At 51.7% G+C, this 67109-nt stretch overlaps 9 protein-coding genes and 1 pseudogene across 9 annotated transcripts in view; 5 read left to right on the top strand and 5 right to left on the bottom strand.

Annotated features, from left to right (window-relative positions):
* LOC100899299 (regulator of gene activity) overlaps positions 1–453 on the top strand; it is a 4502-nt gene extending 4049 nt beyond the window's left edge. The window contains exon 6 of the mRNA XM_029112899.1: positions 1–453. This exon is cut by the window's left edge and continues 693 nt beyond it. Coding sequence (XP_028968732.1) covers positions 1–42 — 42 coding nt within the window. The 3' untranslated portion in view covers positions 43–453.
* A 3313-nt stretch (positions 454–3766) lies between these two features.
* On the top strand, positions 3767–5995 carry LOC100907052 (uncharacterized). The gene is made up of 7 exons (XM_003748553.1): positions 3767–3895; positions 4045–4252; positions 4373–4494; positions 4635–4822; positions 4957–5268; positions 5454–5741; positions 5846–5995. The coding sequence occupies exons 2-7, from the start codon at positions 4047–4049 to the stop codon at positions 5993–5995; spliced, it is 1266 nt and encodes a 421-aa protein (XP_003748601.1). The 5' UTR covers positions 3767–3895; positions 4045–4046.
* A 2037-nt stretch (positions 5996–8032) lies between these two features.
* On the top strand, positions 8033–9862 carry Naam (Nicotinamide amidase). Its single transcript, XM_018641460.1, has 5 exons — positions 8033–8325; positions 8435–9063; positions 9219–9387; positions 9478–9578; positions 9686–9862. The coding sequence occupies exons 2-5, from the start codon at positions 8463–8465 to the stop codon at positions 9829–9831; spliced, it is 1017 nt and encodes a 338-aa protein (XP_018496976.1). The 5' UTR covers positions 8033–8325; positions 8435–8462; the 3' UTR covers positions 9832–9862.
* Positions 9863–10520: 658 nt separating this feature from the next.
* On the bottom strand, positions 10521–20188 carry LOC100906762 (homeobox protein Nkx-2.2a-like). The gene is made up of 5 exons (XM_029112912.1): positions 19708–20188; positions 12808–12886; positions 12540–12681; positions 12170–12342; positions 10521–10764 (listed from the first exon to the last, which is right to left on the bottom strand). Exons 1-5 carry the CDS (start codon positions 20186–20188, stop codon positions 10521–10523), a joined length of 1119 nt encoding a protein of 372 aa, XP_028968745.1.
* Positions 20189–31029: 10841 nt separating this feature from the next.
* LOC100906614 (uncharacterized) lies at positions 31030–33576 on the top strand (annotated as a pseudogene).
* Positions 33577–45690: 12114 nt separating this feature from the next.
* On the top strand, positions 45691–47267 carry TTLL1B (Tubulin tyrosine ligase-like 1B). The gene is made up of 4 exons (XM_003748549.1): positions 45691–46211; positions 46359–46513; positions 46635–46816; positions 46947–47267. The coding sequence occupies exons 1-4, from the start codon at positions 45691–45693 to the stop codon at positions 47265–47267; spliced, it is 1179 nt and encodes a 392-aa protein (XP_003748597.1).
* Positions 47268–47749: 482 nt separating this feature from the next.
* Positions 47750–52087, bottom strand: LOC100906325 (exostosin-3). The gene is made up of 12 exons (XM_029112910.1): positions 51761–52087; positions 51309–51462; positions 51000–51165; positions 50551–50896; positions 50228–50485; positions 49867–50034; positions 49476–49774; positions 49158–49372; positions 48810–49041; positions 48484–48683; positions 48176–48377; positions 47750–48055 (listed from the first exon to the last, which is right to left on the bottom strand). Exons 1-12 carry the CDS (start codon positions 51939–51941, stop codon positions 47846–47848), a joined length of 2631 nt encoding a protein of 876 aa, XP_028968743.1. The 5' UTR covers positions 51942–52087; the 3' UTR covers positions 47750–47845.
* Positions 52088–53149: 1062 nt separating this feature from the next.
* On the bottom strand, positions 53150–56971 carry LOC100906181 (exostosin-like 3). Its single transcript, XM_003748547.2, has 12 exons — positions 56791–56971; positions 56535–56688; positions 56242–56410; positions 55799–56137; positions 55485–55701; positions 55215–55382; positions 54834–55132; positions 54475–54689; positions 54155–54386; positions 53834–54033; positions 53487–53688; positions 53150–53359 (listed from the first exon to the last, which is right to left on the bottom strand). The coding sequence occupies exons 1-12, from the start codon at positions 56969–56971 to the stop codon at positions 53150–53152; spliced, it is 2586 nt and encodes an 861-aa protein (XP_003748595.2).
* Positions 56972–60302: 3331 nt separating this feature from the next.
* LOC100906034 (protein Mo25) lies at positions 60303–62213 on the bottom strand. The gene is made up of 7 exons (XM_029112909.1): positions 62112–62213; positions 61860–61895; positions 61673–61759; positions 61290–61565; positions 61058–61210; positions 60726–60935; positions 60303–60536 (listed from the first exon to the last, which is right to left on the bottom strand). Exons 1-7 carry the CDS (start codon positions 62211–62213, stop codon positions 60303–60305), a joined length of 1098 nt encoding a protein of 365 aa, XP_028968742.1.
* Positions 62214–62983: 770 nt separating this feature from the next.
* On the bottom strand, positions 62984–66906 carry LOC100905888 (patched domain-containing protein 3). The gene is made up of 12 exons (XM_029112908.1): positions 66825–66906; positions 66554–66737; positions 66308–66406; positions 66022–66202; positions 65808–65932; positions 65572–65731; positions 65251–65425; positions 64704–65087; positions 64361–64605; positions 64043–64251; positions 63862–63927; positions 62984–63748 (listed from the first exon to the last, which is right to left on the bottom strand). The coding sequence occupies exons 1-12, from the start codon at positions 66904–66906 to the stop codon at positions 63130–63132; spliced, it is 2529 nt and encodes an 842-aa protein (XP_028968741.1). The 3' UTR covers positions 62984–63129.
* Positions 66907–67109: the final 203 nt, after the last annotated feature.

Genomic DNA, 67109 nt, shown 5'->3' with positions numbered 1-67109 from the left:
GAAGAGCGACCTCCGCAGCTTGGCTTTCCGACTGGCTTGTGATCATTCATCAACTTTTCGTCGTCGTCGTCGCCGTCGTCGTCGTCGATAATAGGGGAGGCAGATGGATGGTTGATAGATGGTGGATGGATGTATGATAGAAGGTCGCTCGCTCGTTCGTTTGCTCGGTCTCCCACTCGCTCGATCACCCTTTTCCGTTCTCCGGCGCACGATCCGCTCTGCTTCGCGAGTCGGAGAGGTGAAATAATTGAAAGAAAACGCAAATACTCGGACAGGGGAACGGATGAAAAGCAGATCGCTCCACATGTAAACCTTCAAGTCGACCTGAACGCATCCGCTCCTTCGTCTGAGCTCCTACACCGTGGTGGTCGTCTCGTAGCTTCCACATCTCGTTCGAAGGAAACCCGACGCAGCCACTTCCTTAGTCATCGCATTGGAGGTTGGCAACGGAGGGAATTTTTGGACGGATATCTCGAATGAGTCGTGGGTAGAGGATTCAGGATAAGCTTCGCTGGATCTCGGTCACCGATTTGTGAACATCAACGACAACATCAGCGATTACGTCATTATCGACAACAACAACAACTTCTACTACTGCGAGTAATAATACCACGGAACAAAACCCTTGTGAATACCTACCGCATCTGCGATGGCATCTCTGGTCGTAATTGAAGCGAGTCAAGAAGCAGCAGAAAGCTATTTAGACGGAAGTCGCTGACGAAAAAAATGTTATTATATACAATTATAATTGTGTTTATGTAATCACCCTAATTAATTCTTGCTCTTCAACTGCGGGAGGACGGAAGTGAGTGTGTGCAGCGGCGGCGGCGGCAGCAGCAGCGCTAGTAGCAGCGGATTCCATCGAGCTCTTCTCCAGCCATCTGTTTGTATCCTATCAGACTTTGCTGCTGATGATGAGCTAATGCGACAGGAGAGAGAGAGAATTGTTTGCCCTCTGACAATCCCGATACGAATAGACCACGACTCTTTAAGTACGTATACTACAGAACTCTGTCATAAAATCTTTCACCGCGAAAATCATTGTCCACTCCCAAGGCATCCATCCATGCATGCATGTATGCATGCACACACGCTCGAGCGATCGATGAATGATTTCTTTCTCACGTGCCTGCCGTCCTGACGTACGCTCGCACGGGCGACGCTCCATTGGCCGTCGCATCATTCCACCCTATTTCTTGTACGCTTTCACAAAACCATCTGTTACTTTAGTCCGTCCGTCGTCGGCCGATGCCGCCGCTTTCCTCTCCCCGATCCCGCATGTTCCCAACCCGGAAACGGTTCGACGAATGCACAGACCATTTTTTTTTCTCGACGAACCAGCACTCGGCCGAGATCGGGTACGATGCCGACGACCATCGGCCATAGACGATGGCTCGCTGCAAACACTCATTTTGTTGTTCTCAGGAGTTTTTTTCTCTTCCAAGTCGTCGATTTCCTCGTCATTTCAATAGCTGCTTTCCGTTTTTTTCTTTCCGGCGAGCATGCCTAGACTGGAAGGTTTCCACAGACTCAGTCTGACGGGGTGACTGATCCTCTGGACGCGCGGTCGATATCACCTCCAAAAATAATGTGTTGTTACTTGACGGCGCTTGTGTGTATAAGTGTCTTTGATGGAGAGAAGAAAATGAAGACGAACATTTTGGCACAACTTTGTATTATCTCTGTCTCTTCCTCGCAATGTGTAAAGTATTCGTGTTGAACATCGTAAATGACAGCAGATGCGGTACGCAGTAGCGCTATGTCGTCATCCGTCTAGCGCGATGTCAGCGGCGGCGTCCGAGAAAAGGATCGCAAGGGAGCAAGGAGCTCGACGTAACCGTCAGGCAACACCTCCACTGCCCTCATCCCCACCAGTATCTCAAAACTCAGCAGCGCAGGCTCCGAGTTCCTCACTCGCATCGTGAATCAAGCGTCATTCGCTGCGGAAGCGAGTGTTCTCCAACATTTCCTCGAGAAGCCATATTCTTGATCCTCAACGACCCGTTCTCTCTCCCTACTCGTGACTACGACAGCAACCCACAAGCGGACTTCGTGTCTGGATTTCGTCTGCAAATTATCAGAAGAGAGAAAAAAGCGAAATGGACGAACAATCGAACGAACGAATGAGAGGCAAACCAACAGAATTACACTACTGATGATGACGATGAAATTTCTAGATGGCTGGATGCAAGAGCCCTCTTATCCAAACAATTTTTTATCTGTTCAAATAAATCACGACGTCGTCGATGTAGTCGAAAAATCACTTCCACATCGAATTCATTTCTTTTCCCGTCGACAGTCGTTCGTTAGGTCTCGATCGACCCAGGGAGCTCTACGAGCTTCCTTCCTCCGATGCTGATGCGGAGTCAGCGTGTACTTGAACGCCACGCACTCGAACACAAACACGAACGTCCCTGCCTGTAATTTGTGCTCAGGGATGGTGCTTGGAAAGTCCACGCCCAAGCCGTGATTAACAAGTTTGACTGCTCCAATTGAACATCTTTAGACTAATCCACGTTTCGACGTGGAAGCGTCTCCGGTTTGGCTTAGGCAATCAGCCGGATATACTTCGTCCTTCATATGACGAAATCGGTCGAATTCGGGAGACGTCTGACGATGCCTATGCGACACGACCCTGGTTCTGGTTGGTTCCCAGGGGTAGCAAAAGGTCTCACCGGTCTGTGCCCTTTTTCCCCGAAAACGGGGTAAGCCGCGGAACGGAGTGACGGGAAGGCGGGATACCTGGGAAAAACAGCGACGGAAGAACCGGCGAGGCGACGGGAGAACGGGTATGAGGAAGATGCGGAGACGGGAATATGGGGAAACGGGATACCGAGGCACACGGCGATGTCAGGGAGAATAGCAGGAGGGAAGGCAGGGGATTATTGTTGACGAGGAAAGCAAACATGACGCAACACTAATTGACAGCGACGTCAAGCGCACTTATCACTAGCGCCTCCGAAATGAGCGCACCTAGAGCAAACGCATGCCTAGAGGAGCCGGGGGTCCCAAGTCGCTGCGGGGTGGCGACCGGGAACGCCAGAATGTCTTATGATCGCTTCCTCGACCATTTTCTCTTCCTTTTCCCCTGCTGCAACGAATGCGAATGAGGAGGAATCAAGGAATCCGACGCTCAGGAGAGCGCGTGGTGTATATTCATCCGGAGATGTGGAAGATCCTCCTCAGCCTGAGCTGAGCGAATCCTCACCCACTCCTCCACATCATGAACCAAGCGCCTCTCTCTGCAGCAGTGATGTTTTCCAACATTTCAACTCCATCAAGACGCGTTATTCTCGATCCTCAACGACCCGTTCCCTCTCTCCCCCCTCGCAACTATGTCAGCAATCCACAATCGCGTTTTGATTTCGTCTGCAATTGATCGGAGGAGGGGTTGAAAGCGAAATGGACAAATAGTCGAGAGAGCGAATTAGAACCAAACCAATAGAGTTATACTACTGATGATGATGGAAGTTCCGAGACGGCTGGATGCGAGAGCCCTCATATCCAAATAATATTTAATCTGTTCCGATCAATGACGACGTCGTCCATGTAGAGGGAAAATGAATCCCAGATCGAATTCCCCATGTACTCCGTCGGGAGTCGATCGGCCGAGGAAGCTCCAGCAGCTTCCGTCCTCCGGCGTGAAGTCGGGGCGGCTGGAGCGAGGTCGTGCTGCTTCTCTTCGTCGCGAAACCATTGGTTTTCGACTACGATTCGTGTCGCGACGGCGCGAGCGCGATAACGTGCACTTGAACACCAGGCGGTAAACACGCACATCCCCGTCTGTCATCTGTGATCTGGCATCGTGCTCAAAGAGTCCACGCCGCAGTTGAGGAGTTTCCCACTAACTCCTCCAATCGAACACTATCAGACTCATCCACGTTTTTAAGAAAAGGTTCGTCACTCGCCATCGGGCGATTCTTTTTCCGGAAATCATACAGCCGTTCGGTTTTGGCGAGTCCTCTCCCTAAGTGGCTCGGACAGTTGGATCGGTTCCAAGCCTTATTCTCCTGCGCCACAAAAGTCCTTATTGCGTTGCCGCAGATATGCCTGTTCAACCCCAGTTCTTGATCGGCCCATTGGGGCAACCAGCTCCACCGGACGGCAACCAAATCCCCGCTCAAGCTGATGGGAACGCACGATATGTGAGGGGCAGTCCTCCGGGAATTTTCTGGCCCGCATCCCCGATCCAATCGTCGACGGGACGAGCGGAGATCGTGCGACTGAGTTATTCGCAAAGTTCAATTAACAGGTATCTCCCGAACGAAATTAGACGGCGATAGGAAAATGATCCCTAAAATGGAACCACATATATCATATGATCGCTCCGTCGACCGAAATTATTATCTCCGTTGACCCCCTTCCCCGCTAGAGCGAATGCGAACAAGGCGGAATCCCCGAGTTTGGCGCTGAGGAAAGCGCCCGGTGAATATTCATTTGGAGATTTGGAAGATCCTTCTCAGCCCGAGCTCAACGATTTCGCTCATCTTCTGAGTGAGTCTTCTCTCAGTTCGTCGAATATCTAACATTCGAATAGTCCCGGAGAAGATGGACAAGGCCGGAGCTCCGTCACAGAGGATTCGTCAGGGTTTTCTTCCGTAGATTATGGCGAATTCGTTTTTTCTCTTACGCAGAACCGTCTGGTCCTGCAGCGAGCCTCAGCAGAAATCGACAAGACACGCCAGCGATGATGGAATATCCGCCGCTGAGTGCTGAAACCTCAATTGACTTCCACAGGCTTGAGAATGGCAATCATACGAGGGATGAGTTCCATGTGATCAAGGAGGACTTTCCCGCGCTCCCACGCATACCAGGAACACTTGTGAGTTCATCGAGCTTACCACCATGCAAGACAGTCGACGCATCGGAAACCTTGAGGAAGCTTGTCTGGATAATTATTCATTGTATTGAAAAGCGACATTCAGACAACTATCATTATTTGTCTTTGCTCGATAGCTGCCGGAGGAGGAGGAAGTACACAAGGAATGTCGACAACCTCCTACAAGCCAAGCGACCGCTGATCTGCGGCCGGTAGGCGCCCTGGCACCGGAGAACTACGACCTGAAGTCTTTCATCAAGCGGTGGTCGTCGAGCGAGTTTTGCGAAGCTTATCGAATGCTGAACTTCGACGACCTAGTTCACAGAGCTGCCAAGTTGCATCCTCTCGGCGAGTGCGCCACCGAAACGATAACGAGAGCCCTGCCGATCGAGAATCTGTTCGTCGGCGTTAACGTGTCGAACCAGTGTACGCTGCTGCGTGAGCCCGAAGTAAGTCTGGAACCGGAGCGTCGCGTATGTCGTTCTATGGTATGGATGAGGTGCGCATATTTCAATCCACTGTTCTCCCGGGGAATACGAGCCAGCCGAATATGATCCCGCCCCTATCCACGGATTCCGGTAATCGTTCAGAGAAACCTATGGGATCCGAAGCCTTTGGGACGTTTGTATTGCAGGATCTGAGAAACGAGGATGCGAATCATCGTTTCGTTCGTGGTCACAAAGTCGCTGTACTGGAGAGCGACAAGTACTATGCGATGTCAGATGCTTTGAAAGATAAACTGCGGAATCCACGACTCCAGATGCTGGACGAACTCACTTTATTCTTCCTATTTTATTTCTTTACCCGAGACACCCAGCAGCTGATAGCGGCCGACGCACTCTTCCAGAGGAACTGGAGATGGAACAAGAGAATTTCGCGCTGGTGCCGTTTCGAGAGATCGCAGCAGCAAGGCATGCTCCAAGTAAGAGTCGAGTGTTTTTTGATTAGAATATCGACGCGTGGAACCGGCCGAACGGGCTTGGAAATTCTCAATGATCGCCATCAGACTCGAGCTAATTCGAGTAGGTCGGAGTGTTCCAGGTATATGATCTACCCACAAACCGAATTCAGACGATCAGCTTCCCGTACTCCGCGCATGATTTCGAACTCTCACCACCTGTGATCCCTCCCCCTAATGTGAGGACACCCACCATAAACTACGAAGAAAAATTGTAAATAGCAACTTAGTTCTAGAATCAAGTAGGAATATTTACGCTCACGACCCTTACGCGAGTCAAAGAGGAATCTTCTGAGTCCTTGGTCTGTTAATAAAGAGTCACATAGTTTACTGACGAGCGAAGCCTCATGAGAAGGTAGAGGAAGTCGAGCACCGACCTCTTTTTCTGTCTTCTACTCAGACTAGAGAATAGACGGTCCGACTGCGGCCCGGAGGGAAATTGTTGCGGAGACCCCGCGAGGATACTCTTTCGAATATTCGCGTTTGGAAATGTCCGAGGGATTCCGAACAGAGTTCCGAAATTCGGGAGGAATGATTCGCTGACTCTCCCGGAGAAGCATCAGCCCAACGGAATATGTGGGTATGAAAAGACAGGAAACTATTAAGAGCCCACGCCACGCTGTCGAGGGAATGACAGACGTATCGGAAAGCGTCGCAGGCTTCGACTCGGTGTTCGAGCGGGAGCGCCAATTTTCCTGACGAACCGCGTCGGGGCGTAATTACCTGAGGGGGTGCCCTCCAGCCAGTCCGATCGTTGGCGCTCCAGTCAGCCCTATAACCCTAGCCCATTTGCGGAAGTAGATCATCTGTATCATCCTTATCAGGGCTCCCGGATCGCTCCCACCGGCATCAGCTTGCGAATATGTGTGCGACTGCGACCGTGTATTTTATCGTCGGCTACAATGAACAGACACCGTGACGACGATAGCAGCCTTTTGCCGCACACATCTCAGCCATCGCACATCAGCCGGAACATAGCGAATAAATGCATATACGAATTCGACGCTAATCTGCTGCCTTATGTCACCGGTTCGAGAGATAAACGCTCTCCCAATCAAGGCAATCCGCGGGCGGATATCTGTAAATGACAATCGGCTATAAATCTGAGAATCTCGATCGTGCGTCTACCGCCGGTTTTAGCGTCCCGCTTCCTAAAGTAAGCTGACGGCTGAATTTTTCATCCGACGGAAAAGCTGGATCGGCGGCATAGCGGGGTTCGAGACTGGGCGGTTCCTCTCGAACCGGAATCAAGCATCCGGATCGCACGGATTCCTGGAGAAATCGAGCCCGACTCTCGAAGTCGGGGCATGATGTGGTGTCTAGAGGCCTCTGTCGGTGTTTGGAGTTCCGTCGTTGACCTCGTAAAGTCGGTATTCGAGCCGACTCGGTGTCATCGACTTTCCCCCCTCATTTACATCGAGTCGGCCACGGAACGCCTGCGGCCAGATCATCGCAAAGGGTGCAAGACATTATAAAGATAAGCTGATGAATTCCCTTCCGGTGTAGGAATCGGCACGCACACTCGCTGCTTCGTTCAGTAGTGGGCTGGCACAGATCCCTTCCGTCTGAGTATAAAATGTTTATGAAGTTGACTCTTTCTTCCCCGTTCCATTTCTCAAATCTGCTCAAGAAGAGGATCGCGCCTTCTCCCTCCCGAGCGATAGATTAGGCGCTTGTCGCCTTCCTCTGTGTAACATCTTTTATCCCTCGCGATATGAGTCAAGCCTTAAATGGGATTTCGAATATCCGCCTGAGTCGAATCGACCGCTGACAGCTTAAAATTGTTTTCTTCATGACGCCTAACAATGTAATCGAGTCAATAATCGTAGGCCTGAGGAGGAAAGTCCTGCTTCCATGCGCCACCGACTCGACATCCAAAGAGTGAGCATGAGCTGCTCAGACACTGTATCGTGGACGCTGGCGACGCAACGCCGTCGAGTGTACGGAATTCGTTCCCTCTTCGGGGAGAAAAAATGCTCTTAGCATTCACCTTCGGATTTCCCCGCTTCCAGACTTACATCACCGATCGTCAGTCCATTCCCGGCACCGCTCACGCTTGGGTCCAGCGATGATGATGGTGTTGCTCCTGTTGGAGAAGTGGCGGGCTCGGTTTGAATTCGTCCTCCCTCTCCCGAACGAGTTCTCTGGCGCACACACGGTTCGGCGACCTTCGAACGGAGCATGATGCTGGACCTCATTCTTACCGCTTCGAAACACACCGGAGTTGTCAAGACACTCCGTTTCCGACAGTGAGTATTCCAGTAGAGGATTCCCGAGAGTGGCCTTCCGAATCCGTGCCGATGAGGGCATTCATTGTATGAATGTCCTTGGAGAACTAGCGGAAACCGGTCGAGTCCAGCAACACGTACTCGGGTGTACTAGGTTCAAGAACCTGTCAATTCATTCTCGTCGCTCTGAGTCAGATTATTATCATCCTACGTGGGCGGTCGTCATCATGACGCCCGTTTGACCGTGAGGGATCGAACTCGCTGTGACTGGGATTGCTATTACACGTCTCGGAAGCACTAGAGACGGATTCGTTTACCTGGTATTCATTGTCAACGACATTGTCATTACATTGAGTGTTTGGAATCCGCAGCAAGAGCGACGACAGATTGATCGGAACCCGTCAGCATCCGGACCGTTCTTCCTTGCAGGTGGCGGCGACGTGAGTGATTTCGGAAAATGGAAACCTTCGAGCGAACTTCGGAGGGGAACGACACCGTGAGCTTGCATCAACTTACGGAATTTCTGAGGAACACCTATCCGAGATGCGACGACGATGAGAAATTCGGAGCAAGAGCTCACCATATATTCAAGAAATATGGTGGCACGGACGCGCTATCGAGGGACGGATTCCTTTGTCTATGGAACACTTTGTTGGAGAAGTGCATCAAACCAAAGAGTGCTCTTGTGGTGGTCGACTACCAGAACGACTTCATTGACGGTTCCTTATCTCTGAAGAAATGTCCTCTCGGAGATGACCCGGAACTTCTACTGCCTCGGCTAAACGAATTCATTGTGAAATCTGATGAAGTTGTATACAGTTTGGACTGGCATCCCGAGGACCATATCTCATTCATCGAATGCCGGAATCGGCGGAAAACTCATGAGAGTAATCGTATAGATCCCGGAGCGGTGAAAGTTGCCGAGGAACTGTTCTTCGAGATCCAGGGTAGGCCATATATTCAGAAAATGTGGCCTCGGCATTGTGTCCAGCATTCAGAAGGCGCGCGACTGCACAAAGATCTCGTAGTCAAAGAGGGCGCAATATTCGTCTACAAAGGTACCTGCGTAACGGTTCATCCCAAGTTTCAAACCTCATCGGATCCAAAGCCAAATACAGATTCGAACCCAGACGCCCCATTGGAAAAAATCAGGATACGCCTCTGATCAGGATGAATGAATTTTATTGACTGTCCTCCTGATTCATCCCCGAAGGAACCGATCCAGAAGTGGATTCTTATTCAGCTTTCTGGGATAATCGCCGTTCGAGCAAGACGAACCTTAAAGAGTCGCTATTGGAGCGGGGTATCACCAACCTGATAGTTGTCGGACTCGCTTTTGACGCTTGTGTTCTCTTCACTGCGCTGGACGCCATACGGGAAGGGTGAGTCAGAAGTTCCTGGAAACTGAAACCTCGGTCGCCGAACAGAGGAGGGAAACCGAGAATAACTTTCCCCCGTCACAACTCGAACAGATTCACAACGTGCGTCGTACGAGAACTGACATCGGCAATCTCGGAAGCGACCATTGAAGAAGCAGTGCAGAAGTTGACCGATGCTCACTGTCCTCGAATCTGTGAGTAGCAGTCTGGCGCTCATCTGTCGTAGGCAGCGAACATGAGCTGAAGGGCTCATTGAGCATAATTAATTCCAGTAAACAGAAAACAACCATTTCGCTTGCAGCATTTGACGCGGCGTACCGGATGCTCTCAGGAGGTCCGCTGCCTTGGATATTCGTCTGGCAACAAGCGTGCCAAGTGAGCCTGGTCAGGGACACGTGTTGTCCCAGCAGCCCGGCATCGGACCGTGAAATAGACGAGTCGGATTGAGAAAATAAAATCCGTTATTTTTTAGAACACATTTGTAACATGTTTATTTGAATCCTCCAGCTTTTATCACACTAAGTCGCTACTATGTACATTCTGGCCTAAGTAAGCTACAGCTTGAAACTAAGCATGGATCTTCCCGTCGCTCCCAGCTCCGACACTCTGCTGCCAACGAGGATTGAGTTCGCGATGACACGAGTCGCAAATAATACAAATGTTATGATTTTTCGAGTCTACTCGAGTTCGCCTCGCTCATCCTACTCTACAGCCGTTCCTAAGAATATACAGCGTCGACGGTCTTGGAAACGCTACATGTGTTCTCGCGTGCCGTCGCAGCTACCGTTGCGGCAGTTGCAACGGTACCTTCGATTGATTGCCGTAGATTAGCCTGACGCTTAGGCTATTTTCACATCATCTACATGTACACGTATCCGGGATATGGGATCACCGTTCGGTGGATCGGGGGAGCTGCTCCTAGTGTATCCGTGCCTGAACCTAACGAAATCCTAACATTGCCGAAATAAGACGAAGCATTCGATTAGCGCGCTGATTGGGATAAGCACATCGCGTGGTCGCGTCTCCGGAACTTCGAATCGAACAGGAACTATGGAATCGTTGACGAATGGATAGACGTATCCACTCGCTTGGCATGACTAGAAATAATGTACTTCTGTACAGCGCCGAATAAGTTCTTACGACCACCAGCGAGCGTCTGGCGGTGGAAGTCCGGGATAGTGTGCCGCCGCGTTCAGATAGGCCGCCATGTCCACAGCACCTTCGGGACATCTCTGGCCGTCGCGGACGAGTACGGGCACGGCAACTCGTCGTGGAGATGGCAACGGATTACTGCTTTGGCTGGAGGAAGGCGAATTCAACATTGCTCCGACTTGCGGTTCACCGTAGCCTCCTTCTTGACGGGCGCGTCTCGTCTTGTACCTGGAAGCGGGAAGAAAAAAAAACGGTCAGAGCGTCTCCGCAGTCTCAATCGCCGAGCTCTGAATCGCTGGCATGGATTCATTTTGCTGTCGATTATTTCGATGTTCGGCAGCGTTCTGGGCCATTGAGCGTTCCTCCCCGTTTCCCGGTACCCTGTCCAATCTATACATCGTATGTTCATCCATCGCGCGGCAGAAACCACAAAGGACAAGCATCAAATGACGCACAGGATCTGTTATCTCGGCTTCGTGTGGCTCATTGTTTCCTGGAGTACACTCGAGTGCGCGTGTTCAGAGTTTAGCCACTGTTATTCGAATCTGGGAGACCCTATCAAACCGCTGCACGTGCCCACTGCCAGCAAGTTGCATTCGCGCGAGTCACAGGAGAGTGTTGTAAAGAAGTTTTTACATCGATATTCCCGCTTTCTCTCTCCTCCTGTCTTTCTCGGCTGTCTTCTTCTCGTGTCTGACAGCATTTGATGGATATTTACGAGATAAGTAAAAGCTAACAGAGACGGGTTAATACAACTTAGCGGAATAAAGACCGGCAGCAGCGGCGGCGGCAGGAGGAAGAAAAGGGACCCAGGCTCCAATAAAGAGGACAACCGGATCTGGTTTTATAGGACGACAAGCGGTCGTCTTCGAGTTGACACCAGCCCTTTCATGTTTGGGCGCTTCTTAGACCCGCTCATCGGGCAAGCGTCTTCCTTTCGAGAGAGCGTCATGTCACGGCCGATAAGTTCCCTCCCAAATCGGAGCTCTTTCGCCCGCAGGAGTCGAGTTCGGGAAGCGGCTGGACCCCATACGGACGGGATTGCGGGAACTCGCGGTCTGGCGACGACGTCGGCACGCCTAGCTACGTCAAGAAGAAGGAGGTTGCATACGCAGGAGTTCTGCGTGAACAACTCGGAAGCGACCAGATGTGCGTAGAACGTGCTCGTCGCGAATCACAGTGGTCATCATCCCAGATCCCCACTCGTTTCCTCTCGCGAGACGTCCGCCCGAATCGTGTGCAAGCCGGAACACCGGCGAGCGAGCGAACTGGCCTATCAGAGAGCTGAGTTTCATAAATTTGAACTTTCCTCTCGTGAGCACGAAAGCCATGGAACAATGATATCGGATCCGGGGAAGATCCGACGAGATCAGATTGCCATCATCATTTCCTGGAGGGTCATTAGCGTGTTCCGGTGGAGCCATCCAGGTACACGCCGAGAGGGATGGAAGAAGGAAGCCTCATCAAGGATACGACGTGTCTACCCCGGTCCCAGTGCTCCTTTCACTCACATCACTCCTTCCCCGTGCTCGAGCCGGAGCCCTCTCGCGAGTTTCTTTGAGCCTCCGTCTCACTCGGTCAGACTCGGCTTCGAAATAAGATACGGACAAAGTCAGCCGTATTCAGTTCTCACCTGTGATTCTGGAACCAGATTTTCACTTGAGTCGGTGTCAGCCTAATCATCGACGCTAGATGTTCTCTTTCAGGCGCAGAGAGGTAGCGCTGTTGTTTGAAACGTCGCTCTAGCTCGTAGGTCTGTGCTTTCGAAAACAGCACTCGACGTTTGCGCTTCTTCTGCACGCCTCCCTATAATGAGGGAAAAAGAAGCATCTTCATTGGGAGAAATTCGTCACTTGCAGATGATGACTCCGATTGAGAGTCTCGTTCGGGCTCGGCCGGGTACGTTCGGATCTGGCGCCGGACTTGCTATATCTTGTTACCACTCCCAAGCCCCACCGCTTTATCTGGATGACGGCTTCTAATGTTCTGATCAGGTCACGTACCGGCAGTTGATGATCGAAGTTGAGGTTGAACTTGGTGTTGGGGTCATTGTTTGCTGAGGAATGGTCGCTCTCTTCACCATTCGAATCGTTGTCTTCGACCTCGATGAGCTTATCATCGTTCTGATCCTCGGAGGTTGGTGAGCTGCGGGTTTCGAAAAAAATTTTCAATTCGAGATAGTCCGGGCCGACGCACCGTCTCTGATCTTCCTTTATTGGAAACGCACATCGGAGCATCAGATATAGTGGACAGAACAATTCGAGCACACACCTTCTCTCGTTGAGGCTTCCCATCATGAAGTGCTTGTCAACCTCGAACGGGCCACCGCGGAATCTCCCGAAAGGCAAATCTGTAAAAAGCATAGGTTAAAGAGGGCGGCGGTTCCTCCACTGTTCATCTGCATAATGAATGGATGGCGAGTTTTTCGGGGTGAGTGAGTGTGTGTGTGCGCGCTTGTCGGTCGATCAGTATTCATGTGTGACGAACTTGCATAACTGCCGACTTTCAGGGCTCATTGAGAAGAGGGCGATACGCGCAGATGTGCCCGGGTGAGCATCTCTCACGGAGTCACAAAGGCATTCCATCTCAAGGAGGCTTCGGAGCATCATCAGGTGTTCGTGTTGACTTTCGGGCAATTTGTCAGTTTCGCTTTGTGCCAGTTCGTGCATGAGTGCGTGAGTGAGCCTGTGTGCGAATAGACCAAGGCCCCTTGCAAGGAATTCCTCGCTGAGTTCGGATCTGCCTTTGTCCACCCACAAGCTCCGAGCCCACCGGACCTACTCGACTTTGGGTCGATTTCTTCGAAAAACGTCTTGCAGCCTGTCTGAGAGTTCAGCACTACATACGTGGAACTGTGCACCTGACTCGTTCCACGGCTGGTTGCCGCGGTTTACAAACGAGAATATCATGGCGCTCTCGGCGGGGTAGTTTTTGCCCGGGAGATCTGCAATCCATTCTGGAAGGTCGAGAATCAGATATCGCGAGCTCGATGGAGTTCTCTCGAGTCCGTCTGATCCGTGGAGAGTATCCGCGCGGACATGCCAACCAATCGGATCATTGGTGCGTTGCGACGGCGCGGCGATACATCCGGCCGCCCGTCGGGGGCGGCTCAATGCCTTCTCTCTTCAAACTCGAGCAGACGCACATCGAGCATCTTCGTGGGCCGCAGAAGTTCTAACCCGAGCTCGGATCGGGTTCAGGCAGGGCACGTTTGCTCAGCTGGCGTCGAGGCAAGGTCGCAAACACGGGCGGTGTTATCTCCAAGTGATGCTCGAGAGTTTGAGAGAGTTGGATTCTCTAAACGTCAAGTGGGCGAATACCCGCATAGGTGACAATAGCTGCGAGTGCAGGTGCGGCACTCCTCAAACTTGACTCCGAGCGTAAGGTTTCGTTCCGATGGTTTTCAGACCGCGGGTCGTTTCTTTTCGAATCAATGTCCTCACGTCGGAATCGATACAGGCCCGATCACCATTTTTTTTTTCGTGGAGCTGGGGAACATCCGTGACCAGACAACGCGTCGCAACGTCCGACTCATCCGCGCTAGTCTTGATTCTCCACGCGCCCATCATTATCATTGCACAGTCTTGCGGCAACCCGATGAATAGTCTATGAAGGAGGCTCCGGTGCGGGGACCACGACGGGGCGACATATTCATGGGGGCATCACAACGATGCAACTTCGCCCCCACCCATTACGGGTCCTAAACAGCTGGGTCGGACTTTTATGACGCCTCCGATCGCAGGCTAAGACTGATCATGTTTCTGCAGCGACCATTCACAGTCTATCCCGCCGCTAGATGGTACGGACGCGCCCGCGAGAAGTCACGACCGCGCCGCGGAAGCAGCATAATTAATGTTCGATTCCCGATCCTCCGACGAGGACCGACTGGGGTACGATGCGGAGAACGACAGAGGAATAAAGCTCGAGAGATGAGCTCGAACACGTCGTGAGTGGTTGCAAAGCGAGACGGGTGGCCACATGAGAGGGTTCCCGTGCGCTCAGAAATCCTCCTAATCTCTTATGCTCTAGTCCTACAACACGATATTCCTCGTCGAAAAACCTCGTCGCTCGATCGAGTCGGGGTTTACATAATGTGGAAATGTTTTTTGCGCTCTTGCTCAAAGCTGAGAACATTCCATGTAATCCTCGTCTTTGGCTCCCTCGCTCACTCACTCACTCACGGACTCAGACCAGACTCCGACGACATAATGTGAAAATGTGCGAGAGGCGTGATGTGTGCTGAGGTACCAGATGGCTGGTGCTGACATGTGATCGATGTGAGGGGTGTCTAATGATTTTAATATACTCCCTCCAGGGACCGTTGCCGCTCTCATCTAGACACATATGCATCCATGAAACAGAGGAACGGAGGGTCTACAACACTTCGGAGGTTATGGTGCTGCGGCTGCTATTGGTGAGCTCATTCGAGAAACGATACTCGACTAAAGTGTCGCGCAAGCGAACATTCAGGAGCGCGGAAACTTTGGCTCGCTAATAAAGAATCCCAAACCGAAATCCACCTCCATTGTGCGCACGAGCGGCGGTGGCGTCGACGACGACGACGGTTGCTTGAATTGCTGTCATCGGTACATTGCAATAAAGCCAGGCATGCTGAACATCTTGGGAGGCATCGGGAAAGCGTTTCTCAATTGCTCCAGTCAATACGAGAATGCTGTTACAAAATGATATGCGTGTTGTGTTCGGATTGTATTGAGCTGTGGTGTGATACGAAGCTCGGAGGATCAGGGGGAATTCATTCCGGATTATCCTATTTGAGGGTGTGCCGAGCCCTCATTGCAGCCGTTTATTTACATACAAGCAGGCCGCCAAAGCGAAGCACTGAGCCGTTTGCATTGTGCTCTAATGGCATTAGCGACGAGAGGTGAGAAATCGGGATCATGCGCGATGCCGACTCATTTTTCCGGTCAGCCAAGGCCAGAAGAACTTTTCCCCGCGGATTCAGATTCGAATCGATCCATCGATCGATCTTTGCCTTACCGGTGCACGGATCGGAGCTCGATGGAGATTCACTAAGCGATCGGAGTTAACCGCGAATCGCCACCGACCGAGGGAGACATGACTACTCCACTCAGGACTCTGACTCGAGCGAGAAACTCGGGACCGATTTGCATCGAGGAATTCAATGACGCGAAGTTCAATGAGGACGAGTCAGAGGTCCGTTCATCCTCGATCGGTGTGACGATACGCGCGTTTGTGTCGGAGTGTCGTAGAGTGTTTCTCAAAAGCATTGTTGGGATTGCCGCCTCTGTAGTGCCTTGTGAGCGCTCGCTGGTAATGTGTGCATGCACAGGTGTACATTCCGAGGAACAGCAGCCCGAGATCGTTCACAGACGTCGCCCCCGCGTGATCGGGAGCCGTGCTCAGTTCTCTTCTTCCGTAGCTCCTTCTGAACTTCACGAATCCTTGTACGGGCGAATCGACGGGCGAAGAAAAAATCCCATCGCTTGACCGGAGGAAGGACGACAGCCCGCCTACGGTCGTCAGCGATGTCGTTCGCCACGATTATTTCTCCGATAATGGAATTTCGCAATTTCGATTCAGGTCCTCATTCCTCAGCAAGATCAGTTCTTCTCTAAACCATCATAGTCGAGCAGACCGTCGATTACGCTCTGCCAAATACGTCCAAGCGATCCCGATCCGTTTTCGACGGCGCGATATCCCTACTCGCAGTGCGAATATACGACTCGCTTCATGTGTTCTTGTGTAGGATATTGTTCCCAGTCTCGTCAGTACCGAGAGCGAGAGACTGCCGCAAGCTCCGCCGTCGTAGCATCGGTAAACAAAGCCACACACAATCGGGTTAGAGTAATGCGGTGCTCGGCAGCAGTCGCTTTGAAGGAAGACATATTTGTGGAGGTCAGCAGGCAGCACATACAGTCAATATCCACTGGTTGGATGACAGCCTGACCGATAGTTGCTTGCAAAATCTATAAGCAAATAAAGCCGCATCGTTTGTCAACGGAGGGTCAGTCGCTGCGGCTGCTACCTCGGCCATGCTTCGGCCGGAGCTCAATGCACAGATTTGCGCGCTCGCGCTGATAAGTACCTTTCTAGTCATTGTCCATTGATAGACGGAACACACGCCGCGGGTGATGCAAGCGGGCGGACTGGCGAGCGAGCGAGCGAAAAGCAAGCGCAGAATAGAGTCGACCACTCGCGAGCAGCAGATAAGAGAGATGGTCATCATGTCGGTTAGTTCCTTGCCCGCACTGCTTCACGTTAGCACATTTCTTCTGCTCCCCATCTCCTGTTCCCCACCGCCAGCGTCGCCGTCTCCTTTCCATCTCCGATTCTTCCATTGTGGCAGGACGAACAGCAGTTAGAACAGATAGAACGACGACAAACTGAATGGTGCTGCTGCTGTGAGATATGAAATAATTATATGGCCCCACCGTGGGGGGGAGAAACGGCTGTCATCGTTGTGTTCCATCTTGGCCGGTCGGCCACGGCCGCCCGGAGAGCCCGCCGACGGCCCGTCTCTTCGCGCGCGATCACAATGCTTCCTTCCCCCCTCTTGCCAAGCCTCTTCCAACCCCCGAAGCGTTCAATAAGCTCAATGCTTGGCTGGGCTAACATTGATTTATACCCACGACCCCGAGCCACCATCGTTTAGCACACGCCACCCTCCAACATTGTACATAGTACAAGCGACCGATCGACCAACCAAGCGATCCCCCGAGCTCGGCCTGCGAATTGAATACCATTGCCCGTTCGGACACACATACATATGTGTCGTATCGCGAAAGTTTCTCGGTGTCACTCGAGTCGAAAGCAAGTCGACCCCGGCTCCCGACGATTCCGTCGCGGCACGGAGACGCGGGATTTGCGCGTACGGAAGGAGTCGGTCGGGACGCAGAGGACGCGCTCGATTGAATAGAACCGACACCGTGCTGCCGGGAGCGGAAGTTTTTGCCCTGAAAACTCAATCGCTTCGCCGGCGGGAAACGAGCTCCATGATCACACCCTCCGCTCACAAATTGAAACTTAATTGCGCATTTTAATGGATCGGTGAAAGCGGCGCGTAAATGAAAGATTGAGACGCGTTGACCATGACGGAGGTGAGCGTGCGAGATTTTGGCGGCGGCGGCGGCGGCGGCGCTGCCAGTGGCCATCGTCTATACAGAGAGTAGAGAGAGACACACCGAAAGCGGACAGGCAGATTGCTGGCTACCTTAAAAGTTTGCTCATTCGAAATTCTCGTGCCTTTATCCGTGGTCAGCGCCGGAAGTGTTCCACCCAGAGGACTTCCGCTCAGGACACAGGGCTCTAATTTGGAGCAAGAGAGGAAGCCAGACAGCCACTGGGCGAACGAGCGAGCTAGCAAGTAAGCGAACGAGCGAGCTAGCAAGTAAGCGAGCGAGCGAGCAAGCAGGCGAGACCCGTGACCGCCGTCCTCCACTCTGAAGTTCGCTGTCGAGCTTTATCGGAGTCTTCGTCGTCGTCGTCGCCGCCGCAGCAGCCGTCCTTACCTCATCGGCCAAGAGGACCACAAGAACTCGCAAGACACATTGTCGCACACGCTCGAGCACACGAGTGTTTGTATTAAGTTGTCTGCTGTGGCTTAATTCAAAGTCAGACAATCTCAGATAACGCTCTCCCGAATCGCACACGCGTCGCTATCGAACAAGAAACCCGATCTGAGCCAGGGTCCCGACCGCATCGCGATTCAACCCTCGGGAATACCGAACTCGACAGTGGGAACAAGAGAACGGAGTCTACCGGTACGAGATTTTTTTTTCGAATTTATTTCACGAATTCATCAGTCTTCGACAACTCTGCTATCTGGTGAGGGAAGGGTCGGTAGTCGACTCGAGCAAATCAGAGAGTGTCTCAGATCCGCGAGCTCGACAGCCTGAGAGCAGTATATCAAAGACTGTGCACATCTCACTTGGAAATCGGAATCAAGATCATCGAGCTATTATTGTTCCGGTGCTCGGAACTCGCAACAAGTACGCGAGTCCTGGGTCCCAACGGCATGGACACTAAAGCCTCGCGCAGCGCATACGCTCCCGCAGCTTCGACCCTTCGCTCGGTGGACAACAAAAGCAGAACATTTCCGGTGGGACGGATACCTTCGATACTCACAATCGAAGGAATCACGCCGCTCCAAAGCGGAGGCGAAATCCATCAGCAGCCTCAGATCACTCCGTGTGAGACAGTTTATTTTTGCTTTACTGTGCTTTCCGATTCGGTGCGATCGATTGGCGGACAATGGGTCGATTCGCTCATTGACGCGACGGGCGGGACTCCTGAGTTCAGCGTCTCGATTTCTGGCCTCTGCGTCGGATGAGATCAAGGGGCTGACCACTGACTACCGACGGCGAATAACGGCACCAAGATATCTTGCCCAACTCCGGCAGAGATCAGTCACGGCAACCTATACGTCGGTGAATGACAGACCGGCGCGAAGGATTCAGGCGGTGGGCATCCCCTCCCCGCCGCGTAGAATCAAGCAACACGAGTTGCGATCCTGGTGAGAGAGATAGATAGCCATTTGATCTCCTCAGAGCGGGTCAGTGCATCGGGGATAATAAGAACGACAAAGAAGCAGGCGAGAAAGGGCGAGCGAGGAAATCTCGCTCTGGCTCCAATTGTCTCATTCGGAGCAAAGCTCACGAGCCGGGATCGGATGAGACTCCTGCGGTGAGCTCAAATACTTGCTTGATTGTTCCCATGGGCACGGGAACGACCAGCCAGTTGAGCCGACCCGGCGCCCGCTACAGTCAGAGCGAGCAACTATATAAGTAAGTGAGTAAAGAGCCGAGAGAAACTGCCGAAAGACTTAATAAAAGACGACGAGGCGAAACTCGCTCCCACTTCATAATGGCTTTTCTCCACAGGTGACGAGAAAAATTCTCTATTCCCCATCTCGCTCCCTTCCTTCCTCCATCCATCGTTCACGTTAGCTGGCCTGTTTTTCAACTTAGATATAAACTCACTCTTTCATAAGTACTACTGCTCACTCGTGGGTATTTTCCCTTCATTCGTTTCGTAAATCGTCCTGCCGCCGAACGAGGCAAGGGAGTCCCGGCTGATAGTAAGCCGACCCATTCCTTCTTGTACGAAACCTGGGCAGACCCCGACTCCATTGGTATGCCGGAGAAAGGTCCGGTGCTACCTAGTGTTATCTGTTCCGGTAGGGCAACTCACCGAATCTGCGTAGTTCGATCGGATGCGGGAACTCTGCTGGGGATATAGTTCCGTTGAAGACGGCGGCTCCGTTCTTGAGATCCTGTGGGCTCTGTCGTTGGGGGGACGTACTCCCGCTCTGGGGCGAGATCGGATCGCTCTTCTTCGGCTCCTTATTATTCTCCACTAACTCAGCTTTGACCAGCTGTTTGTTGTTCCTGTTGCTGTCGGGTTCGTCTTCGTCGTCGCATTCATGCGAGGAGGAGATTTTCTCCTCTTGCCCGTTGGCAGTCGGATTCTCAGTGGGAAGATCCAGAATGTCCTTCACAGAGAAACTTGACTTCTTCGGTTTATCGTCGGTCGATTCCATTTTCTCCTCATCGGCTCTTTCACTGTTGGCCATCGCAACGGCTAGGAGTCTCTGCTGCTCTTCCCACGCAGCCTGAAGAGCTCGTCGCAGAGCTGACACGTACGCAATATTTTGGAGGGATATCGGCAACATGTTGTTTTCCTTGGCTCTCATCAACGGTTTCCAGGCGGGGAATTCAGTGCGACGTTGCTCCAACGTAGTACCTTCTAGCACGCTCGTCTGTATGAACGATGAGCGTTTCACGTTTCCCGACGGAACAGCGCTTCTACTCGGTACTCGGACGCATGATAGCTCAAGGAAGAATCCTCGTCGGGAATCGTACTCAATATCACCGGCTCGCGCTCAGTTACTCAGGGTGAACCAGGGAGCAACAGGAGAGATCCCAAGGTTTGGATTCTCTCTTGGGTCAGGAACCTGGGTCTGGATACTCACTACAGCATCTCTGATTCCATGACGACACTTTCCGCAGGCGAAGAAGAGTTGGAACCGCGGCTCGACGCACGAATGCGGCAGATGGTGCGTTGACAACTATTCACGGGGACGCGTCACCAAACACGGAGACTTGTTGAAGGGGGTTCTGATCGAGGCTTACTCAGAGAATCCTCGAAAACTGGATACACGTTTCTTCAGAAAACAACCGGAAGAAACGAATACTCGATGTGATGAACCAGCTGATCGCCGCACAATGCTTTACTTACTGATGGAGACCCTGCGGGTTTCCAGAGGTCCGGCTGGTCTCGGGTCGAACGTCGAAGTGAGTGGATGAGTGACTGACTGACTGACCCGCCGAGTGGGTAAACGAGAGACTCTCCGACTGACTTTGAGCTGAGTACGTGAACGCACTTGTTTTCGAATAGGTAGCGCGCGACTCAAACAAGCAGCTGCGGGCGACCGACCGAACGAACGAACGAGCGACCAGAGCTGCAGCAGCAAGCAACGTACTCGAAAAGTCAAAAAGCCTCTTGAGCTGGAGAGATGAAAAAGAGCCAAACAGGTACGAACACGACGAAACGACATCGCTATTGGTCGAGAGCGCTCAGAGCCCCGCCTAACTTGAGAGCACTCGGCCTAGCGGGGCGGAGTCCTTATTCGACGAGAGGAGGGACTTGGCCTTAGTTGGTTGTGCTGCTGCTGCTGCTGTGGAGACTGCAACTGCTGGTGCGAAGAGGAGAGTAAGGATTCTCTTAGCTTCCTCTATTCGCTCGCTCCCTCTCTATCTCGCTGACAGCCTTTTGAAGCTCTCCTCTGCAGAGACTGGCTCTGGTGCTTCGACTTGACTAACCGGCCAGTCAGCCAGCTGATTAAGTGAGCGGCCCTATGACGACCCTTGCTGGGGTAGAAGACAACTAGTAAAAAAATGTTGCCATGGCGTCGCTCGTTCCCGCTGCTTATGTGATACACTGGCTCTCAAGAACAACATCGACGCGGATAACAAGGTCGGAGAGAGCGAGATATTCACAGCAACGACGTGAACATATGTTTCGTCATCCCGGAGGATGAAGTGTAATGGGAATCGTCTGCTCTCTGATCCCTGACCGAGCGAATGTCCGGGACGAAAGCGATAGCGCATTGAGGTCTGAAAGTCCGTTCGAGAGCGGATCGAATATCGGACGTACGGTTCACAAGGTTGAGAGTGATGATTGTCGGGAAGATATATCCAACCGCACACCTTCTCTCGTACTTATTCGTTGGATCGCGGAAACCGTGACGGTTCTAACAAATTTGAGGATTGCTACGGGGTCAATCGTGAATCGAGGAACGTCAACGACTCGCAGCGTCATATGGGAACGCAGATTGGTGAACATTTACTCTGTGTTCACAGCCCGACTGCCCATAAACCGCAGTTGTAGGGCTGACCGACCATAAGCTGTGCGGCCGACTCACCCTGTACAGTGATCAGGAAGAGTTGAGTTAGTGTTTATGGCGCTGCCGCTGCCCACCATCCGAATGATTTGAAAGCAGGGGCGAGCAACACCATCTCAGATAGAATTTCATTCGGATCCCCATAATCTGGGAGTATTCAGATATTAGAATTTCGGAGATGAAACGACGAGGTGCAGTCGAGCTCTCTCGAGGAAACATCAGGTATCAATTTCTCGAAAGCCAAGGTGGGATATCAGGGGTTGGAGCTGCGGCGCGTTCACCTGACGGAACCCGACGAAGTACGGGGTTTATCCGACGTCCCTTGACCAATAGACCTTCCTTGACAAGTACGTGACACTAGAAACGATTCATGCGCTCGCCGTTCCTTCCTCTCGGGACATATTTGATGGTGCGGTCGCTTTCCTTCGGGTGAGAGTTTTCCATCTTTAGTTGGCGGCAACCCCCTTCCCCTTCCCCGCATGAACTGTCTGGATGTCTGTTGCTGCACAACAGCGGACGCTAGTCGTGCCGCTGAGACGTTGACATCCCGCTGGAGGACGGTCGGAAACTAACTCAAAAAACAGGAAATTGTATTTTTTTGCTCGCGATCGTCTTGCTCTTCTTCCGTTGTTCGGTGCTCTCACTGGCGCTTTCCCCGCTCCCCACGTGGCCTGTGCGGCCACGGTGGCAGCGCATGTGTTGGGTAGGGTGGGCGTGGGGCGAGACTTCGGGCAAGCTCAACTCCTCGCGCTTCCGGCGAGTCGCAAGACTGGACTCAGAAAGAGCTCGGCGCATTTCTCTCAGGATCCTAGCACGTGTTTAACGTCGTCGTGCGCTCGTGGAACGGGACGCGCCTCCTGATTGGGCTAGGATTTTGCGCCTTCATCCATTCTATGTATCAACCCCCATCCTCGCCTTTCGCTAGAATCATTTTCGCGTCGTAATAAGACTGAGAAGACAAGGAGTCTGGAAGTCTCCCCGAGCACGAAACTCGGGAGTTCCGGAGTCGGGGAACCAAAAATTCCGGAAACTCTGCGGAACTACGGGTTCGCTTCCATCGGCGCCGAGTTGAATCCGTGATTTTCATATGAGAGCAGCTCAAACACCTGGCTCGTGCGATGTCCCCCTGTTTTCTTTCCTGCTCTTATTTTTTCAGTGAAAAAAAAGTCAGCCAAGTGGTCAAACCTAGCGTGACTTATGTGTAGTGTACGTCCTGAAATATCCGGAACTCCCTGAGGCTATATTGGTTTGCGATAAATTTTGCAACAAACTCTCCGCTTTCAGCTTCTCGTCGGCACTGGTCGGTCGAGTCTTTCTCTCTGCTGCTTGCCAGGACCGTTTGTATGGGGCGTCTCAATTTATTGTGTTTAGAGTGGACAATTTCAAGCCATAAATCAGAGAGAATCAAACTGGCTGTGGCTTCCACCGCTGGAGCTCGGCCCACGGCTCAGCCCGCAGGTCGGCGCACCTCTGGCCAAACCGCTCTGACAGGGCGGGGTCCTTATCGGCAGTTTCTTCAAACATCGAAGTTTGAGCTCGGGAATATATGTCTCGCGACAAGTCTGCGAGGTTAATAGCAGATTGAGGCATTCACTCCCGGACCATTTCAGGACGGGGGCAGCGGCGCCGGATCGATGGAATTCGGAGCGATCAGTAAGAGAGCTGAAACGCTTTTGTGGTCACGAGCAGTTCTCGATGATGCGCGACCAACACTCTGCGAAAGGGAAAGAAGCAGAGAGCGATCTCGGCGTCTCGCAATTCCAACATTTTTCAATCTGGAGGTTCCGTGCACTTTTTTAGATGAGACCGTGCATGGGAATGTTATGACTTCGCTCTATCTTACACGAGACATAAATCATTTCTACAATCTCGACTCAGTGTCCCCTTCAATGACTCGCTCCCTAGAAATGTTTGGGACTAAAAAGCGCCTCCGCCTCACTTACGAAGTGAAAGAGTTAAATTGCCTGAGAACTCTCTAAAGTTTCTGATCAGATAAGGATACATGCGACCACGAGCGCGCGATCAAAATCTATCTCACCTCGTACCCTTCTCCCTCCCCCTATGGAAGGACTCCGGGGACCTGAGTTCATGGCTTTCGGTGACTAGGAAAAACACAAGCTCGGCAATTTAGGGGTTACACTGCGAGCAGACCGGCGAAACGATGCCCGCCGACGAGGAGTCCCGGGGAAGGCCAACAGGGGAGAGCGCTTCCACGGTATCTGTGAAGCTATATTTCAAACAATATCAACTACAAATTCGAATGGTTTAGGCGAGTTGGCGCCAGTCACGTGACAGTCAGATAACACGCGGTCAGCTCTCCACTCGAAAGGTTGCAGCGCGGCGTCGGTCGCCGCGACTCCCGTTCGCAGCTCGCGGAGATTCCGCTGCTCGGTTTTCAACGGGGGAACGAGAGAGAGATTTCAGCATGACGAGAGAAGGGTTTTGAAATAATCTCGTCAAAACCCCGCCGCGGAGTGACCAGGAGAGCGAGACACTGCAGACTCTGAAATTGTGCCGCAACAGAACGGCTACGAACACATGAAATCTGGTCGCCGCCATTACACATCTGCCGCCGTTGCTCCTGGTTCTCCGGTGCTTCTGGTAGAGATCTCTCTGTCAGTGTTGTGAGTGAAGAGAGAGCGCGATGGATAATCCTCAATTTATGTGCAAACTCCAGCGCTTCTATCGGCGGCTAAACTATCGGCGAGCGAAATCCGCAACCTGTCACTGTGTTGTGAGCTCTATGGCCACACGGTCCATTGTCGAAAGCTTAAGCAAAGTCGATGTGAGAAGCTTTTCAAAGTCGAGCGGCTGAGCGAGCGACACTTATCGGATCCGCTCGCAACCAGGCCAAGGCAATTGACTTTCTTGAATCAACAAAATATACTTCAAGCTCATCGACTCGACCTCTTCACTCGATTAGGGGAGTGCACAAACACCATCAAGCGCCAGTTAGTCCCATGCTGGCACCGGACTCCGCAAAGATTTATTTCTCAATCTGGGGAGTGACTCCTGGAACGGCATTCCGTGGGATCAGTCGTCTCCATCGTTGGAATTCTCGTTCTTTTCTCGCTCGTGCGTCTTTCCTTCGACAAAAATCGAAGCGAAGGTTTTGTAGTGTTATCGACCTGATCCCGTTCGGAGGCCATGCGAAAGAATGAAGGAATCGACCCATCTCGAAAGCGTGTGCCCGCGATCGCTCCTTACATAAGTTGACTTCGTCGAGTCGCCCATCTTCTGTTTGCTTTCGCTGACGGTGCTAGTTTTCGTAACAAAACCCTGGAAGAATTTCGTCTCTCGAACGGCCGTTTCGTTTACGCAGCTGAGACCATCGATGCCCCACCTCACCGAGCATCACCCTGCCCAGTCTCACTGTGAGATGCGCTCGTGAAAAGCCACCGCACACCCCTGAATTAGAGAATACCATCGGAGATTCAGTATTGACATTCTGCCTCGGTCACCGGCGCAGTGATCGATCAGGGTCTGGCCGCTCGGGTGAAGCGAAAAATTATATGCAAGTTCATAAACGGGGTGAAACTTACGAGATTCTTGTCTGCATCGCGTCACTTTGAGGCCGATGCACGGAATTTCCCTGGAATTGGAGGTCCCCCTCATGCAAAATGGACCACACCCAAGAAACATTCGGATCTCGGATGATTTTCGCCGCTAGCCCTGGAAAACTCAAGTTCCACAGCTCCGCAGAAAGGTGTTGCCAATAGCGGCCCACCGAGCGTCAGATGTATTCGTAGGTGAAGTCCGAAGAGGGGGCGCCTGGACCTGGGCCGCTTCGATTCCACACGATTCCAGGAGTCTCTGGTGGAGGAGCTTTGCTTCCTGTACAGAGCTGATGCGGGAAGTAATTGCTCGTCGAATAACTTGTCCGATGTCCGATTCAATGCGCGATGGATCCAAGCACAGGAGCCTTCCGGCCCCTCTCGCTGACTCGCACGCGGGACGTCGGGTTTTTACTCAGGGGATACATTTTTTCTCGGCTTCAGTGCGGATTCGGATATTTATCAGAAGGCGAGCCCTCATTGTTCATCCGGGTCGGATTCATCTCCACGTACAAGCTGAACTGGACCAAGTCCGACAGGGTTTGCTACTCCCATTGTGACCTTGATCATACAGGATATGATTCCGTGTCAGGAGCCAATTCGAGCATCTTCCAAAGGAGGTTGCGGTCAGCGTATCCAGAAATATGAATTGAAACGTGAGTCCTCCGCCATCATGGGGAGCAATGGCCCGCGGAGGACTTTCGGGAGGATCGCCCGGAAGTCTTCCCCTTGAAATCGCCTGTTTTCTGTTCATGACGCGGAATAAGCGAAAACACAATGACGCCCATATTCTTAACGAGATTCAAGGAGAACGCGTTGATTGAGAATTCGGGTTCGGTCTGGCGCGATCAACCACATATATGTGTTGTGGTCTGCCGTCAAGAAATCCACACCGAAGAGCGAATAAATCGTCATAATTCGATGATCCCAGGGAATTACGTTTTGATCGGGAACTCTCTGATCTCCAGGCGGCTATACCGCCTCAATCAGCGGCACGCTCAGAATAATCGCTCCTCGTGGGGCCAAGTCAGGTTTCAACGGGTGGCCGTGCGATCAAAAATATGGTGCGTCCCTCTCGGATCCATACTCCGGCGTTTCCGCCCCGACTCCATCGTCGCGTCGCTTGCGTCGATGGATAATGGTGCGGATTAGGTGCACCACGCAATGTACCCATGCAAGTGCATACGTGGCGGGCCGGAGCTCACCCGTACACCGTATATGCCGATACTTGTCAGGATATCAGAGCCGCGGCTTTTCCGGTGTTTCCGATTTCGCCGTAAAGGAATATCACATATCAGTATGGGGCTTGCTTGATGCCGTTTTGGCGGAATTCTACCCACCCCGCGAACGGTGCCTTCTACCGATCCAGAGCCAGCGTCCGATTTCTTTGTACTACATGATTCCTTCCAAATCAGATTACCCATCTCGGTCCTCATCCGATAGGACGGATCAACGAATCAGGCATTTACTCCTTCGAACGAGATACACCAGGAGGGGACTCATTCCGGAACATTCTCTTGACCCGTATAGGTTTGTCGCCGTCAGCGCCGGGATCTCCAGACTGCAACAGATTGCTCTTCAGTGAGACCGATGCACAATCGAAGTCAATTGATTTGCATAACCTACAAGTCCGAGTTGGCAACTCGTGCAGCCTGAGAGTCATTTGACGAGGACGAAGACCAGGAACATGGGCACTTCCCTGTTCTCAGGGGCCCATCAGCTCTCGGACGCGCACCAAATAGAGTACCTAGCTAGCTTTTGTCATAGAGTACCCTCGATGTGACCGAGTCAGGAGGCTCGCCATAAGAGTATCGATATACCTACCCACCGAGCGGAGCGAGCGGCTCATGTAAATGAGCCCAATTTCGACAATAGAGGCGCGAAGTGTCCGTCCGTCCGCCTGTTTGTCTGTCGGTCAGTCCGACCGTCCGTGTATCCATAGTTTCTCTCCGCTGTTTGAACATCTGCCTACTTTGGCTGCAAGCAAGCAAGCGACCGACCGAACGAACGACCGACCAACCAACGAGCCGGTCGGTTACCTGGCCGTTCGACTTGCATTGAAGCTGTTGCTAGTGCTAGATATTTGAGCAGCCAACCAGTCGTCAGCTAGCCAGGCATACGTCCCCAGGCCCGAAACCCGCCCGCTTCGAGCATGCTCTAAAGCCGGGACGAACACAACTCGAGAAATACACTCACTCACGCACTCACCAACTTGCTGTTCGGAGTGAGGACAGAGAAGCGCTAGAGCGATGACAAAGAGAGGGAGAACCAAAGAGAGCACATGGTTCCGAAACACAATACATCGATGAAACGAGCGGGGAGAGCTGCCGCATAATTTGTGCAATGGTTAGTTGTCAGAAGAAGGGGCTCAACATTCGGTTCTTTCGCGACGGTTGTTGTCGATGATCGCGGAAGCACCAATGGCTTGCAAGCTGCACGAAAGTCTTTCTTCAGACGATCGATTACGTCCATAGAATAGCTGACATTCTCGCTCTAGGCGAAAATCGTGATTACTGCCTTTTTCTAGCAAAGCATGGTGGTCTGAGTATCCTCCGATTCAAGGATGCCAGCGAGCGAGCGAGCGAGCGGTCGACCGATCTGATCAAATTATTGAGGAATAGGGGAACTCCGACAAAAACGTCATATCGAACGGGACGAGAGAAAAAGCCGCAAAGAGCATCAATGCTTTCCAATTATTGCTGTTTCTCGAGGCGTTTATGTCCTTCCTGAGCGATCTCCCCTAGGAGAGAGCTGATTGTCGCATGATACCGCTGCCTTTTCGCGTGCTTTGTCTGACATCGAGCCCAATGCAAGGTATGTATGACGTTATGGGTTGACTAGTTCGCGCCCTCCTTCAGCACAGGACATGCTAAAGAGCGCAACTCGAGATCATATGGCCTTCTCGCCTCCGTCCTCTCTCTCTGTCGTCACCTCTATTCTCAACAATTCTCCACTCTGAGTATTATTCGCCAGCAAACAGAATACTTCCGAGGGCGTTTAAGATGCATAACACCAGGTGGGTTCGGTATGACTTTAGAAGGGTGCCTCAATTTCAGAACTCAGCCACGGAGGCGAGTACCGCAGATCTCCCGATGCCCGTTGGGGAGGAATTTCCACGGAGAAATTCCACGGACACGCCGTTGAAATGAGCTTACCCCGATATGGGGGAGGTCTTGAAGTATGCTATAGACTTCGCTCCATCGTGTAACATACAGTTCTGAGCACATAGTTTGAGTCGATTATCCCGCGATTCCGATATCGAAGAAGAAATGAGCGCGGACTTTGCCTCTTTCCAGGGGGGGCGAGGAAAGAGCTGGGGAGCATAGCGGGTGTGGAATCTCCAACTCACTCGCGAGCTCGGAGTCCACTGCCTCCCCAGAGGAAAGTGGCCATATCGCCCACTCCGGACTTATATCAATGATGACGGGGAAGTTCGAATATTCTCCCTCTCCAGAATGTGGATTCGTGCTATCCGTGCCGTGAGTCCATCCCCTCCTATGGAGTATTTGGAACATCTGGGAGCCCTTGCCTCCTCGATGTCGAAAACCTCGTCTACGAGCTCCACTCGATGCACCTTCCGCGAGCACTTCGGCGGTGTTCAGCAAAGAAAGGTCAACTTGTGACAAATTCTTTCTTAAATTTATTTATTATTCGTTCCGCTGCTCGGTGAGTTTCAAACCAAGTGACGAATATAGCGAATCTGTGGAGGAGAGGACGAACCGAGACTTCGACACCGACAAGAAAGAACACACAATGTGCTCTCCAGCCATCCGATCGAAGATCGGTAGCGAGTTACCGAGAGATATAGCGACAGAAATCCATCCGCTTTTGGTTACCGCGGCGGCGATTCGAGCTCATGAGTTCGAGAGGCGTTCCCGTTCACCATGATGGTGACGACGACAACGAGGACAACAACAACGATGGCGATCGTTCGAACCGGGATTATAGCCCGTTTCCTAAGGGCTAGAATAGAAGGAACACGAAATCTCACAAGTTGGCTAAGTTCAAGCTTCGCCTAAGCTGTTTGCAAACGATCCGCCCACCGTTGACTATGATCCAGTTCATCCAGCAGAAACGCTACCACTATCGACACCGCGAAGACTCGCGAGGACTCGAGAACAGAAGGACACAGAGCCCGTCCCTTCCGACCCTCCGATAGACGAACATGCTCCTCTAACCAAATCCTGATGAATTGCCGCCTTTGGCGCTAACTGCTTGTTTAACTTGGCCTCCGCACCCGTTCGAGACCAACTTGTTGCTTTCGACGATTAAAATCAAGCGACGAGGAATTCCCTTGGCACGATGATACGTATGGAGTCGGTCCAACTCTGTATATTATTAAATATTATTATTATAAAAGTCATATATATCACCACTGATAAAAATTCCCACATGCTTTGTCTCGAGGGAGTTTTAACTCCCTCGATATCCGTGAGCGGAGTACATCTTGGAGCGCCATCAAGCGCGGTTGATCTGAGAAATTATTGAATGATGAGCAACAACTTGTCTCGAGTGAAATACATGCAGCTGTCCCACTCAGAAGGGATCCCATATAGGCTGATGTCTTTTACCAACTCATCCCCGTTTAGAATTCCTTGGAATCTCTATCAAGACCTTGAAAAATTCTCTCACAAATGTGCGTACGATCGTCATTCGGAGAGTTCAGTCTAACGCTTGGACCTTAATCACTCGAATGATCAACGCCGCCGCTGCGATCAATTTTAACTAACAGAACATTTCGAACGGTCCAGAAAATATGATTGCGCGGCACGAGACTCGCCGGCTCCACTGAATTCTGTCGAAATTCCACGGCGCTCCGGAGCCTCGCTGGTGAAGCAGGCGTGGCCGCCGACGCTAAACGTCCGCGGCGCGTAGAAGCTTCTGTGCATTCCAAATGGGAGCCTGCTCCAGTCTGTATTTCTGACTTCTGTTTCTGATCACTTTTTCTAAACCCTAACTAAACGTCCATCTGTCTGGTGGCTATCAACCGTTTGAGCAAACTATTCGATCTGGAAAGCATCCAGGGTGTCCTAAGCGGGTCCCTGGCCAACTAACGGTCCGAACTGCTGATGAAACTTCTGACAAGCTCATCAGGATAAGAGAAAAAGACGAGGAGCAAGGTCGTTCACCTTTTCCGATGATCACGGTTCATCCCGATTATCGACCGCTGAAAAATCATTTTTCCGAGCGTAGGGGGCGATTCCGGCTGATCCTCAGTATTTGTCTCGACCAATTCCATATGTCTCGATTTTGTCCGAGAAAACGGAGCTTCCGACTGAACTGAGAACGAGGGACAGCACCCGGAGTGATTGAGTCCCACGATGTTGCGATCAGCTCTCCACTCAGATGGACAGAAGTGTCGTCGCAGAAACCCGGAATACCAGGACGAGAGCTGCTGATAAGACTTCTACATGTGCTAAGCAGCTGCCAGAATTTCCCATCTCGATCAAAAGACCGGCCGAGGCGTCGACAAAAGTTTCCTTTCTCTCCTCTGGCTTCATATAAATTGGCACTCACGACCGTATTCAGTCATCGACAACTCACTCGATTCGCAACATGAAAGCCTTCATCGCTCTCGCCGCCCTCGTGGCCTCCGCTCAAGCCGGTCTCATCGGACACGGAATCGGCACCGGCTCCTCCGTTTCCAGCCGATCCGAAGACGGTCTCGGCAACTACAAGTTCGCCTACGACGAGAAGCACGCCACCGGAGGAAGCTCCCGAAGCGAGGTCGGAAACCCCTGGGGAGTTGCCGGATCCTACTCTCTTGTCGACATCGACGGACGTAAACGTATTGTGAACTACGTTGCCGACAAGCTCGGTTTCCGCGCCGCCATCAAGACCAACGAGCCTGGAACCGCACCCGCGGCCGCCGCTGCCACCTCGATTGTTTCCCCCGGAATCGCCGTCGCTAAGACCATCGCCGCCCCCGTTGCCGTCGCCGCCGCTCCTCTGCTCCACGCTGGTTCCGTAGCTGCTCCCGTCTGGGGTGGTGCTGTCGCTGCCCCCGTTTGGGGAGGAGTTGCTCCCGTCTGGGGAGGAGCTGCCAAGCTCGGAGCTGCCTACTCTGTCGGTATCTCTCACGCTTCACCCATCCTCGCCAAGCACTGGTAAATGTTAGGACGTCAAGAAACTACTCGCAATCGATTGGCTATCTGTATCTTGGTTTCTCTATTTCCCATCTGTGATCTCTCTATTGAAAGCCACCCATGCGTCAAGCCCGTTCTTCAGCATCGGAGCAGTTTCTCTTCTTTTCGTGTTTCTCCTGTACCGAGACAAACAAGTAGAAATAAAGGAATTATTATCGACTAGAAATCTGTCCCCGATAAAGCGCATCTCTCGCCCTTAGCCGCGCACGAGCCAACAATAGATCTGACGGGAGGAAAAAAATACGGATTACGACTCGCTCAGGAGGATCGGGCGCAGGCCTCCGACACCTTCACAACGAGGAACGATGTCAAAGCGGAGACCGGTACACGACTGTTTGCTCATGATTCATTCGAAACGATCCTCAATCTCGAAAAAAATAGAAAGCTCCTCCATGGAGAGAGTCACATCTCATCCCTTTCCATGTTCCTCCGCGAGTCCCACTCATTCGTATTCTCATCATATGCTAGTGGACGATCTTCCGGGCGACTCGAGCTTGACGGTGATCGGTGTCGGGAGCCCGGACCTCGAGCGATAGCAGCCGCGCAATATCTGTCTGGCCACGTTCGCTCCCTTTGCCGAGAGCCGAGCAGTGGACTCCTAGAGAGAGCTTCGACTTATGATTCTTGGAAAGGACGATAGGAACGCGGACGGGCTGTGTGGGAAGATCAGGATGGGGTTTGGGTTAAGAAAACTCTCTAAAAATATTTCTGTGGGTAAAATTCCCAAATTCATCAACGGGTGGTATCCTGACTTTGGAAGAAAATCACCGCATCCTCGCCGCCGCGTCGCCAGTCCCGATACGCATCGGGGCGTCTGATTCAATCTGTTCGCGATGTTTAGGGACTTCTCCTCAGCATACTCGTATCGAGAACGAATCCTGGGCCGATCGGCCTTCCGACCAAACTTTCCCTACACTAATTCAAATCCTTTCGTCTTTCTCTGGGACATTTCACATCATGATGGAGTCGTCAGCACATTGATGAGAGCGATTAATCGTTTGGAATTTTCCCGAGACCCAAGCGTCGGATCATCTCAAGCCCGAGATGCGCTGTCGATGAGCTAGTCGTTTCACCGACGGAAAGCGTGATGGGAACCCTACGGGCCAGGACTGTTGGATAATCACCTAGCTGAAAACCCCAGGAGAGGAAGCCGCGTCTGAGATTATTGCGGGGAAGGACTCTTTCGGCTTGACTGGGTCCGATGCAAGCCTTGTTCGCTTTTATGGTCGATTGTGAATTACACAATCATCGGAAAGCAGACCCACGAGACAGCGACATGGAAACGTCTGTCGCCCTGGCCGCCCTCGTGGCTTCTGCCAACGCCGGCCTCATCGGACACGGGATCGGAACCGGCTCCTCCGTTTCCAGTCGTTCCGATGACGGTTTCGGCAACTGCGAGTTTGTCCGCAACGAGAAGCACGCCTACGGAGAAACTTCCTGAAGCGAGGTCGGAGACAGCTTGGAAGTCGCTGAATCCCATTCTCTTGTCGATGTCGACGGACGTGGATGAGTTGTAAGCTATGTCGACGACAAGCTCGCTTTTCGCGCCACCATCAGAACGAACGAACGAGCCTGGAACCGCTCCCACCGCTGCCGTAGCCACCACCTCGAACGTGTCGCCCGGGATCGCTGTTGCCAAGTCAATCGCGCCCCTCGGGTCGCTTTCGCTGCCCCTGTCGCCCCCGTAACCGCTGTCATCGTCAAGGCTGCCTCGATTGCTGCTCCAGTCTGGATAGGAGTCGCCAACCTCGGAGGCGCATTTTCCGTGGGGATATCCCACGTTGCCGCTATCGATCTCGCCAAACGAAACCGAGCTGTATCCACGAGCACCGATTCACACGATTTCAGGATTCTCATCGTCTCGTCGGACGGACGAGGCTTCACGTATGCTCCGATTTCAACCACCCCGATCCTCCGAGGAAATTTCGAATCATCGACACCTACAGAATTAGATTGAAAATCCTTGATGCCGAGTCTTCGGAGAGGGTGCTCTGATCCTCACGCAAGTGGATCACGGAGCTCGAGCTCCGAGGAAGACGAACGTCGCGGTAAGCAAAAAGAGCTGTTCCTCCCGATACGATGATAGAGGCGAGGTGGATTTTTTCGCATGCAAGCATACCCGAATCAGCTATTGAAAGCGGTAACTGAGAGCCTCGCTCCAGTGAACTTTTTCACGTGGCACGATATGGCGGAGTGTTTTGCTGCTATGACACGCACCGCATGTCAAGCTTATCTCCTGCTCGGCCAAGATAGCCTTCAGCGGCGACGTATGTATGTCGATACTGACTCCTCAGTCAATCGCATGACGATCGCGAGCGGGGCGCACGGCTCCGCCGCACGGCAGAATCAATCCGTGGGGAAACAAGTGCCGTGCACGGGCAAACAATCTCGGAAAATTGTGCACAACAGGCATGCGTGTACGAGAGGAATAGTGGCACTATGATGGTGCAACCTTAGCCGCTACATCACCGTCACATCCGGCATAACAATGCTCTTTATGAGATCGTCGCCCTCTTCCCTCCAGCCGAGCTGATGCGGGGTGCTAGAGTCAGTATAAAAAGGGAGGAACAAACCATTTCGTTGCGACGGCTGCCGCCACTATTGGTCCGGCCCCTCGACAGGGGCCTGGCGGGCAAGTCGGCCAGCCGGCCGCCCGCTCGCTCGCTCGGCGTTCAGGCCTGTCATCCTCGTGTGAATGGATCGCAAGAAAGGAGACATATGGAATAGGGTTGGTTGCCCTTCTCCCCGTGTTTTCGTTTTTTGCGCCTATGTTGCCCCGTCTGACAAGGGCAACGTCGTCGCATTGGGACTGCATTGGGAGTCCATTCGAGCAGAAGATACGCTTTTGTCACTGCCGCAAAGCTTGGTTATCGGCAGTGGCGGTGGCGGCGGCGACGACGACAACCAGACGGAGCGGAGTCGACCGCGACGGCGGCCGCGGCCGTTTATTGAGACAAGCGATCCAACGGTCACAGCCGTGCTCTGGATTTGTTCTCTTCTCTGCTGGTACAGCTCGGGCAAAACTCACCTTCGGGGGATACCTCACGGTGTTTGGGAACGATCGGCTCGATTCCAAGCTCGAGTTCGATGTCATGAGTTCGGGCTCACCTTCAAGAAGTATCGTCCTCGCAACTCCTCCTGATCGCCTTTCGGTTTGGAGAGTCACAATTGGAGTGCGCGAGCTTCGGCGCGGCGTGTCATTTTCTGTGTGTATGTGCTTAGCGTTGTCAAAGTATCCGGGAACGTGGTTCTTGTGGCTGTCGGTGCTTTCCTCACCCCGGTCACACCTCGGTCGGGACGGCCGAACGACTCCTAATATCAGAGCTTGTTTACAAGCGAGCTCCTTGATTTCCTTGTTCTTACCCCGCGGATCAGCACCGCAAGCACACAGCAGCTCGCCCCCACAGCCACCCTATTCGGTGCTACCTACTCTCGCTGGGACACGGTCGACAACAGATGCTGATTGCCTTCATTGTGGTAAACCAACATAGAGCACAGCTAACCATCGTTTCCCTGACCCTGGACGAGCGATATCATTAGTTTTGCCACTGGTCCCTGTCCTGGAACACGCTGCTCGAATTTCTAGTTCGTTCTCCGCAGTGGAAGCGGAGTTCCTACTTCCACAAGGGACCTTTGGTTGCCTGTAGCACGATTTTTTCATGTGGAAACGAACGGGGCAGAATGCGATGACCTCAGAGCTCGGAATTCTTCAGAGCGTATGATGTCAAAGCCGAATGTTCGCCACGACTGTGAGCCATCGTAAAAAAATAAAGTGACCATTCGGTGGCGAACCACCTCGCTCGACGACTTGATTCGCTCTTTTCTCGTTTTAATTACAGCTATTGAAGCAGCCAGTCCGAGACCGCCCCCAGAGAACCTCGGCGATCGTCCAGCCATTAAAATATTATCTCTCGAACAGGAAGCAGCGATGGTCACTAGATACGTCCGAGTTACTGAGCATAAAACTGGCTGATGATACTAGACTCCTCGGAGATCATGAGGATCGTGACTCGTATCTAAGCCGGTCCCCCACCTATGCCGGAGATAGATGAGCGTCATTCCCCAGGCCGTGATAGTATCTGGTCGGTGGAGCTTGGAAAAGTCGGAACGGTGGCGTCGATTCCGAAACGTTCGAAAGCATTTCCCATGCAATTCTCCGGGAGCTGTCTAAGGAAGTGTGCGCAATCGAAGAATCGCTGAAGCAGCGGTCGTTAACGACTCCCTGGTCGCGTTCGTATGGGGGAGAGTTGAATTATTCATGAGACGACGACTGGTGCAGCTTCGAGGCGACTGCACAGACACACACACACACATATACATACATACAGCACTCACTAACATACACATGTGCATGAGTCGTCCTCGTCGCGTTTCTTGCTTACAAGTTCATAAAGTCGTAAATGTTAATGTTATCGCCGCTTCTCCCCCTTCCAACGACACCACCTACTATCCGCGCGCCTTAAATTGCAATTGCTTCTGAACTACATGAATGACCACAGCGATTATTCGGGATTGTCGTCCTTCATTCAGAGCGGTCGTGTCCTGAGATCAGACCTGAGGATGAAAGGCTTCGCTCGTCGATTCAGGCGAGAGATCTCGAGGAAAAACATTGAACGCACAGGATATACCGGCAGCGTCCTTTTGCGTCAATGACCGCAACACCGGCGGAGACGATCGAAGAATCGAGGGTTAACAATGAAATCACAAGGGTGTTTGCCTTGACATCTTTTTTTCCTCTGGCCGGTTCGCTTCGCCGCTCTCCGCGGCTCCCTGTTTATCACCGGGTTGTCATGGGAGTAGTCTGGTATATTAATGAAGTTGTCACCCTGGGCGTCGGGTTGTCTCCCTTCTCGGTCGTCGCAAGCTTCTCCTCATGGATGCGCTGAATTCACTGCTGGTAAATGAGCCGTACGCCCGTTTGCCCGCCATTCAGCAAGGCAACCATCCAGTTAGGCAGTCCGATAGAAGCGATCGAGACCCTGTTTTTGGAAACAGAGTTAACCGGGCGTTCAGCGATCATACTTTGCCAACGACCGTCTTCACCTCGGAACGAGCGGAGTTTCTCTCGACGAGGATTCAATTCAGGCGGAATCACACTCTTCGGCGGGCTCTCGTATGTCCTGCGAGAAGACCAGTGTGGCTCTCGACGCTTCTCTCTGCCTTCAAGAATGAATATTTTCCAAAAATAATTATAATTATTAAGCGGTCCCGATCGGGACATCAGACATCGATGACCGCGGGGAGTCCCGTCGCCTGGAAGCAGCGCTGATTGAGTGCTGAAAACAGTCTCGCAGCCCCTTCCCGGAGTGTTGAGCGTGCCTGTTTGCCCGACGAAAGGACGGATGGATCGTGTCGCTGTCGGATGTTGCGTGGTCTCGGCATGCAGCCCGCGCGATTATCGATCTTCATCCGAGCAGCAACAGAGCAGTGGTTGTAAGCGCTTAATGATAGCATCAATTACGAGGTGCCATAGATCGTTTATCGTCACGGTATATCATGTCGGCCTTTGCCAGCAGCCTCCGAGGCAAAGCGCGGGACAGATAGCGCTCGGTGGCTGTTTTTTTTCGCTCCTTGTTTAGACACTGTGTTTCAGCGACACTGGCGGTGGCGGCGGCAGCAAGATCACGAGAAGGGCGACACGTGCGAGCAGACAGCAAAACTGTCACTGCGATTGATAGTTCACACAACATGGTGCTTGAAAAGATCTCGACTCCGATACGGGTGAATCATCATTGTATAACACTGACACCGCCGCCTCCGAAATCGTCAAAGGAGTCAGCAGCAAAGCGACCGCGACACCGTCGCACTCCCCACTCCGTATCATATATTATGGGTTTTCTTTTCATCAGAGGAGACTTTCTGGAGCTCATCGAGATGATCTGGCGCGGGAAGCGGAAATTCCGGTGATCGTTCGCTCTCGCTACGCGGGGAATCACTCACGCGGGATATTGCATCGCAACCCATTCAATACTCCATATTCCGATCTGTTTCCAAAAAAAATGCGGTTGAAAATTGCATTTCGAAGGCCTTGTGTCGCCTCTCCAAAATATTCGAGTCCAGCCGGCGGGTCCAGCCCGGATCGGAGACGAAACTCAGCAGCTACCGGTTGCTCCTGACTGATGACGTCATTCGGGAGCATTAAGAGCGTTGGAGGCACAGAGAGACCTTCACCGGAAACCCCACCCAGAGAAGCAGTTTCGCCGAGTGAGGCAACTGCCTGCCTTGCCAGCTAGTCGTGCAGCTTGACAAACTGGCTGACTGATTGACTGACTGACTGACTGTCTCACTCATTCACTGGCGGATCGCATGAGTGTAAGGAGAAGATGACATGCGCCCTTAGGCTTGTTGTTGTCGAAATACCATTGTCACAGTTTTCGCCCGACCCAGAGGTCACGAAGGGAGGTCACGCCCTGTTGCCTCGCTGCCCAGGATTTGTGGGAAGATGATGTCGTGACGCGGACGACGTTGACGAGTGACCGGGTCACATGAATGAGGCGACAAATCGCGATAGAACGCTACTACAAATCATCACCGCGGAACATTATCATCAACAGCAGCGTTCCGATCAACTCTTCCTCGTCGTCATCGTCGTTGAGCCTCGATCTCTCCCCGGTTCGGCATCAGAGCGTGGGAGCTTTCAGTGAACGGATCGCGAGAATCGTTCGTCGGCCATCATCTACCTGTGAGCGCGGAAGACGCACGCGAGGGGGCGAGGGAGGTTCAGAAGCCAAAGTCAGCTGGAGAAGTTATGGGATCCGTGAGGAGGATTTTCCCTCTGTACCTAGTCGCTAGTGAGGGCAGAAGCTGAGATAATGAAAGCAAATAAAGTGAGAAGCTTACACAAACAAACGGACATTAATCTAGATCTGCTAATATATCCAGTGGAGTTCGGCTCGTTTACTCACAGCGGGCATTTATATCGCGAATGACGACGACTCTATTGAAACGGAGTGCGCGGCTCCTTGCCACGGTGGATACCAGAAGAATCCTTACCTGCTGTCAATATTCGCACAATACGAGCCCCGGCCGCCGGTACGGGAAACATCGGCAGGTTTACCTTGAATAATCCCGAAATGTTCCGCTTTTCCCCTGTGAATCTCTCTGCGAAGAGGAATCTCTGAGATCCGAGAGTTCGTATGTCGCCGAAAAGTTTGAAAGGGAAGCTCGCTGGTTTGGTTTCAGGCTATTTGAAGTAGGCTCTCCGAGCTTTTGGCAAGCGGGCCGATCGGTGCTGAAGTCGGTGGGCCAGAGCAGCGGAGTTGATTCTCCTTGTTAAACGATCAATTATCGAGCATATTGATCCAGCTCAGCTCTCTGGAGCCGCGATGCTCTTTGACCTCAGCTTCAAATATCAATAAGGCGGCTCCGTGTCATAGGCTCTCGGCCGCTAGGTTGGTTGGCCGCTCGCTCGCTCGCTGGCTGGCTGGCTGGCTGGCTGGCTGGCTGGCTGGCTGGCTGGCTTGTTCTCTCCGTCTGAACGACAAAATGTTCGTTTCGCGTTCCGTTTGAAGGGGCGTGGAAACCCCAAACGAGGAGCTGTCGTGACCTGGAAACGTCGTTCTAGTAGTTTGCTTATGTTGAACGATATAAATATATGCACATATGCGTGTGGGTACGATTGCCCATATCTTCGTCAGTTAGACGCACCTCAGACGAGGTCGGCGAACGCTCGGCCTTCATTATTTTCGGAGGATCGATATTCTGATCTTTCGCGGAAGAGCAGCTCGATTTTCGAAAATTCATTCTGTGGGAGAAGGTTCCGAGAGACCAGGGCGAAACGTCCGCACAGCACGAAGATTTGAGCTCACTGAGAGAAAATGCCATTTCCGCTCCGTGTCAGCTAGTGTCGTCTTGGGGCTCAGGAACGAACTGGGGAATCCATCCGACTGTCTTGCGTTTGGGCGGTTGCCCTTTCGAAACCCGCTCCCCCAGAAAGGATCCCACAACGTTCACCTCGGAGAGCAATGAATTATTTTCCCTCGTCCCGGACATGTCGAAGATCGAAGTGTTGTTTCAGTGAAGCAATTTCTTATGGAATAACTCTCTCGTTGTGCCCCTTTTCTCCCTCATCCTAGTCTTCGGCTCACCTCAGCATGATTTCGTCGGTTTCCGGAGCTCTGTCTCAATCGAGCCGGATTCCGCCACCGAGGACTGAGGGAACGGGAACTAGGAGTTTCGATCTCATGCTTCTTATGTCTGCGACGACGGTACGCCTCTTTTTCCCCCGATCGAGAGTGAAAAAATGCCCCTGGGCACATTCACAGATCCCTGACGGCCGTATATCTTCATCTGTCCGCGGCCTTTGCCTCAAAGCCGGCGGAATGTGCTCTGGGTGACGGAATTTCTCTCTGGAGGCCAAACGACGCTCTGTTCTGCTGTGCTCGTTGATTCGTTGAGCGGAGTCGCGCGACTCGGTCAATGCATCGACGAAATGAACTCCTGCCGAGCGCCACAGGACGTCTCAATCTCAATATGCATCCTACGTACATAAAGTGGATGGGCTCTAAGGAGACGATTGCTCCTGCCTTCGCTCACTCGCTCATTCGACCGCCTGCCCGTTCGCCCGCCCGCCAGCCAGCCAACTCGGATGTCGACGACTACGATCACCAGCACCACCACCGGTGGCAGCAGCCTCCGCATTCAACCTTTTCCGTGTGATCTCCTCACGAAAGTATCCGAAACCCCGGGCTGACGGGCGGAGCGACCGCTCGAGCGACCATCCGGCCAGCCGGGCGATGTGACAACTTTTCCACAAGTTTATTAGCGACTAAGGTGGAGTCAGCGATCGATCGACAAGTCGTCCAGCTCCTCGTAGGAGCTCCGAAACCAGAGTCGAGACTGACACTGATTGCGATCCAATCTACTTTAGTATCCGCCCTTATCGGTGGACAGAGGCCGTCGACCCTTCAATAAGGAGGACCCGGGAACGAAACCTCAGATTCTGAGCGACGCTCGCGGTAATTCCCCGAGTGAGCCTCATTTACCGATGAATGGATCGCCGAAACCCCCGTCTACCGCATTCCTCATAGGGATAAATGGAATGACTTCCACTACGAGATCGAAATCCACGAAAGGAATTTAGAGGTTTTTCCTCTCTCGGAGGTATCGCGGAGGTCTGACGTACAACGATTGCGGACCGTCGGTGATCGGGGATGTCAAAATCGAATTTATAAGTATTCTTGGCTCTCAAAGTTACATTCTCGAGCGCGTCTCATGGGCTCCCGAGACCGCGCGGATGATTCAATATCTTTCGTGACGGAATCGATGCCCTACTCGTGAAGAATTCGTGATCGCTCGTGAGTCGTTGATACGATGGGCGATGATCCATACGTTATCGAGGGAGGATCAGAAATTGCGCGGTAGTATTCTTCCCGGACAGCAGCTTTTTCCCCCGCAGGGAGACAAGGTATCATGTTCCCGAGATGCTCTCGTGACAGACCCCGACACACATTCCATGGCGGCACTGAGGCCGTCCATTCGAGGGATGAGTTTTGAACGAGAGCAGCGTTTCCCTCTTCCGGCGTGATCGTCGCGTTCTTCCCGCAGGCTCTTGGAACAGTAGCACGGAAGGAAAAAAGCTGTTTCTGCCTAAAGCGGAGGCGGCTGTAGGAGGAGGAAGAGTGGGGGAGAATCCGTTCATGGCGGCGGGACGGGGAGAAGATAAAGGAAAAAAGAGCATGGGTAAGGGAAGCAAGTGATCCAATAGGGTCGCTGCCTTCAGGAGGCCCTTTCCCGAGTGACAGGATAAAGCCCGCCTCTGATTGTCCCATTTACATTCATCAGGGCAGCTGCTGCAGCTGCCGCCGCTACCGAGGCTTCCAGCCCTTCGCATTAGCGGCACAAGACGGCGAAAAAGATCTCGTTCCGCGCCTCTGAAAGGCTTGCCCGAGAACGCCTTCTTATTTGAACGGGGGGCAGAAGGAGCCGCTTCGATAAGAACAACGCCTGTATCGCCACTAGCTGCGAGGCTGCTGTACGCGTACCAGTACACATTGAGACTATCCTCCGATAGGGGTGTCTCTTCGAAAATGACATCGACTGCTCCGAGGAAGCGGCTCTTCGGTTTTAAACACGATTTTTCAACAGGAACACACCGATATCGGCTCAGAAATCTAGCAGAAGCAATACTTTGATTACCCAGCGGGCGGCGCTGAAAAAAGCAAATGACATTTCAATATCTGCGAATCCATGTCATCTTATAGGCATGCGCCGGCACAGTCGAGGTAGCAATAAAGGATCAAAATACTCAATCTCAGGCGCAATCGGATGGTCCGATACCATCCGGCAAGTGACCCAGGTGAACTGCGCTGCGTTCCACGGATATTCCGCTCGGACCGAGCGGCTGAGGGAATAGAGCCTGAACTGGAATTGTCACCTTTCGCTTGAAGGTAGTTCGCTAACTCGACTCGGGCTCGAGTCTTGCACTAGTCCGCTATCGCCGTGCTGTGGTCAACATGGTCACAGGAAATACAGTAATAAATACACTCACAGTGACTCGGTGCTGCAGTGTGCGCCTCTCCGCCTCGGTTTACGAGCAGCTTGAGCGTGTCCTGTACCCTTTGTGTGCAAGCCGAGATCAAATCTTTCGTAGAATGGTAACGAACGGCTCCTGCTTTATTTCGGAAGTAAACTACCGAGCTGGAGCGACGAACACCATGGACACCTGAATGTTTTCACGGGATCTGTTGACCCGAAAGTCTCCTCAGCAGACCTTACGATGACGAAAGGGAAAATATCATCTCTGAGTCCTCGGCCGGAGATGTCAGCCTGCGATCCGCAATCGGAAACTACCGTTAATAATCTAATCGGAGGCCAGTCTCCAATGTACGGGCAATCTCCTATAGACGGGCAGTTTCGAAGGAAAGATGCATTAGACGGGCAGTCTCCAATAAAGGAGCACTTTTGCGGGCTCGAATTCAGGTACCCGAGTCGCGGAAATCGCAGAATTTCTCTCGCGGCTCGTTTGTGCGACTCTGTGTGCCTGGGATAATGATTTGATGTATTCGGTGTAGAACGGCAACCTAGGTTAGCGGACTCGATTCGCAGTAAGTGGACGGGGGATATAGGCAAGCAGTCTTTGATAAAGAGGAGCAGGATTCGGATGCTCGAAAAATAGACGGACATGCTCGTCGACTGGTAGAATATTTACGGTACACAACTCCGAGGAATCGGGGGAAATATCATATATCATCTCCGAAAATCGCAGCGGTTGTGAAAGTTCACCACCGACAAAACCCTTGACACTTTCTCCTTTCAACGATCTACTTATTGAGAGACGAGCTCATTCATGAGCTCCTTTCATTGTCATATGCGAGAACAAAGCCCATGCGAGCGACCAAGCAGTTCATGGGGGCGACTCCTCGTCTCCTGCTTGGGTCTCACCTCATGAGCTTGCGGTATGGAGCGCGATTCTTCTTTTTGCGAATCTGCCACTGTGCCGAGTAAAATAATGTGTATTAATCCACCGATCTTGGAACCGAGTCATCGAGACGAGTCACGGCAATTCACGTTGAATTCAGTCATATTTTTCATTCCCCATGATGAACTGCGTTCGCTCCAGGAGGGCTCAGAGTCGTCATCGTAAAAATGAAAAAATGAAAAAACATCTTTCGCAAGGTGTTCGGACTTCGTCTACAAACGGGTACATCATCAGCGCCACGTCGGTGCTCAGAACATGCAATCCGTGCACAATGACAATAACGATCGTATGGGAATTTTGTAGAAGAAGCTCGAAGAGGACTTTTCGCACTTCGTCGAGCTCGTCGTTCCGGAGATCGTCCGCCGGGATCTCCAACACAGGGCAAGGCTCGTTAGAGATCAGGTCTGCAATGGCGTTCGCAAGCGCAGATGCGACATCGTCCCGGCTCTGCTTACGTTCCCGCAGAGATGAGAAAGTCAATACGCCTAGATTACTATTCTTGAAGTTCCCTGCCACAGAGTTTATGCTCTCCCACGATTTCGGTGATTGTCCGGGGAATCTCGCAGGGAGCGAATTCAGCGGGATCCTCTCCATGTCTGACGTGAGTCTGATTCTCAGGCTTCGAGGACTCCGGAACGAGCTGAGAAGTTTTTTGATTCCGAAAGGGGACGAATCCCTGGGAATTCGGGGGACGCCGCGCTCATCGGAAAAGACCTCGAACGTCGTAGAACACATGCGACTGCTCAGCCCAGTGACCCAGTCATACCCAGTGACACGTCTCTCGCCTCCTCTGGTATTCAAGGTTCGAGCATCGTCAGCTTCTGCTCTGCATGTCCATCTATCGCGAGGTGTGTTCTCAAGTATGTCACGTGCCATGGGATAGCTTCGTTTTTGTCATATTTCGACGAAAGTTCCATTTCGGGAGCGGTCCTTCCAGAGTTTCATGTCGTCGTAGTCTAGTGTACTCATGCCCAATTCGCCACATTGTACTGCGGTGGGCACATGACGATCCATTCGCTGCCCGTGGAGAGGACGGTGCGTTCTTGTTCTGGTTACGCCGCGATGATCGTTTATTATCACGCCGACGATTCGAGGGTGACTTGACGACCAATCGGAGAGACAAACAGGGGGAGAATATCCCCCCTCATATCTTCGAATGGTCTCGCACGCGCACGGAAGTCGTGCCTTCGATGAGAGCGTAGGAGCTCCAGAGGCCAGCGCGAGAACGTTAGCCGCTTGATTCGGAGAGGGCTTTAATGAGATAGAAGACTATGCCGTATGGCCTACGTGTTTGCACGATGGCCCCAGCGGAGATTGCCCAATTCTCATCTCGGGGAATGGGAATAAGATAATAGAGTCAGCCTCTTATATACGATGCCTTGTGACACAGGAGAAAGATCGTAGTTTCTATGTTCTCCTATCACCCTCAGCGACGGTCGAACTCCAGCTCACTGCGTTCGCGTAATCGGTCTTGAAGCTCACGAAGACGCGTCGGGCTGAAGGCTCATCCCAGATGCCTTCTCGACCGCGTCACCTCATCCGCAACACACAGTACTTATGTTGTGGCGACACATGGTGTGAGCCGGGGTACTTTTCTCTCTACGATTTCGGAGCGAGCCAGAGGCTCGCTTCTGGACGGCGCTCCAGATCTTGCGGATTGATCCAACTAGCTGACTCGCTCAGGATCACCGCCATCAATGAATCCTTTATGGCTCTTCAAATCCGGGAACAGTGCGATTGAAGAATTCCACCTGCAACATCGGGGGGCTTGTTCCCCGCTTTCCTCACTCACCCGCTTCGGCCTCACCGCAACAGTTTTCCAGGAACGTGATAGTTGCGAGAGGCCAACCGCCCCGATTTGGCGCTCCTGGAAGAAGACTTGTCCATAATTCATAATCGCTTGCGCATCTTCAGTCGATCTCTATCCCATCAGAGCTGTGATTCGCAGTCATAGTCAGACAAACAGTTCGCGTCTGAAACCGATGGATTCTTGGACTCGTCCCCGTGGCCAAATGGAAAAAACGTTGATGAAAAAACTCCCTCTGGAAAAACGTCCCGTAGCGCACTGGGGATCGGAGACGTTGCCTGATGGGGAGCGTCGGCGTCGTCGACTCGCTTTCAGCTCCCGATTTGATCGGAGCCCAGGTTCGAGTCCAAATGCTGCCCATGTTGAATTAATGCTGAGACATCTGCGGGTGTTCCTAAGCTAAAAGTCCGCGGGTGTCCGTCGGACAGAAGTCTGAGAACTTCGAAATCACGTGCCCGCCCGGGTGGCCCTCTGACACGGTCCTTCATGGGGGGCTATACTCTTCTTCATCAGATCCTTCATAAGGCAACGGTTCCTCCTTAAAAAAATCTTTGACGTGCGGCCAACCGCAATTGATCCTCGGTAGGTGCATTCGGTATTCCGTCCACGTCCTGCCCTGCGCAGTCACTCAAACGGTACGGCGCTCGGATGCGGCCTTGCCGCGGAAAATGCCACTCACCCCTTCGCTCCAGCTCCGCTCTTTCCGCCACCCTCCCTCTCTACCCCGGAGGAAGGGAGTCCGGTTGTCAATGGAGCTTCGAGAGAAACACATGGGATGCCCCGTTTCGCCGACCTCGGAAACCGTTTGACCCCTTCTGGGAATCCGAATTGGATTGAAAGTCAAGATGCTCTCGAACTTTAAATATCTCTGCGATATGGACAAGAAGTCGGTGCTGATTTCCAACTTCGAGAAACGCGGCTGGACCGCCGCCGACCCAGACAGTGACGATTGGCAGTTCTACTGGGCTTCTGTGCCAACAGTCAGAGATCTTTTTTCTCTCGACAACAAAACTCGACGTCTTCAGCCCAATCAGATGGTCAACCACTTCCCAACCTTCTACGAGCTGACGCGCAAAGACCTCATGGTACGGAACCTGAAGAGATACCGACGCGACATCGAGCGCGAACAGGGCACTAAATTGCCTGATTTCATTCCGGCGACATTCATACTGCCTTGCGATTATAACTTGTTTGTTGAGGAGTTTCGGAAGAACCCACAATCCACCTGGATCGTTAAGCCTACCGGCAAGAGTCAAGGAAATGGTATATTCATCATCAAACGCCTAGCCCAGCTGAAGAAGTGGCAGAAGGAATTGTCGGCAGAACACGCCACCGGGGCCAACAAAGAGCTCTTCGTAATTTCAAGGTGAATTTCTCTCGATTGGACGTCGATCAATTCGGTGCATGACGAGGATCGAAGCCGGCACTCGAATCATACTTTCCCTGGAAGGATTGATATCCGAATGGTAATTCGCAAAATAATCTTAATGACCGAAGGCTCGTTGGACCACAGGTATATTGACAGCCCGTTGCTGATCGGAGGCAGGAAATTCGACCTGCGTTTGTATGTTTTGGTCACGTCTTTTCTACCATTGAGAGCTTTCCTCTACGACGAGGGCTTTTGTCGGTTCTGCCAAACTAAATATTCTACGGATGCACAGGAGTTAGGTGAGTCGGAGGAGAATATGTCACGGCTGCTCGAGAGATCGCATACGATGTCCGAGAGAAGATTTCTCCCATGCGACGGTGGGCTGTGAGGCGATTTTTGACCCTTGTGATTCTTCCACAGGTAACATGCTCGTACATCTGACGAACGTTTCGATCCAGAAGCAAGGCGAAGAGTATAACTCTTACCACGGAGGTAAATGGTCGTTGCATTCTCTGCGTCTCTATCTAGAGGGAATGCGAGGCAAAACCGTGACGGACGAGCTCTTCGATAACATCAGGAGTCTAATCGTGCATTCGCTCAAGGTATTTTCCCAAGTGTTCGCTTTCCATCGTGACGATTAGTGACAGCCTCCGTCCTCAGCCGGACCTATTGAAGACCTGAATCATTTTGGGCGCTTGAAACTCGATCACAAGAGTTCTGATAACTTTTCAGGCCGTCTCGAGCGTCATGAACTCAGACCGACACTGTTTCGAGTGCTACGGGTACGACATTATCATCAACGAAGAACTCAAGCCCTGGCTCATCGAGGTGAATGCTTCTCCATCTCTAGCGACAACCACCACTAAGGACAAGCAGCTGAAAGAGAAACTCATCGCCGACCTTCTGGAGCTCCTCAACCCCGAAGGGTGTGATGTTCGAAACTCTCAGACGTCTCTCGCTGATTTGAAAATGGGGAACTTCAGATTGATCTACGATGAAGCCAGTGATTCGTCGAGAACGCCCTCTGGGGGACGGAAGAAATTGAACAAATAGGGGTGCCCCCTCGTCGACCATCGAATTGAGATTTCTACTCAATTCCCTTCCGATTCCATCAGAGTAGTCGGAGGCACTCATTGATCTAGCCGAATTTTCTCGCCGCTGTATCTCAGAATGAAGGTGATGTGCCTTATGTCGGAAAACGGGAGGGAAGCCCCTTCTCCGGAGTTCCAATAGAGATTCCTCGCTCTCTTCTATTTAATAATTCAAACTTTGCACCGAACATCCCAGTATCGGAATGCCTAGATAAGATCATGGGGGAGTAGCTCTGTTCCTTGTTAAGCCCTCCAGCTGTTAACGTTCGAGAATCCAGGCGTATCTCTTCGCCTCTTTCTAGACGAATAAAAGCACCGTAAAGGAGTTATCGGACTTCATTTCATTTCAGAGCGTAAAAAATCACTATCGAAAATATTCACAAGAATGCAGTCCTCAACATGAGAAACGTTGCCCGGGATCACAACTCGCTTTTCGGTTCGAAATCTTCGTTCCGTGTGACCAGGCTGAGGTCGTTTCGGAAAATTGAGATCTTCTGTGAGCCTCATCTTGTCGACGAGAGAAAGACGGAGGCTGGAGCTTCACACGTATTTAAAGCACTTCTGCTTGTCTTGAGGGACTCTCGTCTTGAACAGAACCGAATCAGCTCTCAGCTGCGTGTACAGCAGAGGATTGTATCCATACAATTGCGTGAATTTGTTTATACAATCGTGCCGCTCCAAGAAGTGAGAGTCGTGTTCCGAGAGCGCTATGGGGCATCCAGGGCAGCGGAAGGTCCATTTGGAGGTCACCTTCGAACAGAAAATATGAATTTCAGTGTCTCAGGGTGTGTTTCAGACGGGTCGCGGGTCAGACATCGAGGCCAGATTCTCTCACAGCCCACGGTACTCAGGACAAATCAGTAGTTTCACCTTTATGGGCGGTTTCCTCGTCAGATGGGAGACGAGGAAGTTGAGTGCGATGTCTTCGCAATTCATCAACTCGTCGACGGTCTCGCGTATTTGCGGATACATGTGATGTGTATACTCGTACATGTAGTACTTGTGGAAGAAGGCTGCCCCCGTGAGTACCATTGACAGTTCACAGCTATGATTGGAATTGTAATTCCACATCCTAAAATAGAAATCGTTCTATGGGACAACAGGGATATTCTTCCGCCGCAATAACCAGGGTTCCCGATCGGGTCAAAGTAAATGTATTTCCAGCTGCTGGAACTCACTTGTGAACGGGATCGAATGCATGGAATCGTCCAGGGAAACCCACAATCCTGTCACGATTCTCCCTCCACACACGAAACGCGAAAACAAGCTCGTCATGTCTGAGTCGAGCATCGTCATCCAGAGATAGTATCGCTTCCGTCTCTATTGCATTCCAAGGGATGAAGCGATTGTTCAAGGAATTCCTCGGAGCTTTTATCACCTACGAAGGGAGATCGATTTTTCCAAATCCCAAGACTGGGGAAGGATGGGCTTGAAACGGGAGTGGATCGAATCGTTCATCAGCATCAATCATTTAAAGGATTGGGATTCGAGCATGAGTACTGACCTGAATCGGAACGCCGATGTCGGGCCAAATCAGCGTTTCCGGACCTGGAGACTCCGGTCCATTCCAAACGACTAGGACCTTGTTGAGATATGGCATTCCTTTGAGGGTGGCGACACCTTCCAAAAGAACTTGCTGTCGCTCGTAGGTGAGTATGACAGCTGTGAATTGCTCCCGAGGACTATTGCCCCCGAGAGCTTCCGAAAACTCTTTCCCTGATCCTCCGAGACCCCCACTGGAAAAATCAGCAATTTGGGAAAGATCTCAGCATAGCGCTAGAAGAGCGAGTCGATCGATATAAGATGCCAATGCTGACACGACGAGAGTAGACGATCGCCGCTGCTTACTCACCCGATAGGTCGGAAACCAAAACTGCTGCCATTGAATTTGGCATCGCTCGGCAGAATCGGATCATCGGGTCGCCATGGGCTCAAGCGATGAGGATTAAAGTTTTCGTTGAAGGAATCCTCAAGGAAGTTTATGGTCAGCGAAAAATTCCTCTGGTAGGCAACGGAAGGGTACGGCGTGGCGAGAGGTCCGAGCATTTCATCTGTTTCCGCAGAATACTGCAATTTTTCATCCCGCCGTTATGCATGCGAAACATTGAATTGTCGGATTCGGCCCACGGAAGTCCCCTGGAGAGCCCGGGACGCATTCAAGAAAACGAACCTGCTGAATGACTGGTCCAAATTTCAGATCGTGGACGAGGTCGCTCCTCTGATCCGCGAGAGGCGGCGCCGGCATCGAAATCTTGTGCCTGACTGTACTGAGCAGAGTTTCTACAAACGCTTCAGGCGAAGCCAAGTATCTCTCATAAAGTCTGCGGCCTTGTCTCCTCAAGGCGACAATATCCGCATCAGAATAGGATTTCAACACGAATTGGAGCTCGGAAGCGTGCGCCTTGGCCAGAATGACGGCGGCTTTCTCCCAGTGCACGAGATCATCGAATGGAAGTCCGATATAATCGCCTGTGGAATTACCCCGGATCGATCAAATTCTGGACGTGAGAGTACGAACCGGTGTTTCGCGCCTCTCTCATTTCCAAGTTCCTTCAGCTCACCTAGAATTACGGGTATGGCGCCGTGACGCATAATTTTCATGAGTCTCCGAGTGAAGACGTCGGAGCTGGCATAGTAGTCACGTGTTGGTGCTATGAGCAGAGCGAAGGTCGAGTCCGCCAATTGCTCCCCTGCGACTCCGTCGCATTCTATCCATTGGCCAAGGAGTCCTAGAAAGGAAGCGAAACATGCCCATCGCAGGGTGAATCTTCAAAACGTCTTCGGGAGCATTTTTCTCAATTTATGCATTGAGACTTCGACGAGTCTTGAATCGGAGATCGGCGTTTTGATCCGGATAAATTACTTATCAGCTCTCCAGAGAAGGATCGAATCTTCTGATAGCAGAATAAGTGCCAGGCTCACCGTCGGCGAAGTTGGTGTCGTTCTCATCGATACAATTGGTTTTGATGGCTGCGAGGTCGTCACTCACGCTGATCTGACTCAGCAGTCCCGCGATGTATTTGTCCGACAGAGAGGCTTGTGAGATTTTCGCGGAGCTTTCGTCCTCGGACGGCTCCAGGTAAGAGCCCGAGAAGCTCAGAAGGAATTTCCGGCGGGCTGGCAGCAGAGACGGCAGCGCTGGAGGATCCAGTTGGAGTCTCTGCGGATTGAGAAAAGGAGCTCTTCACGTCAATTCGAACGAGAAGAAGAGTCTGACACATGTGTGAAGGAGCCAGACATGCCACTCACAGGCAATACGATGTCGAAGCCTTTACGCAGCTTGTTTGCTCCGAAGGACTGTCTTGCGAGGATCGCTCTGCCTGGGGCTTCGTGCAGCTCGGAGACGCAGTTTTCTTTCCAACAATTATCCAGAACCACAATCACATGATTAGCTCCGTCGCCGTTCCAGAATGGCAGGGACGTGATATCCGCGTCTCGCTGTTGTTGAGCCGAAACGAAATATACAAATATACACGCTGTCTCGGGATTTGACGTCGACTGAACGTTCGACGCTAAAGTTTTCGCTAGTTCCTTGCGCAGGGCATCCGATACCCCTGGTAGATTCGACTCCCTGATCGGATAGAAATAAGCCTGTGAAAATCAGTCGCCCGATTAGTGATCGGATGAGGATTCGGCTCCTCAGCAATCGCGCTCGTCTCGCTTATTGTGAGACACCTTGTGGCGAGCAACGAACCTGGAAAACTCTCTTCAGAGGGCATCTTGAATAGTCGAAACATCGATCGTATGAACACGATTTTATACGGGACGTGAGATTCGTCCGCTTCTTCAATGATCGTCCTTCATTGGAGAACGGTATTCGTAGAATTGGGGGGGCTATCGACCGGAACTCTTCAAGGGTCCTGCGACGACATGGATTTTCAGATTGAAAATAGACTAAAGTCGTCCGACATCTAGGAATGATTCGGGCCCACAGCTGCCGCCGAATATCAGTAGAGTTCGGATTCTCGATCTGCATCGGAACTGTTTATCTATGTGTGCTCACTTCGAAGCTTCAGCCAGTGACAGAACGACGCGATTGAGATCCCGTTGCTGACACTTGAGGTTCTCGCTCAGGTTGTCCCGTTCTTGTTGGAGAGCGTCCGTCTCCCGCAGGATACTCGTTCGGTTCTTCTCCAGGTCCCGGAGCTCCACTCGAACTGAAACAACGTGCTCCACTGATCTCCACGGAATTCGAGTACGAGATTAGGATCGGACCGCCAGAGTGTAGACATAGCCCAGACGGGAGGATCTGAGCGTCGAACGTTTTCCCGAGCCGGAGCAAGGGGCAAATAACGATTCGAGCACATCTCGTTCAGAGATGTGCTCTACGGCTCGGGTCAAATCCGGGCTGCACATCTGCTCCGGGGAATTGATAGCTGGTCGCCTAGAGTGACCATCCGATCGTTGCGGCGATTGGCATTTTCTCCGCGTTTTCACCATGCATCAATGACTTACCGGACAGGTCATACTTCTCCTTCTCCGTCAAGCGACCCAAAGATTGGGTTTGGTTGGAAACGGAGCCGTTCCTATACAGGATAGAAGTCGAGAAGAACGGCAGGCAGACCGCGCACGTAAGGGATATGACGACGGCGGCTACGATCCGTCGCCAGTATACCATGCGGCAGTAAACACGCATCGTGAGCCAGTGAGCGCTCTCATCTCAGCTTATGAACATGGTCCTGTGTGCTTCTCTCAACCTCGAGGCTCATTCAGCTTGAGCGATTTGGGCGACGATTCATTTACGCTGTACCCTTAGATTCTTCATGTCTGTCTTCGCAACAGCTGATGAGAGTCGTCAGATAGAGAGGAGCGGAGAAGGGAGAGGGCAATCTGTTGTTTACAAACATAGTACTGCCAGGAACTCGAATCCGTACCCGCGAAGCCGAATTTGCCGCAGAAAGCTTGAGGATTTGCAAAAGTCAAGTCTTCGAGGGGAGCATACACGAATCACGGTACGCTAGAATTCGAGCGTCGCTGAATATTTCTGGGGGAAGGTCAGCGCAGCGATTATCATGTTTTTCACGAAGTACACCGAGCCGAACTCTATTGGGCGGTCTTGCTGCTTCTTTCCGTGGGTGGCTACGCGGACTCGAAGAGAAAATTCGATTGGTGGACCATGCTGTATGACGCGTGCTCAGAACCATTGAAGCGTATCCTTCGACATCTTTGGATGTCCCGAACCGGCGAAACGTGTCACGGAGCTTCGACCTCCTTTAGAACTCGTAGACGAGTTTCAAAATATCCTGACGCTGGAGGGTCTGAAGAGCGGACGATCCTTGCCGGCTCACGACTGAGACCATCCCTTCCCATGATTTTCCCGGAGACGTGTATACTCATCGTGACACCCCTTCGAGCACTGATCACCAACTAGAATGCTGCCAATATATCTCCGCTCTTATCGATTGAATCATTCTCCCACGGGATCCTGCCGAGATATTCAACTTTATTCCTGGCATGGCTCTTTCAATCTCTCAAGATACTCACACACATTGCTCGATCAGCATGTTTTCTCCTTCGGTCGCATCACTCAATATAATCTGCATACCCTATCCTCGTCGAGCATCAGATAATGATCATTATTCAGAATGAGATCTTTACAAGATGAAAAAGCGGCGCAAGTTTAACTTAAGCGTTCCGGAGAGGTCACCCACTTCCTGACATTCCGATTGAGCTCCTCAATCAGGGCGACGAACAAGGCCATATTTACAATCAATATTCAGGTGAATCCCGAGAATGGAAATCTCGTTATTCACGATCACAAAGGAGTTGAGACACAATGGTCTCAGTTTCAGGAGATCGGTCTCTGTGATGGCGACCTGAGCCCATCACAATTGATAAATTAGATTAAATGAATTTGAAACACTTCTGTCTGTCGTGAGGAACTCGCGTTTTGAACAGGACCGAATCGGCCCGGAGCTGCGTATAGAGCAGCGGGTTGTATCCATAGAGTTGCGAGAATTTGTTTATACAATCATGACGCTCTAGAAAATGGGAGTCGTGCTCGGACAATGCCACTGGACACCCGGGACAGCGGAAGGTCCACTTGGAAGTAACCTTCGGAAGAAGAGAACGAGGTGTGAGGTTCGGGACCGAGCGATGGTATCTATTTCCAAGAACACGGCAGATACGACATGCGGGCCCTAAAAAAACATAATCGCAAAATACTGAGCGAGCTACTCACTTTCAGAGGCGTCTTCCGCGTCAAATGCGCCACGAGGAAGTTCAGAGCTATGTCCTCACAATTCATGAGGTCATCGACCGTTTGACGGATCTCGGGAGCCATACGATAGGTGTATTCGTACATGTAAAATTTGTGGAAGAAAGCCGCTCCCGTCAGAACCATTGAGAGCTCGCAACTGTGGTTCGAATTGTAGTTCCATTGGCTGCAATAGAGGGGGGATTGGTGTTTCGGGATTAAGCCGCGCCGGTAGCCATCAAAACATCTTCTCATTTTCTAGGGTTCGGCCTCCACGGAGGGCGGGGAGAAGAGATCTAAAATGGTTTCGCGTTCCATGTGTTGGGACATACCGGTGAACTGAGTCGTAGGCGTGGAATCGACCCGGAAACCCAACTACGCGGTCTCGGTTCTCCCTCCAGACCCGGAACGCAAAGATCAGCTCATCGTGACGGAGACGCGCATCGTCGTCCAGAGACAGGACAGCTTCTGTCTCAATGGCATCCCATGGTACGAACCGATTGTTCAAGGAGTTCACCGGAGCTTTGACGACCTGTGTATGGGAGAGAGGTCGAGATTACCCTATGGCGTCCCTTGGCCGCTATTATTCGCCGCATGAGTACAAGCATACACGGAAGAAGCTGTTCTCGAACGTCATCGGGCGCGGCTCTTACCTGAATCGGCACTCCGATCTCCGGCCAGGTCAGCGTTTCAGGGCCTGGCGAATCGGGTCCATTCCAAACGACGAGAACTTTGCTGAGATATGGCAAGCCTTTAAAATTCGAGATGCCTTCTATGAGAACTTGAGGCCGATCATAGGTGAGCACGACTGCGGTGAATTGCTCTCGGGGATAGTTGCCACCCAATGCCTCGGCGAACTCTTTTCCGGAACCTCCGGCACCGAACCTGCAATCATCATGATCGTAAATTGTGAGGTAGCTCGAGGAACGCACATTTGGCTCGACAGTAGAATAGTTACGGTAGAGCTCCGTACCCGATGGGTCTGAAGCCGAAACTGCTGCCTCTGAATTTGGCGTCGCTCGGCAGGACAGGATCGGTTGGTCGCCAGGCGGACATGCTATGTGGGTGGAAATGGACGTTGAAGAGATCTCTCCAGTAGTTCAATGTCAGGGAGAAATTCCTTTGGAAAGCCAGGGAAGGGTACGGGGTCTCCAGAGGTCCCAATGCTTCGTCGGTTTCTGAGGAAAGCTGAAAGCAGAAAAATGAGAGAGTTAGGCATCGAGCACATGGACAACTTCAAAAAGGAGAGAGTATCGAGGACGGTTGCGAGATTGTCCGTCGAGCCCTGAACCTCTTTCCTAACGTATGGAATGAATGCCCTCAAAATCTTACCTGCTGATTCATCGGCCCGAAATCGAGGTTGGGCACGATTTCTGTTTTTTGACTTCTTTCAGGGAAAGCTTGCACCTTCACCTTGTACCTCACAGCACTGATGAGCGTTTCAATGAATTGATCGGCTGTTTTGAAGTAAGTTTCCACGAGTCTCCGTCCTTGTCTCCTCAGCGCGAAGATGTCTTCATCGTTGTAAGTTCTCAGGATTAGCGGAATTTCGGGAACCCGAGCTTTCGCTACCATGATGACGGCTTTCCTCCACTGAAGCAGCGAGTCAAAAGGGAGCCGCACGGAATCTCCTTCAAGTCAAACAGAACTCAAGGTAGGCATGGTCTGATCATATTGTATGCGAATCTGGATACTGAACACTGATTCACTGACCTAGAATTACGGGTATGGCACCGTGCCAAATCGCCCTGATGAGTCGGCTACTGAGAATATCCGTGCTTACAAAGCAGTCCTCATCCGGAGCGATCATTAGAGCGAAAATAGACTCTGAAAGCGGCTCTGTTCGACTATCCTCGCAATCCACCCAAGCACCGCGGAGTTCTGGATGGAATAATGAAGTCATATGGAGGTAACGATCAATTTGCAGGATTTTTCGCACGAATTCTCGCTATCCCTCCACACGATCAAATCGCTCCCCCCTACCTTGGACTCTCCCGAGGCTTCGACTCGAGCAGAACTCTCGCGACTGTGTAGCATACTGGGCATTTTTAAGAATCTCTTCGTAGATGTATCTGGAGGTGAGTCTCATTCCGGCTGCCTCTTCGTTTTCGGATCGAACGTATGTCCCGGAGAATGTCAATGTATTCTGACGACGAACAGGGAGCATGTATGAGAGTGGATCGCTCTTCCATTGCAGTGGCTGCGGAAAGAATTGAGGTTAGAGAGATTCGATCCTTCCAACATAAGAGTACCCTTTCCAACTATTGTCACGGCCTCGCAGGACCCGGGGAACTCACCGGGAGCACGATGTCAAAATCGTCGCGAAACTGCTCAGCAGGGAAGATCTGCCTAGCGTAGATCGCTCTGCTCTCTACCGAAGGAATTCGGTGATCGCAATTCGATCTTGTACAGTTGTCCACAACAACGACAAGATGATTGGCTCCATCCCCGTTCCAGTATTTCAAGGCGGGCAGATTCGGAGCTTTGAGTTTTGCCGACACGAACACAACAAATATACAGGCCTCGTCGGCGTTAGGAGTAGAATGCCTATTCGAACGTATGGCACGGGAGAGCTCGCTGATTGTCATCCGCGGTACACCGACTAGTTGATCCTCTTCCAGGGAATAGAAGAAAGCCTGTAACGCGAAACGCCACTAAGCTCTGCAATGCTCCGTCGTCGCGATGGCGAGCGTGATTTCGAGTTCGGAATCGTCTAATTCGACACATTGATCGGACTTACGCGAAAATGCTTCCTCAATGAACACCTCGAATAATCGAAACATTCGTCGTAGGTGCAAGGTCTGAACTTTCCATGGTTCACATGTTGACTCCGCTCTTCTCCAAGATCTGGGAGCCCCAGCGGCTCGCTGAGCATTCCCTCCGGAGCTTCTTCAGCAATTCGACGGAGCCTAGAACGGAACGAGCCCTCTGACCGTCATCCTCGGCGGCGTAACTTCGTCATGCCGTCGGTCATCAGCATGCACCTGTATACCTCCCGTTCTCTATCGGGATCCGGAGAGAACTTGGACCCACCTCTTCTGCGTAGACATCATCTCGGTCAAGCGCTGGAGATCACTTCGCTTGCGCGTGATGTTTTCTTTCGCAGTCTCTCCCTCGAGCTGGAGATTCTCCATCTCTAATTTTATATTCGTTCTCTTTTTCTCTAGATCCATCTTCTCTCCGCGGACTGGAAAGTGTTTAAGACCTGGTCGCAATCCGTCCCTCGACAGCAAGCGCCCAAGATACGAATCGACCCTTGTGCGGCTGAAGATGAAGAAATCAGACGCACCTGACAGGCGTATCCTCTCGTTTTCCGACAGAGTGGTCAACTCCTGAGGTTTCGCCGGCGGGAAAGTTTTCCTATCCAGATATGACATGACGAGGAGCGGGAGGAGAACCCCACATATCGTCAGCACGCCTACCGCGGCCGCGACGCGGTAGCAGCGCGTGGTATGCGTATACAGTCTCATATTCTATAATTGGGTGTCCGTTTCTCTCACAGTGTTCCCGCAAAGTCTTGGGGGATCATCTCCCGATTGTGGTTGTCCCATTAATTCAAGCAAATACTGACCGATCGGAGTCTCAGGCTTCTCTTCGGGAGCTCGGTGCACCGTCTGTCTCTGCCAGGATTGAGGAATTCAAATCCTGGAGCCTCACCGCCGACTCATCGATTACCATCTTTGAATTAGTCACGCTTCCAGAACATACAGAACTTTTCTCGGAGTTGTCACTTCCAGCGCGGTTACCGGAGGGAGATCTACATCTCGACATGTGCGATCATCTCCTTCCAGAGGAGAGCATACTCTCTCGTGATAGTGATTAAAGCAACCAGCTTCGAATAGGAATGTTTTTCCCGTCGATAGGGCTCATGCAGCTGATCGAGATACGATTTCTCCACACTATTCCGAAGATTGTGCGCTAGAAAAAACAATCACAAGCATTGCCCTCTCCCGAGTTCGGAGAGAGACCCTCAGCTCTTGCTTCTCTCGGAGGAGAAGCTTCACTGATCAACATCAAAAGGGGTTTGCTCTACTCGCGAATCGGGTTCGCGGCCCCGATCGCCGATTGGCTCTCATTCCCATATGATCGAATCAGCCTGGCCCCAAAGGCCAAACGACAGAATTGGGAAGCGTAATTTCCTCGAGTGCGAAAATTCCTCCTTCGTGGTACGTCCAGAAGCATGATTGGCTTGGATCTTGGATCTTGGATCTCGTCGATCGGAATAAACTGACATCGTCCGAGTTCGGGAATTCTCGAAAGGGGAGTATTATTCTGAGCAGTTTCAATGATCGAACTGGCAGTTTAGTCTACTTAATTGGCGGTTTCCCCGTTGGGCAGTCTGATTTTACAAATTGGCAGTAATTGAAACCGGCAGTTTTTCTGGCGAACGGGCGGTTTCCGATGATTCATGCGGTCGCTTTTCAAGGATATTCACAAAGATCTGGCCGATCAAACGGAGTCTTCTCGATCGCCCGATTCTCGAATGCTCGATTGTCGATCGTCTTTCTAGTGAGAGGTTATGTTGAGTGAATACTAACTAAATAGGACAAAAACTGCCAACACTGTAATTTTAACTTTAACTAAGCCTTCTCGAAAATTCGGAACTCGAAAATTATGGAGTTGAATTCCTCTTTGCGGAATGTGCATCAGTGATACCGATTCACCGACTCGATGTCTATGATCCCGCGAGGTGTCATGCCAGCCCCGTCGGCTGTCATCTGCGAATCGGTACTCAAGCGAATTTCAATTCTCATTGAGTCCACGATTTCTACGTGCTACTTTTGCGGAAAGTCGATCGCACTGCTATGCGTTGACAAGGGGACTTGGACGGGAATCTCGCCCCTAAGAGCTGGAAGAGGAAGACGACGATCCGGTCAGGTAGTTGACGTTGTGACAAGGGTCATCTGAGAACTCGTATTGATGCCGGTTGCGCGAATCAGGCGCGCTCTATCCCGACAGGACTTGAACCATGCGAAATCGTGCAGAGTTCGACCCATTGAAATGTCCGAACAAGCATTTACTGTTTCGTCGGGTACGCAGAGTCTAAAATCGAAGGCTCCTCCGCCGCATGTCCGCTAGGTCCGTCGCCGATGGGCTTTTTAAAAATTTGTCCACGAGACTCCAAGCTTAACTCTCCAGGCTAGCTGGCTGGATATGCTTATTATTTGCAGAAGCGAAGTAATCACTTTATCGCTATGCTCTCGCGGTGGGGTGCGTCAGCGAATAGGAAAGAGTTTGTCCAAAACACCCGCCGTGGATCAACTATATAATGTATTTCGGCGTCATGAACTCTTGCTGCGAATCGCGAACCTCTTGCCATCGTTTTTCAGGAACAACACGCCACAATCAGAGTTGACGGAAACGATTGAATAGTCAAATCGGATTCCTCTAAATGGAGGCGTGGGCCACATAACGGAGCCGATAGAGCCGTCTCGAAACATGACGGAACTCCGCAGAGCTTTGAATCCCACCTCGTCTGAACAATGCTCGAATTCAGGAATCGTGTTCCGGTTCTTTCGATGGCAGCTTTATTACTCCTCGCAACTACGTCCGAGTACCTGTCGTATTTTAGATTTTACATGGATTGGAGTAACTCTTGAGTAGACTCATCTCGGCAGGCGATAACTATCGGAGAGTACCATCCGACGACAGCGGGGTCGGATCCCCGCGATGCGCAAGACATAATCACAACACTATCGATTTGTTCGCTTCAACACACCCCGCTGGCAAGCTCATCAACAGCTTCTGTGAACCGATCCGTACCATGGAAACTCTACATGTCTTTATTCTCGTTCCAACCATCGACTCCGAGCCACCATTTTCGATCCATGTCCTTGTTTCGAAGTCGACGAACGAATATCGTACAAATATATAATAAGTTAATGATGGATATATCCTCGATCTGACGACTACACTCCACTGTATCTGTTGTGACTTCGAGCTCCATTTCGATCTCAATCGGGACCTCGATCATAGGCTGTACATAATGATGCGATTCTGATCCGAGGACTCCGTGTAAAACGGTCTGAACAACTCCGAAAGAAACCCGACTACCCCGTAACTTCACGTAAGCATGCAGGAGTACATTTTTTTTTAATCCTTTGGAACCCCGACTCACCGTCTGACTGAACCAACCGAGTTGAGAACTCGATCGAAGTCTAAGACTTCATAATTTACATCGAACTGAGGGAGTATGGTCTAATCTGAGGTTGAGAGTTCTCCATGCATTCCCTTCGAACTTCTGAAGGGATGGAATGGTTCCTGCAAGCACAAAATTCTCGTCCTCCCGCGGTTCGAGATCAGCTAGCAATGATCTCCACATTTCGTCCAACGACCCAGAACAAGATAGCCTGTCATATGTTGAGCGTCACCGACGAGAAAACGACTTCATTCGTAGCCAGGAGGCATGAGAAGCGAGTCGTCAGCCGCGTCGTCGGTCGCGTTGTAAGTAATGTACATTGTAACTCGTTGCTGCTGCTGCTGGGATGGCTGTTGTTGTTGCTGCTGCTGCTGTTGTTGTTGTTGCGTATGATGGTTGTGAGACGGTTGTTGCAGTTGATGGCCACCTTGCATGTATTGCATCTGGTTCGCGATTTGCTGTTCCACGGCGAGTTGCCTCTCGTACGCGTAACGCTGCTGCGCCTGGTGTTCGGAGAAATAGAGAGCTGAGCGAAGGTTTCGGAGGCCGAAAATCAGATGGAATTCGGACGACGCGATGTATTCGCTGGGGATCGAACGCAAAACGGAAAGTTTGGTCTACTACGGACATACCTCTTCCAGCGCGACAGCGTTGGCTAAAGATCATTCAGGCCCTTCTTTGAGAGGAAGAGTCGGCGGGACGTTCGACGAATGATCCCAAGACTTCAAGTCGCGTATTTGTCTGATCACATACGCCAGCTCTTCATTGAACTGTTCGCTACCAGGCTCATTTTCGTTTGTCACGCGGAATTTCGAAAGAAAATCAACCATTTTCTCTCGATTGCGGACCAGGATGTCGAGAATCGGTTTCGGTTTGTGGGGGTTCGCCACAAATACCTGTGGAAAGACACGGATCCGGCGAGGGATATTATGAGAGGGTGAAGATCGTTCCTCCTCGACTTGCAGCGTTCGTGGAGTCGAGGTGGTCGATCCGGAATGAGCCAAGTAGCTGACCCGAGCAGAATCCGAGTCAACAACTTCTACCACTCAGGGGTCCATCACTCGAAGCCTACGCATTGCGCTTACCTTGAATACGTGGAAGGTTTCGATGCGTATATTCCGCGACTTGTCTTTGAGTAAATTCATCATGAGCTTGAGATTCTCCGAGTTCGAGATATATCTCGACATGACGTTGTAGTTTGATCGATCGAGGAGGAGCTCTCCGAGGAGTTTCAGCGACTGTCGTCTTGTCACATAATTTTCGCTCGTCAAAAGCGTCTGATAATGCGTGAAAACCTGGAATCGGAGAGCACACCGACTTAGAATTCTGGAATCGCCGCGGCCGATCGGTGAAGGGTTATTCGACCGAGCCCGGGATTACTCCCTCCAGGGCCCGGAGCGGGAATGAGGAATCGTACCCGGTCGTAGTTGAGTTCGAGAAACTCAGATACGAGTCTCTTATGACGCGTCAGCAGGTCTCTGAGCGTATTGAAGGCATCGGCCGCGAGATCGAAGAGCGGAGACTCGACATACTTGAAGAGATTGTAGAATTCGTCCGAACACAGGATGAGCTGCGAGAATAGGTATCGAGGCTTAGCAAATCGACCGTGATCTCCCAACGGCTTCGTGAACATTTAAAAAAAGGATCACCTTCGCGAGATCTTCATGTTTGGCACACTCGCGGAGCATTCCTCCGCAGTTGAGAGCAATATCGGTATTCTCGTAGCCGCTCAGCAGCAGGAACAGGATTTGCGGCTTCAGATAGAGGTATTCAACAGTTGGGAAGCGTGGACCGATTTGGCGGCGCAACATATTGTTGAAAATGTGACCGACGTCCTTCCGGCCCTCAAAGTCGATTTTGGAGAGGTTCTGAATCAAGAGCAGCAGGAGGTGCGAGCTGTACACTTCTTGGCCAATCTGGGACAACTGTGGAGGAGCGAATCGATAGAGAAACATCGAATAGAGTCGGCTAATCTGTCGCTCTGAAGGACTATGTTCCAGGAGCATCGTTTCAGAGTCCACAGCTAACTCACCTGCATCTCGGCTTGGGTGTCGTTCCGATGATTCCCGTACAGAATGTTTTTCATCACGCTGAGACTCTTTGAAACGTCCTCTTGCACCTGCGGACCCGCCCAAAAAGTTCAATTCCTCGCGAACAAACTCAAAATGGAGAACAGCACCGGCCGGCCCGACCGTTGACATTCGATCCGATTGACTCACCTTTAGGGCTCGGGAGAGCATCATGGGTAGTTGCTCCTGGAATTCGGAGGATCGCGATTGTAAGAAAGCCTGATTTCTATGCGATGTGCCCTCATGACCGCCAGAATGGGTCATTGACAGGGCAGCCCAATATCCCGCGCGGAATTCGCGCCTATTACTCGCGACCGCTCCGAGAGTTCCCCAGAGTGAAAGGAGAGCAAAGGAGTCGGACAGCTCAGCCCAGTTTTTCCAGCTCGCATCGATTCGACTTACCTTGTCCGACTTTTTGTCGAGCTTTTCCAGCATCAGAAGAGCCTCCTTGAGGCTTTTCACGACCTCTGCAGGATTCCTGCTGTTTTTGCCGAAGAGCGGCATCTTGTCGCGATTGATCTCGCGATAGGCGAGGATCCGACACGATCTTTCAGATCGATTCGCTCGCGGTTAAACTGTCGCTCATTGGATTGATTGTGGGAGAGTCCTCATAAATCGGCACGGCCACATTCTACGTCGTTGACGTCGCGGATCTCACTACTTCCGGAATTCAGCTCGTTTGGTTGTACGCTCGAAGAACGTCTTCTCGGTGTTAGTTCAGTGGAGTAAACTCCACAGAAACAGAGCAGCGGATTAACTTTGGTAAGAATGGAATCCGTGCAGTTGGAGAGGATGATGTCGCTGATCTCTGCCTGGACCCCCGATCCCCCCGACCCCCTCCCCCTCGAGACTTCACACAAGGCCTAAGCCGCGGCAAGTCTGTAATTTGGAATGATCATCCTGATCCGGATGGCTGCATCGTCTCGCGTTCCCTCACGCATCGACGGCTTAGCGGTTCTGGCAGGCGATTCCGACCTGTCCCCAGGCACTGGGGACCCGATTTCGGATGACGCAGATTCGATGGCGCTTTGTCGTAGCAGATTCCGCGCTTTACGCGAATGAATTGGTCTGTCCAAAACTCCCTTCGTTGACTTCACAGCGAAGTTGAATGAGGTAAACGATTAAGAGCGCGGGTGTCTAGAACTCTCCGAGACGCAAAGGTGGGGGGCCGAAATATCTGGAGAGAACGATTGGTACCCATATCATGGAATCCGGAAAAAGAACTGACGCGACGGCGAGTACAACAGAAAAAAAGTCCAATTTCCGCGAGTTTCCTTTCCCCTCTCATTTGCCTTTTTATTCGAGATAAATGCTCTCGGAGTCCGGGCTCTGCTAAATGGATCTAGTCGTCGTGAAGCGTCGGACAGAGGATCGAATCTGCGCCGTAACACTCTCCTCCCAAAAATCTCAAGGAGAGACTTCATTCAAAAGTCAGCGATAGGAACACAGGAAGGAAGACCAATGCGTGCAGGGCGCCGAAAACGATTACTAAACAGATGGTCTTGAAAAACGTCAAAAAAATATAGGACGGGGTGAAAGCTAGAATCAGGATACCGAGGAACGTCGAGAGAGCACCTTGAAGCACAGGGACGGCGAGCCCACCCAGTGTCTCTGAGAGGCGAGCATCAGCCGTCGTTGCTTTTCCGCTCAAGAATGCGTAAGCGATATGAGCTGAATAATCGACTGAGAATCCGATGCACATGATGAGGTTGATCATCGATATCGAATCGAGGTTGACGCCCCAGAGCGTCATGTATCCAATGACGCCGGCTTCGATCGAAATGATACTGAGGGCAATCCAGATCACAGCCCATGTCGATGGTATCAATATCAGAGCGACAACGACCATGACCACGGTGGCAACCCCCACAGATTGCATAGTCGTGGACCGGACGAGCAGGAATTGATCAAAGAAAACGAACATCGGGTTGAAGACAGTGATGTTGAACGCAGGATGCCGATCCGCAATGTTCCTCAAGGCCACCATCATTGCTTTCTCGTCATTACTCGTGTGCACATTCCTCGCTTGAATCATACACCTGGGGCCGAGAGCGAAACAATTTTAAGGAAGCCGCGCGAGGAGCGATCCGTGAATTCCCTACATGCATAATTATTCATCACTCTCAGCGACTCGACGTTTTCCCTTACGAACCTCGAGGAGACAATGCTCCTGTTCGCCCATCGCACATCTTTCCTTAGATTGGACATGTCCCGTGTCCTGCAACGGTACCGAACTCGTCAGCGACGTGTGCGGAAAAGTTCTTGATTGGCTTTCAACGGCTCATGAAATGTTCATATGAAAGTATACTCTCTCGGGATCACGATTTACTCACGCTAAATACTCAGTTATCTTGCCCAATTTCAGTCGGCTCACCAGTCCTCGGAAGGAACTCTTGATTCGGGTTGCATTGACGCCGTCTCTGAACCAACACTCAGAGAGCTCCCGATTGTTCACGAAGGGCGAAGCTTCAAATTCATTCACAATGGCGACCAGTTCCGCAACTTCGACAGTCGTGTACTCGAGAGGTCGATTGAAAACCACCTGAAGACGGGTCGGACGAGCTCAGTGGAGATCGCTAAATAGGTCGAGCTCGACGTCATTTCTGTCAGGAATTTTGGGGGAGCATGAGGTTAATCGAACCAAACAATACCTGAACCCGATAGGGGAAACTTTTGAAATATCTGTCATCTGCTTGAAAGAAGTCCTTTGCGTAGGAAACGTCCAGAGTCAGCTTCGCTCGATCGAGGCCTTCCCTGAGCTGGGTACACCCGTATATCGCCCCGGCCAGATAGACCGCGAACAAAACGAGGATCATCATTTTTACCGGTGGCAGAGCCAGAGCTTTCGCATACACGTCCCGGAAGAAGTTCGTCTCCTGCTCTTCCACGCTTGATCCTCCAGACTCATTCGCGATCAGCACCTATCAGCGGCGGGGGTACGTATCGTTTACGAAGTATTCAAGGATGGGGAAGTGCTCGATTCGATCAGAACACGATACGATTTATATGAATGAATATGCTCTCTCAGAGTTCGGGCAGAGACCTGGGAGTTCGGGCTTGGGGCGATTTTGTGGAAGAGGAGACCGTGCAGTCCCTGAGCTTCGAAACGTCCGCAGATCGCAATGAAACCGCCCAGGAATACGATTTGGAACACAAATGTGTAAGCGGCACAAATGGCCGTATACACACAGAATATGAAAACCGATGGAAACGGGCTGTAAGCACCGATGATGAATGAAATCACGTTCGTTAGCGAAGTGATTGTGATGGCCACCCCTGCATCGGACAGCATTTCAGCCATTCGTTCCGGCACCGGATTACTCGCTTCGGTATGTCGCCAAGCTGCAAGCATCACGAACGTGTCGTCCAGTCCAATACCTTCGTCGAGAACAGAAGCTCAGATAAGATGGAGATTGTCCCGTCGACCCCCATGCTCAATCGCACATCGATTTTGTTCGAAATGAGTACGGGGCGCCTTGGAGGTCGCGAAAAATTCGATCCCCGGTGCAATTCCTTATTTCCGTCAAGTTACAGTACTCACCCAACATGAGAAAGGGCGTAGCAAGATTTATGCCGATAAATGGGATGCCCAGCAGAGCCAACGTACCGGTTGCGGCCATCACGCTCAAGAGAACACTTATGCACGAAATTAAACCTATCCACGGCTTCGTCTTAGCCCACGAATCCATCATACAGCAACAAAGCATTGTGAAAACCTGCGGCACAACTGAAATCGGGAAAGGAACCACACTACCCATGTCTTCCGCAGATAATCACATTCGGAAATCGTACTGCAGAGCGGAAGTATGGTACATCCCGGGCTCATGATGCGTGAAATTCCTTGAGGTTCTGCGAAACCTACCACCATAATAACAAGCGTAATTGTGAGGAGAGGAGCGATCGAGAGAGTGTTCCTCTCGAGTTCGGACGCCAGGCTGCGAGAAGTGAAGAAATACAAGTTCACAGTCGACAAACGCATGTCTGACAGGAGTTCAACGAAGGCGTTTTCCCACTGCTGTGCCCTGGAATCCAGAGCAACCTGTTTGCTTGAGGAAACTTCTTGCCAGCCAGACTTCGGACATCGGTGTCGAAACTCACCGGTATTTGCTTTGGAGCGAATCCGCTTCGAGGTAGTAATGAAGAGACAAAGCCTTCGCAGAGACTAGCGTTTTCCCGTCCACGCTCAACTGAACCCCCCCGAAGACAACCCCAGTCGGCAAATACTCGAAAGGAAAAACGATTTCACAATTAGCTTTCGAGGAACTACATTTTCGGGTGGAGAAGAGATAATTCCCAGACAAGATCCGCTTACAACATCACCGAGTATTTCTAAGGGATACGCCAGTCTTCTTTTTCCTGTGGCCAACGAAGGCAGGATGCCCGCCAGAGGTCTGAGGAACTCGTTCGAGAAGCATTTCCCGTTGTCTTTTGCGCACAATGAATGATAGGAATAGTTTTTCTCGTTGAATGTCGTCATCATAGAGCGGATTAATCTGGAAGGCGTACGGTATAGCGACAGTGCTCAGATGCAAGCACTCCATGAAGGAGGCTCCGCTTTCCCCACAGCTCCTCGAGGAATGAGATTATCGAGAACCCACTGATCGAGCTGTAATGTGTCCTTCCATGTGTCTTCGGTGAGAACAGAATTATTCTTAGCCTCGATGATCACGCGGGTGAAAGCTTCATGTTTCGTTGCTCTAAGGGGAGAAAACGTGATAGGAAACTCCTCCAGTCCAGACTCCGGTACAGATAAGATCCGCCCATCGACCGCCAATTGCGTGAAGCCCCGTTTCGGCGTTGCTCCTCACTGTGTCAATTCTTGCGGAAGGAAAAATGATTCTGACCTTCCAACGTCGAAGTTATTCGATGCGTTTGTTGGGAAAAGCGTAGCCACGGTTTGACGTTCCAAATGGGAGCGAGAATGTGTCGGTGCGAAGAGATACTCGGGGTCGTCAAGGTATTCCAGCTCATAAAACGCAAAGCTCGAAAGGATACAGATGCTGATCAGAGATAATAAGATTCCGGTCGCTGCGAGATAAAATCGGGAATCTCTGGAATACTTTGTTTCGGGCTCGATCAGAACTTATCAAACCATTCCCTGCAGAGCCTACTAACCTGGGTTCTCGGCGATCGAGTAGCCAAAACGGTAGAACAGCTTGGAGAGATAGATCTCGATTGAGTTCCGATTCAAGTGCATTTTCAGAGGGGAACTCCCAGATTTCAGGGAGATGGAGATCAGGCGCTCGCCCGGTGTTCACAAAAGTGTTTACGATCGACAGCTGGCGAGGAACTGTGAACGTGAAGCAATATCTCCTCAACGTGTGCTTATCATGTGCTTCTCAGTGTCCGCGATCTCTCATAGGAGTCATAGAAGGGATCAAGCGAAGGGACAATGGTCGG

Source organism: Galendromus occidentalis, unplaced genomic scaffold (genome assembly GCF_000255335.2).
Source record: "Galendromus occidentalis unplaced genomic scaffold, Mocc_1.1 scf7180000077533, whole genome shotgun sequence".
In the NCBI taxonomy this organism is placed as follows: Eukaryota; Metazoa; Arthropoda; class Arachnida; order Mesostigmata; family Phytoseiidae; genus Galendromus; species Galendromus occidentalis.
Note: the sequence above shows the minus strand (reverse complement) of the source record. Positions and strands in the feature narration are given on the sequence as shown.

Bases quoted from the DNA above. Each gene is read 5' to 3' on its own strand.
- LOC100907052 (XM_003748553.1), top strand. From the start codon at position 4,047: ATGCCTGTTCAACCCCAGTTCTTGATCGGCCCATTGGGGCAACCAGCT. The intron at 4,253-4,372 runs GTATCTCCCGAA...CTTCCCCGCTAG, and splicing joins TCGCAAAGTTCAATTAACAG to AGCGAATGCGAACAAGGCGG. The intron at 5,742-5,845 runs GTAAGAGTCGAG...TAATTCGAGTAG, and splicing joins AGCAGCAAGGCATGCTCCAA to GTCGGAGTGTTCCAGGTATA.
- Naam (XM_018641460.1), top strand. From the start codon at position 8,463: ATGGAAACCTTCGAGCGAACTTCGGAGGGGAACGACACCGTGAGCTTG. The intron at 9,388-9,477 runs GTGAGTCAGAAG...CAACTCGAACAG, and splicing joins CTGGACGCCATACGGGAAGG to ATTCACAACGTGCGTCGTAC. The intron at 9,579-9,685 runs GTGAGTAGCAGT...TTTCGCTTGCAG, and splicing joins TGCTCACTGTCCTCGAATCT to CATTTGACGCGGCGTACCGG.
- LOC100906762 (XM_029112912.1), bottom strand. From the start codon at position 20,188: ATGTTGCCGATATCCCTCCAAAATATTGCGTACGTGTCAGCTCTGCGA. The intron at 12,682-12,807 runs GTGTGTGCTCGA...CGAAACCCGCAG, and splicing joins GGAAGCCTCAACGAGAGAAG to CTCACCAACCTCCGAGGATC. The intron at 10,765-12,169 runs GTGAGAACTGAA...TCCCGCTTCCAG, and splicing joins ATCTGGTTCCAGAATCACAG to GTACAAGACGAGACGCGCCC.
- TTLL1B (XM_003748549.1), top strand. From the start codon at position 45,691: ATGCTCTCGAACTTTAAATATCTCTGCGATATGGACAAGAAGTCGGTG. The intron at 46,212-46,358 runs GTGAATTTCTCT...GTTGGACCACAG, and splicing joins GAGCTCTTCGTAATTTCAAG to GTATATTGACAGCCCGTTGC. The intron at 46,817-46,946 runs GTATTTTCCCAA...ATAACTTTTCAG, and splicing joins TAATCGTGCATTCGCTCAAG to GCCGTCTCGAGCGTCATGAA.
- LOC100906325 (XM_029112910.1), bottom strand. From the start codon at position 51,941: ATGCGTGTTTACTGCCGCATGGTATACTGGCGACGGATCGTAGCCGCC. The intron at 49,775-49,866 runs GTGAGCTGAAGG...GTAATTCCACAG, and splicing joins CGCCATACCCGTAATTCTAG to GCGATTATATCGGACTTCCA. The intron at 48,684-48,809 runs GTCAGTACTCAT...CTCCCTTCGTAG, and splicing joins ACATCGGCGTTCCGATTCAG to GTGATAAAAGCTCCGAGGAA.
- LOC100906181 (XM_003748547.2), bottom strand. From the start codon at position 56,971: ATGAGACTGTATACGCATACCACGCGCTGCTACCGCGTCGCGGCCGCG. The intron at 55,702-55,798 runs GTGAGTTCCCCG...TTCTTTCCGCAG, and splicing joins ATTTTGACATCGTGCTCCCG to CCACTGCAATGGAAGAGCGA. The intron at 53,360-53,486 runs GTGAGTAGCTCG...CTTCTTCCGAAG, and splicing joins CGCGGAAGACGCCTCTGAAA to GTTACTTCCAAGTGGACCTT.
- LOC100906034 (XM_029112909.1), bottom strand. From the start codon at position 62,213: ATGCCGCTCTTCGGCAAAAACAGCAGGAATCCTGCAGAGGTCGTGAAA. The intron at 61,566-61,672 runs GTGAGTTAGCTG...GCTCCTCCACAG, and splicing joins ACACCCAAGCCGAGATGCAG to TTGTCCCAGATTGGCCAAGA. The intron at 60,537-60,725 runs GTAAGCGCAATG...GTCTTTCCACAG, and splicing joins AAACCTTCCACGTATTCAAG to GTATTTGTGGCGAACCCCCA.
- LOC100905888 (XM_029112908.1), bottom strand. From the start codon at position 66,906: ATGCACTTGAATCGGAACTCAATCGAGATCTATCTCTCCAAGCTGTTC. The intron at 66,203-66,307 runs GTGGGTTCTCGA...TACGCCTTCCAG, and splicing joins GACACATTACAGCTCGATCA to ATTAATCCGCTCTATGATGA. The intron at 65,732-65,807 runs GTGAGTTTCGAC...TCTGGATTCCAG, and splicing joins TCGCTCCAAAGCAAATACCG to GGCACAGCAGTGGGAAAACG.